At 49.8% G+C, this 55,884-nt stretch overlaps 1 protein-coding gene across 1 annotated transcript; it reads right to left on the reverse strand.

Annotated features, from left to right (window-relative positions):
- Positions 1-1,394: 1,394 nt before the first annotated feature.
- EHD3 (EH domain containing 3) lies at positions 1,395-27,261 on the reverse strand. The gene is made up of 6 exons (XM_080812937.1): positions 26,590-27,261; positions 17,406-17,582; positions 14,111-14,208; positions 6,955-7,367; positions 6,148-6,312; positions 1,395-3,453 (listed from the first exon to the last, which is right to left on the reverse strand). Exons 1-6 carry the CDS (start codon positions 26,814-26,816, stop codon positions 2,926-2,928), a joined length of 1,608 nt encoding a protein of 535 aa, XP_080669063.1. The 5' UTR covers positions 26,817-27,261; the 3' UTR covers positions 1,395-2,925.
- Between the last annotated feature and the right edge of the window lie 28,623 nt (positions 27,262-55,884).

The following is a 55,884-nucleotide window of genomic DNA, read 5'->3' on the forward strand; positions in this document are numbered from 1 at the left end:
GTGGGTGGGTGGATGGATGGGTGGATGGATGGATGGATGGGTGGATGGGTGGATGGGTGGGTGGTGGATGGGTGGATGGATGGATGGATGGGTGGGTGGATGGATGGATGAGTGGACGGATAGATGGTTGGATGGCTGGATGGCTGGATGCACAAATGAAAGAATAAAGGATTGACTATGGACAGAGTCAGTTAACCTCTCCTAGGGAATCAAAGCAAGCCTATTCTCCCCAGATAGCTCTGCTGATTCTGACTACCTAATGCAGGTTGTTGGAACAGAGGGGACTGATGGAAGTGGGGTGACACAGGGCGATCTCTTACCCCTCTGCCAGCTGAGGCCCGGGCCCTCCCATGACTCACCATGTCCCCTGCACCCTGAACACAACTAGACTTTGGTCATGAATTAACTCTAAGGCACCAGGGGCACCATTTGCTGGGGCAGGGGTGAAGGGTGTTGCTCTTCTTATCTGATGGGTTTCTGTGGCCCTAACTGAGTCATGCAGGGGGAAGGAGCCATAGGACAGTGGAGTTGCTAGGGATTCTTGCCTGTGAAACCACCATGTGGGTCCTTGCTTTCTACACTAAATGGTTCCCAGGCAGAGGCACGATCTACCCCCAGGTTCCCGAAGCCTGTATGAGGTCAGGAGGCTGAGGCAGCAAGAGCCGGAGGGACAGCCCCAGAGAAAGTGTCCCTCCATTGTTCCCTCCCCGGTGGAGGAGCCTCAGGCACCACTTCCTCTTTCTTGGGAGACGGGGAAAGTGCCACCACACATTCCTGTGCCTTGTGGATCGCTCCAGGCTGGAGTCTCGGAGGGAGGGAAGAGAGGCAGGGACAAGTGGGGCAGGAAGGTGTGCACGTGTCTGAGTGGTGGTGGGAGAGGGGACCCACCAAAGGACACCCCTTTCTTCTAAAGAGACAGCAACTTCATCTCCCTGCTCTCTTGTTCATCTCAGTGAATGGCACCGAGCTTAGCACTCAGCTCAGGGGACGTGAGACCTCTTTGCCTCGGTCTTCCCTTGTCCTTCATTTCACGAGAAAGTGAACCCTGTGGGTGCAGAAAGGAGCCCAGAGGTTTGGGGACCCTCTCCACTTGGGAGTGGTAGGAAGTGGTGGTTCCATGAGGTCAGCCTGGAGAGCTCCTGGGCCTTGAGGCTTCAGGCCAAGGGGATGCTGGGTATGGACGCTGGCTGCGGGCAGCCCGATCCTCTGCCAAAAATGCCACCCAGAACCCTGAGTAAAAACCCACCTCCCTCGGCCTCCTTCGGAATGACGCTCAGTGGCCAAGCAGGTACCAAAGGATAAATGTGCTGTATTACCATGAGTCCTAATGACAAACGCACTGCAGTAGTAAGCACATGATAGATACATAGAATTTTCTCTATATAGTCTGAACATAGATACAAAATAAGTTATACTTGTTCCTATTTTCCATCACAGTAGGAGTAGAGCATACAAAGTGATTGGTTCAGTGGCCACAAAGCAAGCCAAGGAAGAGACCGCGAAGGAGGGCGTGGGGTACTGAGAATGGTGGGGGTGTGCCAAGGACGCGGCTGAGTCACTGGGGCTCCGGTCGGGAACCAGACCTCAGACCCCTCACATTAGCCTTCTGAGCATGAGCACGAGGCCCACGTGATGAGGGCCGGTGGCCGCATTCGAGCTGGGACCATCCCGGCGCAAGCAGCCTCCCGCAGGCCAGCCCACCCTCCTGCCGGCGCTGTCGGACTTCTGTGATTTTAGGAACATGGGCTGCATAGCCAGGCGGCACGGTTTGCTTCTGGGATGTGACAGATGGCCAGACCGATGGCCCACCAAGTGCTGGCTGGCTCTCCTCCTTCAGCAGCCTGCCCCGGGAGGCTGCGGTGTACCCAGCTTGCTCAGCTTGTCCTTGTGGCTGGGCAGCAGCTAGCAATGCTGGGATCCTGCGAGCGTCCCCGCAGCCGAAGAAAGGGTCTGAGTCCTCTCTCTGCACATGAGACCTCTGTGACTTTGGGAAGGTCACCTCAAATCCTGAGTCTCAAACTCCTTATCTGCAAAGTGTGTGTGAAGGGGGTGATACTTCCCTCCTAGGGGGGTGGTGAGGGCCGAGGGGGATAATGGATGTGAGGTGCCTCCCACAGCTCCTGGCACACGGGAGGGGCCGGACCAATGACAGAAGAGTCTGAGCATCCGAACATCAGGGCTGGGCGGAAAACACATGAACCTCACAAAAATCTGTGGAACAAAGCCACTTTGACTGGCTTTGAGTTGAGGATTTAGGCAATTTCTTTGCCTTCTTTCCTGCCAATTTGCTCTCTTTTCTCTCTGCGTCTGGGACTCTATGACATGATGTAGGGGTAGGGTTCAAGGACTGGTCTGCACCAGCAGACAGAGTTGAGCCTGGGGAAGCGCAGAGCTCAGGGCCCAGTCTCTTCAAGTCCAGACCTGGACGAGGATGCTTCCTTCCACAATCCCCCCACCCCCCACAGCAGCCCCTTCCCTTGCATCTCTCAGCCTTGGAGCATTGCTTCCCACTGGGAAGCCAAAGAGGGGGAGACAGTACCCAAAACAATGCAGTGCTTATTAAGCGAGAAGCATTTTCCATCTGCTCCAAGCCTGGAGGCAGGTGGGCCCCCTGTGGGTGAGCGAACGGCCTCTGTGGGAGAAAGCGGGTCTCTGGGTGGTGGGAGATGGGAGGGAAAGACAGATGGAGACCTGGGCTTGAGCCTGGGGCCCTGGGAGCGCTCCTGTGCCTCTACCAATGCCGAGAACTTGGAGATGTGTCCAAAGCCCAGCCTGGAAGCCTGGGGGTCCCTGCCCCTCTCTCAGCTGCAGTGCAGTTCTCAAGATCTGTGTGCGAGTGTGTCTGTGTGTGTGTGTGTTGTATGTGTGTGTCTGCTGCCCTCCCATCTCCTCCAACCCCTGCCTGGTCTGAACCTCCTCCGCCCATCACTCAGCCACTTTCCTCTTGGACGGGGGCAGCAGGTGGGCGGGCAGCTCGTTGGGCAGCTCATGGCCCTCCAGCTTGACCTTGATGAGGTGGTTGGCCAGTGCAAACTCCTCATCGTCCAGCATGCCGTCCTTGTCAATGTCAGCTAGCTTCCAGATCTTGCCCAGAACGCTGTTGGGCAGCTTGGAACGCACCATCTCCTTCTTGGCATTGGCCCCTGTGATCTTGCCGTCCACTGGCGACAGGGTGTAGAAGATCTCGTCGTACATGGGCTTGTCCCTGGCCACCACCCACTCTGCATCATCGATGCCCTCCCCGGCGCCCTCCCCGTAGCCATGCCCGAAGGGGCCGTGCAGGGTGCCCTCGAATGCTCCGCCCTTCACCATCTGGACGGGCCGCTGCGTCTCCTCCTGCCGCACCAGCACCATGAGCTGGGCGATGTCGTGGGCCAGCATGTCGTCCACCACCTCCAGCAGCTTGCTTTTCAGGGGCTGGAATTTGCTAAAGTCCTGGGCCTGCAGCTGGTCCTGGGGGGAGAGAGAGAAAAGAAAGTGGAGATAGAACACCAGGGGAGGAGAGCTTTCTCCTTGCTGGGGATGCTGCCTTCTGCGAATGCTGGAATGTTCCCAACCCTGGAGGCTAAAAAAGCCGATCACAAAATAATAAAATAACTGAAAGATGTGAGAGAGGAGGAGAGAAAAACAGCACATTGGCTCCGGGTGGAATTTTTGCAGGAGAGAACAGGTGCAGGGGTTGGGGAGGAAAAGGAAACTGAACCAATACCAGTTTGCTCCATTTAGCTGGATTCCCTTTAATGCTCTGGGAAATAATTAAATGTCTCTTCCGCTAGTTATGGCTACTGAAGGGCGGTTCCTGAATGCTTTGGCCTCTGAGCCCGGGGTGTGTGCATCTTTCTGCTTCATCTGGGGCTGTTCCTAAGTGCCCTGCGTGTGTCTCGTTGGGGGATTTCGCTCCGCAGGGCCTCCCAGGGAGGAACATCACATTCTGTCCCCATTCAGGGAAGGAAAGACCGAGGTAGAGGCAACTGAACACCAATCATAATAAAAGCCACAGCTCATCCCCAGACCAGTGGTTCTTACTCAGGACGCTCATCAGAATTATGTGGAGAGAGTTGTCAACTATCTGCTTCTCTCCTGGGGGTTCGGACACAGTAGGCGCAAGCAGGCATGCAGATTCCGTAAGAGCTCCCCTCCCTGCCTTCCCCCCGACAGCCACTCCACACGGCAAAAGAAATATGTTCCCCTTTGCACGTCTCTGTGATTTTGAGAGATCCCGGGTTTGGAACACCCAGCTCCCTGGCCTTTTCGGTCACAAGGTGAGAGCTCTCTGCTCCTGCCTTGGGTCTGGCCACAGCATCTCAGGACACTGGGTACAGGGGAGGCCTCAGGGACAAGCACATCGAGTTCATGCAGAAAAATTCAGAAAACACCCACAGCTACATTTCAAGAGTGAGTGTTAGCTTGTGCATTTCTCACCTCCCTTCTAAGGCAGGGCTGAACCTGGGAGGGGAGTGGGGGCTTGCGGGGGCGGTGTGCTTTCCTCCTGCCCTCAGGGCGTAACCTCCCAAGGTCCCTGGCATCTCTCCCAGCCTGTCCACAGCTAGGGGTGTTTGGTGGGATGCCAAACAGGCATCCTAATGTCTTCCAGGGGGCGCGGTTGGTACCGCCGTCACCCCACACATATGCCCCGCCAGGATGGCTGTTTATGTGACTGGTTCAGCGTCCCTAACAACGGATCCTAACATGGGACTGGCAAACAGATGAGAAAGTGAAATAATTTATAATGCGAAAGAATTTCTCCCATTAGAAATGGGGTCATGTGGGTCCTTTCGAAAGTTTTCTTTCCCCAGTGCTGGCTTGCAGATCATGCATGACACTCTCAACAGAAGGAGAGGCTAGAAATGGGAAGTATTCCAAGCCACAGCGGAGTGGCGAACCTGAATTATGTTAAAGTGATTCTGAAATCAGTAACTGGCTCCCTAGTAGGTGGTTACAGGAATGAATGGATACACAAACGAAGGCCTACTTTGAACGTCTATTTTTCTCTCTCTCTCTTTTAGCCCATAAGAAACTAAAAATGCCTATTTGCGACTCCACTGATGTTCTGAACCTCCAGTCTTAAACTGAGAAACAAGATCCCAAGTCCAGGATCGAAATCAGCAACAAGAGCACAATCAATCTTACTATGACACCTGTTGCTATTTTAAAAAATGCCCTACTTCTTAGAAAGCTTTTATTTTTAAATAATTATAGAACCATGAGATGTTGCAAAAATTGTGCATACAGAGAGGTCCCTGGTGTTCACTAGCCAGCTTCCCCCAGTGGTGACCTCTCACCAAATTGGACACTGCCTTTTGAGCGCATAGTCTGTGCCAAGCTCTGTGCTAAGCACCTTGCAAATACTATCTCACGGAAGCTCATAACATCTATGAAGGTGGGTACTTCTGGAGCCTCAGGCTACAGAAGAAGAGACAGAGGTTCAGAGAGGATCCAGTTAGTATAGCCTGGTGGTTTCCTGCTTGGACTGTGGGAACAGCTCCTGGCTCTTCTATTAGCACCTGAGTGAGCACCACTCTCAGAAAACTGCCAGCTATTAATTACAAAGGTTAATTACCTCTGTAAACCTCAGTTTGCTCATCTGTAAAAGAGGATGAAAAGGTCTACCTCAGAGGACTGTATTGGAAAATAACATGAGAAAGCGGGTCTTATGGCCTCTGGCCCAAGACAGAGGCCCAGGGTGTACCCCGAGGATGGCAAGACACTGTGCAGACTTCTGTTTCCCCATGGCTTGTGTCCCACATTGCTCCCAAGTGGGGGCTCAGGGGTAAACGTAAACACTTGAGGGTCTGGAGACCCCATATCAGGTGACATGTCATTTCACATGGTATGGTGGGGACTTCAACCCTGTGGTGGCCGTGATGGGGGTTGGTTTGTACACTGGAGGTATCAGGCCCCAAACATCATGGATGCCCCTGTCTCACTGGGAGCACTGGGGCTCCGTGTTCTCCCCAGGCCCAGATAGGACACCTGCTGGCCAGTGGCAGTCCAGCAGGGAAGGCAGACCTGGGGCCATCTCCTTGCCTTCGGATTTGGGGTCAGCTTCCTTCTGGAGCCTCCAAGGCTGGCCTTCTCCATTGTCAGGCTGCTCGGCCAGCTCGCATGACATTGTCCCTTGTCCTAGAGCCCCCGAACCCCCGTTACCTGCATCCTCTTGAGGTTGGGAAAGTCCCCGGGTGAGATCTGGTGCTCCCGCTCGATGCGGCCATAAATCTCAGCCAGGTTGTTCACCAGCTCCTTCTTCTTATTCTCCTTCCCGAACACTGACGGCATCTCCTTCTTCAGGGAACTAATGATGTACGCGTGAACCTGAGACACAGGGGCAGAGAGAAACCTTCGGATCCAGGACTTCCCTCCAGTGGTGCCTCCCACCCATCTCTTCCCATGGATCCCTCCTCCTGCTGCTGCTACTTCTACTTCTATCTCACCGCCTCGCCCTCCCCTGTGGCCTCCAGCGGGGAGCTGTTTTCCTAGATCACAAGGTAAGGGCGAGATTCGGGGAGGTTAAGGTCAAGGCGGTACTAGGCATGGGAATACTGCTGATGGGGTTGGTGATAGGGAGATGACCACAGCTAACATTTCCAGAGCTCTCTGAGATGCCAGACACTGCGATGGGGGTTGCTACGCTCCCTTTTTAACTTTATCCTCCCACCTTTTCACAGTAGAGCTGTGGAGATAGGCACAGAGACACCTCGCCAGGGCTGGGATCACAGCTGGAGAACCGTGGAGGTGGGCTCCAGTCTGGCCACCTGGCACCGGGGCCTGTGACCATAACCACTAGGCCATCCCGCCCCCGGCTGCCCCAGCGGGGACAGCCGGTGCCCACGACGCAGGGGCTCTAGAAGGTCGCCAGGCGGGCAGGCGATAGCTCAGCGTTGTGGGCGGCGGCCCCCTGCTCTCGGCGCTGACCCTCCCCCGCCAACCCATGCATCTCCCTGGCCACAGCCTCACCTTGGCCAGCCTGGCTCTCTTGATGAGGTCGTTGAGCTTGCGCAGGGCAGCATTTCGGGGCAGACTCTGAATATCTCTGAACAGGTCCTGCTCCTCCGCCTCGAAGAGCTTCCGGTTGTCAGGGATGAGGAGCGGGTGGGACCAGAAGGAGCCGATGTAGACTCGGATCACCTCCGGGGTGTTCACGATCTTGCCCAGGGACCACATGAGGGCCCCATAGACCCGCATCAGCTGCTGGGTCTCGATCTGGTCCGCCTTGTTCAGCACCACCCGCATCTTGTCCTCGTGGTTCTTGAGGGCCTTGATGACTTCGGAGAACTCGTCTGAGATGTCCAGCTTGTGGGCATCAAAGAGCAGGATGATGCGGTCCACCCGCTCAGCGAACCACTCGAGGACAGCCGCGAAGTCGTACCCTGTGGCAGAGGGACGGTCAGGAGGGGGGCCTCGGGGCACAGGGAGGGGTTCGGGCAGAGGCAGCCAGCACCGCAGACACAACACAGTCTTGGGAGTCAGAGCTGGGTTCCGATCCCCGCGCCTCCACAGGCTCACTGACCTTGAACATGTTACTCCAGGTCTCTGAGCCAGCACTGCCCTCGCCTATAAGCGGGCAGAGTAATAGCACTTAATGCATGGACTTCCAAGAGCCAGATACACTCAGAGCCCAGCACATAGTTGCTATTAACATGATTATCCCCACGTAATCATCTTATTTGGGCGGAGGGGCCCTCACCATTCAGGGACGGGGCTCAGGAAAGTGCCTCGGGGCCAGTCTCTGCCCAGCAACAAAGTAGGGGCTCGGTCAGTGCCAGGGAGGGATTGTGGCACTGTGACTCAGCCAAGACCACCCTGTTTGTCGGAGGCAGCCCTGGGGGCATGGTACTGCTCTCCAACCTCAAGTTCAGAGCTTGCTTTGGTTGGCAAGACGTTGACATCCCAGCCTCATTCCCCCACTCCCCACAGCACCCTATAAGAGAGGCAGGGTGAAGAGTCATGCATGGGGCCATGTGGGGGGAGGGGGCAGAATCACGATCAGAGCTCCTGTCTCCCCACCCTGGGTCAGGCCCTCTTACCACGCCTCCACGGGCTCAGGAAAGCAAAGGGGCCAGAGAGGCTGTGGAGAAAAGAGGCTCTTCCCCAACCCCAACTCTCTCCAATCCCCATGGCACCAGCCAAGCAAGAAGGGGCTCAGCAGCAAGGACTTGAGGGGAAGTAGGGGCAAGGCTGACGGGGTGGGGGCGGGGCAAGAGCAGCACCAGGTCAATGTCACCAGAAGAGGACAGCCTCCGGCCCATTCCTGTCCCCTCGGCTAGGTGAGGTGCCCCTCGGTGTTCTCAAGATGTGCTCTGAAGGGGTCGCCTGAGAGCACTGGCCTGGGAAGCCCACTTCTAGTTTCTGCTCGGCCATTAACTTGCTGTGTGTTCTTGGGCAAACAGACTTCGTCTCTGGTCCCTGGTCTCTTTACCTGTCAAAGCAGGGGGGTTGGACTGGAAGATCTCTGAGCTTCCCTTCTTGCTTTGAAGACTAGAGACAGAGGGCGGAGAGCACGGCAGGATGGATGCCACAAGGGACCCACAAGGAAGCCCTCGCTGGGGGCCTGTCTTCAACACCTCGGGGTGCCTGTGTGAAGTCTGCTCCTGCCTGAGGTCCGGCGGACAACTTTGGGAAGCTTTCTGGGATTTTATAAGCACAGAGACTTCCTATTCATCTTTGTGCTTCTGTGAATTCTGCATGCTCTGACAGGTGCCGTCGAAGCGCAAAGTCAGCAATGCCAGGCGCTTTCTCCCCCCGTTTGGCTGCGAGGGCCCTGAGGATGGAACAGGGAGGGCGTGGGCTTCCTCTGAAGCTCGGCCTCCTGCGCCCAGCTGGTTAGAACCTAGCAGCCTCCAGCACGGGTCACTGTGTCCGGGACTGGGCTTATACACATCCAGGAATGGGAGTGTCTGAAAGGCACGGACTGGAAAAGGGCATGGGACTAGGTTGCTCATTTACTTTCTGTGTGGCCTTAGCAAATGTGAACCTCTGCTTTCTCAGCTGTACAATGGGGATACTAACACCTGACCAATGAAGGGTCTGTGGTAGAGCCACGGTGATGGGATCTAAGAGCGGAGGGAGAGCCTGGATCAGTCTGGGGGCTCTGCTCTCACTTCCAGGGCGACAGGCCCCCTTCCCCCAGGTGGTTTCAGAAATGGCGCAGAGACCCCCCCAGCAGGAACCCCTCAGCACCTGCAGCGGCACAAGGGCTGGTGATGTAGGAACTAGCAGTTGGAGGGACACTCCAGCCCCAAGAGACTGAGTGGCAAAGCGAGTTACTGGAAGCCCGGGGCTTACGGGTAGCCAGTCTGTGGGCTCCCAGAGATCCCGTCTGCAGGCATCAGGCCCAGAGACAGGGAAGCCTGTGGGATCTGAGGCTCTCCCCACTCACCCCCAGGCTCCAGAGGACTGGAAAGAAGCATTTCTAAGTAATGCCAGGCAGGAGGAAATCAATGAGCGGAACACAATCAGCCAGGCCACTCCTTGATCACCCCCCAGCTTCCTGCACCATGCAGGGTAACGCAAAGGAGCTGATAGCACATTTCTTTGTAGTTCTAGCCATACCGTCCATCTGAGCCTCCTCAGAGTCTGCACGCCAGGAGGTACACAGGGTACACACGTCTTACAGGGCAGGGAGGGGACAGAGAGCTTAGGGGCCAGCCAAGCTCCCATCGGCGGGACGGGAACCCTGACCTTTGCCTCCTGTCCACACTCCCTTCTCAGGCAGAGCCTGAGGCTAGTGTGTGAGGCTAGCGCCCAGATGCTGGAGTGCGTGAAAGGTCCTGTCTCGCCCCAAAAGCTCTCTCTCGAGATTTAAAGACATCTTAGCAAAAGAGAGATAAGAGTGCATCGATTTTCAAAATGTGGGAAGAGTTCAGATGGCCGGGAGAGCAAATCACACTGCGTGCCTCCTAGAGGTAATGTTGAAAGTGGCCTGACAGACGCATCACGGGCCTCCGAGGACCACAAGGCTGCCGGCCAGCCCTTGTGACGGGTGTTAGGACCCCACTGTTCCTGCTGCCCCGGTGCGTGGTGCCCACACAGCCACAGGTGGGCAGCATAGAGTTAGGGCCCAGATGTCCCTAAGTGTGGGCCCCACTCCAATGAGAGTCCCAGGACGGGCCAGGGACATGAGGCTGCAAGGACCAGCCCAGACCCTCCAAGGCCCCCCAGAGGAACTGTAGGTGAGCATCTGCCCCCATTCCACTCCCTGCACTCTTCTTGGGCAGGAGATGATAATGTGCTGCAAAGCCGCTACACTGGGAATCAGGAGACCTGAGCTCCCATCCCAGCTTTACGGCCTGGGCATGGTTTTTACTGCTGTGGCCCCACTGAGCTCGCCTATAAGGGAAGGGGCCCCCTTGGAGGGATATGAGCACATGCCCAAGGGGTGGTTTTTCTAGGGTGGGGCCTGTGGGCATTTCCAGCCGAGAAGGAGCCAGGAAATATGGTTCCCAAGTGTAAGGACACTCAGGCTTCCGGAGCCCTCCCACTTTTGCTGCATCCTTGCTTCTTCCCAGTAATGAGCCTGGGGCTGGGCACACCCTGTCCCTTCCAGGAACTGGCTGCCTGCCCCTGTGCTGCCCCTCCGAGTGCATCTTCATCCAGAGACACGTGCTAGCCTGGGATGTCCTGGACTCAGGTTCCCGGATGTCCTCTGCTTCCTCTCTCCCCCTAAACCCCCCTCCCTCAGACCTGGGTAGAGAGGTCACACCCTCTCTAGGACCACATTTTTTCCAGCTCTAGCCCAAGGCTTGGAGGCTCCTTCCCATGAAGCCTGAGCCCCGGGGGAGGCCTCGGGAGCAGCTCACTTTCCAGCATGTGGCACCCTGGGGTGTCCACGCGCCCAGATTTGATAACACTGCCCCTTTTTGCTGGTGAGCCACAGCACTGTGCCTGGCGTGAAGCTCAGTCGATGGAGAGTGGGCTGGATTTCAGGCTCTGCATGCCTCTCCGCCTGGTGATCCCGCGCAGAGCCCAGTGGCCAAACTCACCCTGGGTGCCTGCCCTGTCTTGAGCTGGCTGGAGGTGGGGAAGAAGCACCAAATCCGTGGTGCAGCCAAACCCAGAGCATGGAGGGCCCCGGGCAAGAGGCCATACAGAGAGCATTTGGTTCTGTGCGTTCCCTTGTGTGTGTGTGGCGGGGGGGCGGCATGGGGAGGAAGGTGCGGGCGTGTGTAGATAAGAAGGTATATGTGTGTATAGGCAGAAACTGGAACTGCCAGGTCCTCTGGCCAATGGTGAGTGAGGATGGGAGAGGCTCCGCCCACTGGAAACTTTCCTGATACCTGACGGTGTCTGATGCCTTCCTCTCAGTCTGCTTGGAGTGTGGGGAGGGGGGGTGGGGGGGGGAAGCACTGCCCCAGGCTGGAGATAGGGTGCAAGTGCCCAGCTCCCAGCCCTGGTTTTCATCACAGACTGCTCTTGCCTGCAGTTGCATTTATAGTATGAACTTTGGAAGGCAGAGAACAAACTGGCTTATGTAACTATTCCTGGGCCCATCACTTCTAGAGGTCTGTGTGGAGAAGGAAGGGATAGGAAGGACAAGCAAGAAAACCGAGCACCCCATTTGCCAAGGGCAGCCCTTGAGGTCCAAAGATGAAAGCAGGAGAGAAGATACAAGAACAGGAAAAGAATGGAATGGGACAGGAGCTGAGGAGGGCAAAGTCCTTGGAAGCAGGGCTGCCACACACAGCTGCACAGCCTGTGCACTGTACAAGCACATGGGAGGCCATTCACATAGATCACCCTGCCATTATGCAACAGGCGACTCTGGCTGGCAGATGAAGGGGAAAGAAGGGAGCTCACTGTGATCCAGGCTCAGATCTGATGTCTGTGTTCCCATTACCATCTGTAGATCTCACAGTCATGGGATGGGTATCATCATCCCTTGTCACACAAGGGGACATAGGCTCAGGGAAAAAATGTGAACTATTGGGACCCATCTAAAACCCAGGGCTCCAAACTCACAGTCCAGTGCTCTTAGAGGCCCTAGAGGCCAGAGTCCTCTCTGGACCCAGCTGTCAGGCTGCAGGGCCTTGCAGAATGCCTCCCCCTCATCCCCAGGTCGTTCATATTGAGAAGCTGTGGCTCTCCTGAGGCTTCTTCAAGGAGACCCAGGCTGCCAAGTGTGAAACAGTAAAGCTCCTTTAGGTCTAAACTCAGGGGGAGCCCAGATGAACCTGGGGCAGTGGTGGCGAGGGGCCAGTAAGGAGGGAGGGAGTGTTTAGGGAAACACAGAACCCGGACAGAGAGCCACCCAAGCTTCCCCTCCACAGGGTTAGGACCGAGCACCACGGTGCTCATGAAGGTCAGAAGGAGAGGGCAGGTGGGCCTCTTCCCAGGGCCGTGGGTTCTGTCTCCAGACCAGCTCTTCCTCAGCCCCCGTACCACCAGACAGCCCAGAGGTGGGGAGCCCAAGCCCAGGCTCCCCAGACTCCCTCCATCGATTTGTTGCGGATTACATGGTGTGTTAACACAGGCCCCTCCTGACTGGCTGCCGCCTTTACCCTCTTGTCCCAGGTGTCCCCTCCTGAATGAAATGGGAGGAAGGAGAGTCAGAGCTTTCCTACTGGGGCCCAGCCCACCCTGCCTCCCTCCTGCTGTGAGCCACATCCTGGGCACAGGCTCTGTCCTTCCTGCAGGACAGAACAGGGTCCTCAGGCCCTAGAGCGGGCTGTAGACCTGAGGGCCTCTCCCACCGTCTCCCTATCTACCCGCTGCCAGGCCTGGCTGCGCCCACTCACACAGCCATGTTGGGTCCCCACGGGGCCGAGCGGGGTGCTGCCACTCCAGAGAGCCGCTCTCCTCGGGGAGGAAGCTGGGGCAGCCAGCAGGAGTGCTCATGGTGGCCCAGTTCTGACACCACAGGCCTGTCCCCAGGCCAGCATGGGGGGCACATGGGCTTCCTTGTACAGCCATTGGCCTGTTGCCCATGAGGCAGGGGGCTCTTCTCCCTGGGGCCCAGGAGCCTGGGGTTCAATGGGTGCCTGTCCGTGCAGGCCACACCCTTGGAGGAGGGGGCTTCCGGGCCCCACCACGATGGCCCAGACATGCCACAGGACATATCTGGGCTGGGTGCAGACCACAGGGGGCCAAGGGACATGCGGGAGACAGCCATCACTTAAGGCCACTGCCCAGAGAACCCTGCCAGTCCCAAGCCCTTCCTTCCCGGAGGCTGCCTTCTGAGTGCAGACTTGGCTCCAGCCCAGCTCCTGGCTCCAGGACTGGGGCGGGCGTAGCTTCATCTGCTCTGCTTGCCAGAGACACAGAAAGGGCAGGGGGCTACCCAGGGCATACAGCAGGCTGTGGCCTGAGAGGCTCGGGTCGGGGGCCAGGAGCCGACTTGAGTTTTGGACAGCATCATAGATGCTGAAGCTAGAGAAGACCAGTGATGATGGTCTATTTACTCATGTTTATTGAGCACTTGCTACGTGCCAGGCAGAGCTTGCTGCGTGCCTCTATTATTTCTTGTAATCCTCAAACAACCCTACAAGGTAGATAGAATCATTTCCCCCTGTTTTACGGATACATCATTGAAGTCAAGAACCCTGCTCAAACTCACTCAGTAAGGACATGACGGAGGCAGGCTTAGCTCACTGGCTGTCTGGCGCCAGCGTTCCGTCTCCTCGCTGCCCTGCCCAGGGACCTCTCTGGTGAGCAGTCGCCCCTTCAAAGTGCTGCTGCATACCCCGCTCCCCACTCTCACGCCCCGGAGCGTGCTCCCATCCCCACATTCCTGGGCAGGCATTCGCTCTCCCTGCAGACGGCAAGCTCCCCAGCCCGGGGACTGTCGGAACTGCAAGAAACCAATCAGGGTCTGGCCCACAGTTGTGCCCCTTGGAGAATGAATAAACCCGCTGAGGTAAGGCAGATGCTGATGTCTCCTTTTCCAGGTGAGAAGACGGAAGCCAGCTGTCTCCTGAGCGACAGTGGACCCAAACTCTCCTCCGCCCCCTGCCTAGGACTGTTCCATCCAGCACAAGAGGCAGTGCCTGCTCATCAAGGTACAGCAAGGACCTGGGGTGGGGGTGGGGTGGTCTATCTCATAGGCTGGAGGCAAGAGAACATACCAGAAAGAACACAGCACAGGGCCAGAGCCGATCCTAGCGGGAGCCTCGCTTACCTCGGCTGATCCTCTGCTTCTCCCCTGAGAGGATGCCCGGAGTGTCGATGACACTGATGCTCTCCAGCACCGGGTTGGGCAGCTGGGCACACACGAACCTGCACAGGGCGAGAGCAAGCCCACGCTGTCCACTCGTTAGCTCTCACGTACCCTCCCTCGTCCCAGCCCCGGGATGGAGGTTCAGAAGCCTGTTGCCTTCCAGTGTAGACGCCCAGGCTCTGGGACAGACTCAGCCCCAGCACCAGGCCTAGGACCTTTGCGGAAGCTCCCTGGGTGACCCTGGGGCAGCCGAGGTGCTCCACTTGTAAACCCCTGCTGTCAGGGACGCTACCACCTCCAAACCTCGGTCTCCGCCCCCAAGGAGCCCAGCCTGGTGGGGAGAGGAGGTGTGCGCATGGGCAACCACGATATGAGCTGAAATGGGACCAGCACCCTGAGGGAGGTCAGTGAAGGGCTCGGGAAATCCAAGGTGGAGAGACCGCTTTCAGGGATGGCTTCCTGGAGAAGGAGGCAGGGGAGCTGGCCTTGATGAATGGCTCATGCCACCCGGGAACATTTATTTGGGCTTCCAGATGCCCTGTGGTCCAGATAGCAGTCGAGTCTCATTAAAGGAGACATTTCTAGGGTTACATCCTAAAGTCTCAAAATACAAACTGGTAAACCTAACTTAGGTCCTTCTAAATGCAAGCCTTCTCTCTTAGATGCCATTTTTGGTGAATAAGGTATCTTATTCTCTCGGAGGTACACTGGGCCTCCACTGCCCAGTGAGGTGGCAGCAGAGACGCAGGGGAGGGGAAGAGGCCAGTGACGCACAGAGGAAGGCATCAGGGAAGGCTGCCCAGAGGAGTGGCCAGGGTGGGGCTGGGTGGGGACGCGGGGCCCCTCAAGCCTCCTTGCGTGGGCCTTGAGAGATTCGGATTTTATACTGAGGGCAACAGAAACTCATTTAGGCTGAGGAACATTTTAAACAAAAGAGTGACTCAGTCGGATAGGATGGTTGTCAGCGAGCCCAGTTTGGTTCGTCACGTGGCGGGGGCCATGCCCCGTGTCCGGTGCTGGACTAGGTAATGAGATGGGAAAGTCCATGACAAAGCCCCTGTCCTATCGAGGTCTGTGGCTCCCATTATTCCTGAGGCCCAGCCTCATTCTAGCCCTTAGGCTCTATGGCCCATTCAAGTATTCGACGGAAATTCCTCATTTTGCTGAAGCTGGCATGACCTGGGTTTTGGACAGTTGGTGACCAGGCGGTGGGTGCACGGGGCTGGGGTCTGGGTCAGGGGCTGTGGTTGAAGTTTCCCCCAGGCTGAGCTCCTGGAGTGACAGGGGTAGGGGGCTGAGGGTGGGCCCCACTGAGGGGGACACCAGGTCACAGGAGCCAGAGAGAAAAGGGGGCAGAGCAAGCTGGAGAGGGCCTGGCCAGGGAGGCAGGAGGAGGGCCAGGGAGCTGAGAGGAAACAGGGCTCTAAAGGTACTGATAGCAAAGAGAGGAGGCGCGAGGAAAAGGTGGAAAGTACCGGCTGCCCATCACCGAGGTCCGGTGACCTTCACTGGGCGTCTGTGATGGGGGAACGGGGAGAAGTGAGGAGGTGATGTCCGGAAACTTGGCTGCGAAGGGAAGTGAGAACGGGGAAGAGCTAGTAGGATCCGCCGCGTGGGGCCTGGGGGTTGAGGGGCTGAGGCTGTCAAGAGGAGACATTCCCATGTGGAAGGGAGGGGCAGGGGCAGGTGCCGCTGTCACAAAGGGAAGGAATCCCCAAGGGAACGTCCCGGAGGGGCCAACACCGCAGCACCTGTGGGGAAGGGAGGGGAAGAGAGAACGCAGCTCTCCGCGGACGGGGGCGGGTGACCTCAGCGCATGCACAGATGAAACCCAGCTCAGGGGCTCCAGGGATCCTGGCTTCCGTTTTCTCTAGAATAGGCGGCAGGGGCATCTACTGAAGGAGGAAGCTAAGGTGGTTGGAGCGTGCCTGCAGAGGGACCTTTGGGCAGCACGAGATGGGAGCCAAATGCCTGGGTGTGGCTGCCACGGAGCTCCGCCCCGCCCCCTCCTTCCAGCGGACACGCCCACGCCAGTCGAAAGGAGGCTCTGCTCAGCCCATGTGCTCCCAGAGAATAGGAGCCTCACAGCGCCGGGGTTCTGATCCCAGGGCTCCTGCAGCAAGCAGTTCTCTTTCTTTCTTCTCTGCTTTTTTTTTTTCTCCCAGTTTTCTCTGCCTGAAACCTCCCCTTTTCCCCACCTTTTCAGCCCCCTTTCACTCATCATTGAACACCCATGTCCAATGCCAACTTTTCCACAGAGGCCTCATCAGTCCTCTTGCCTTGGAGAAGGATATTTCTCTTACCCTATTTCACAGATGGGAGAAGTGAGGCACGGAGACATTAGATAATCTGTCCAAGATCCATGGTGCTCTGTGGCAGGACTTTGACCCAGAACCACCTGATGCCAGAGCCCATCGTCTTTGCCTTTACTCTAAATCCCTCTGATTATAGAAAGTCATTCACACTGTTTAGGTGCAATGCCCATGCAAGCTTGTGGTGTGGCTCCATCTAGCACAAGGGGATGAGGGGCAGCCTGCGTTCTGGTGAAGCAGAGTAATAACGGGGAGGCGGGGTCATCTTGCCACACACTCCCTACAGCTTTCATCCCTCATACTGAAACAATGACCCTGGTGTCTGCTGGCTTGCACTCATCCCAGGGGAGGAGAAGTGACCTGTCCGAGGTCCCACAGTGAGTTTAGTAGGAGAGGCTGTGCTCAAACTCAACCCGCCTTCAGCCCTGGGTTCCTTCCACCCAGTGAGGACAATGTCCAGAAATAGAGAGGAAGCTTCCTCTACCTCCTTCCGGTTGGATGCAAATCCCCTCTGTAGTACAGCTGACCCCTGATCAATGAGGGGGTGAGGGGCGTCCATCCCCCGTCCCACTCCACACAGTGGAATATTCATGTATAAATGGACCCACACAGTTCACACCTGTGTTGTTGAGCTGTCAGTTGGATAGGCAAGAGCTGGGAACGACACAGTACAGCCCTCTCTGCTTTACTGGAGGGAGGTGCAGTTACAGGGCTGTGATTTAACCGGTGTACCCTTCCCAGCTCCACAATCACGAGGAATTGGCCCAGATTCCTGCATCCCTAATCAGTGGTGACCGACTCAGTTACATTTCCGGCCAGAAAAGGGGCAATCAAGAGACTCTGGATATGAAGGCAGTGAGCCTCCCAAGACCTCCTCTCTTCCTTCTCAAAGTCCAAGAAGAAGAGAAGAGAATACTTAGGCTGAGTGTTTTCGGAGCACGCACCTGTTCAAGAAGGCATTGCCAAAGGCGTTCAGCTTCCTGAAAGGTTTCTTAGGATCCACCACCAGGGCATTCCCAGGGACGATCCCCTCCACCTGCCCGTGCATCACAGCGATGAAGGAGTCAGTGGTGGGCTCGGGCCCAATCCTCATGCCGGGGAAGTCCTGTTCCAGGAGGTACCTGGGGGAAGAGAGCGCAGTCATCACGCAGGGTTCTGTTTGCAGGGCAAAGCCGCGTGGGCAAGCGGCGATGCGAGTCATGGCAGAGGGGCAGAGGGACAGCAGTGACATTTCACGGCAGTGTCAGATTTCCATGGATGGGGAATCCAGAGACCTTTGTGAAAGAAGTGGGATATTAGCTGAACTTAAAATACCTAATCTGTGCTTCTTGGTCTTTATCCTTTTCCCTCCCTGAATCAGTCACTGGGGGGCGGGGAGAAGCAGGATTTGGGCTCAGCAACAAAGCACGGATTGAGACTGAATTCTGCACAGAGTACAGCAGACTTGACAACAGCAGGTCGCCTGCTCAAGTACCTGCACGAGCACAAGGTTAGAGTGAGGCCATCCAGAGATGCTGCTGGCTTGCCTTAGGTCTGTATTTCTTTATCTGGTTAGTCAGCCATTTAATATAAAATATAGAAACAGCTCCCACATCACATGGTGTGAAAGGCACGCCATGAAAAGTCAGTCTCCATCCCATCTAAGACTGTGGGTCCCACCTCCAGCATCAGGACAAGGCTATGACCTGGGGTGGCAGGTGCCTCTCTCTGCTCTTCTCCAGGACTTGGCAAGGAGAGTCTGAGGCCACAGCTCCTCTCCACAGCCCCTTTTAGAAGTTTGCTTTTAGAGCAAACATGGTGAGCCAGAGAATGGAGAGAAGGAATGTGAAAGCCTCCGGGCCCAGTGGTCCTCAGCAGTGCACGAGAGCTACCATGCAGCTCCAGCTAACGGTACCCAGCCCCCCCGAGGCCCCACTCTGCTGTCTAGGGGAGAGGGGGAGGACTGGCCACTGGTCCTTTCTAGGAAATCCTTCGCTGATTCTAAGGTACAGCCTGGGTTGACAACCTGCTCTAGACCAACCTTCCCATTTCACTGATAAAATCACTGACAGTAGCATTTCCACCGGCCAGACATGACACCACTCACTAGGAGGACATTATCTTCTTCAGGCTTCACAGTGGCCCTATGCATGGGTACTGAGGAAACCGAGGCATAGTAGGGTTATGTGGCTTTCTCCAAGTTCAGCAGCTAGTAGGGCAGTGGGTACCCAAATCCCCATCCGTCTAACCCCAAGTCTTTGGCCCTTCAGCGGCCTTCTGTCCTGACAGTGAGCTGATCAAGGTCCCGGCGGTCAGGACAGAGCTGGCACTGGAGGCCGCGACTCCAAGGCCTGTGCTCTCTGCCCGCCTTAAGCTTCCCCAGAATGGGCCTTGGAGCTCCAGCCCTGCTCTGCCTGAGAGGCAGGGAGCTGAGGAGACCCGAGGGGGTTTCTTACAGCTCATCGACGTCCTGCTCGTGCTTCAGGAAGTGTTCTGAGCCCTTCGTCTACTCGGAGGCACAGGGAAGCCACAGTGGGGTTGCTATGGGCTCCCTCCCCAAGGAGCCGGCAGAGGGGCTGCTGCCCAGGACGTCCCCCCTCCTGCACTGGAGGGTTTGCGCTGGTCCTGGGAAGCCCATCTTCCTCCAGGATGGCCCACTAATCCAGGAGTGAGGGCAGGATATTTCTCCCCTCAGAGAACCACTCTGAAAGCTGGCACTTGGGTTGTGAGAAAAATAAAGGAGAGCACGCCTGGCTTTCTCAAACACACCTCCTTCAGGGCTTCCGTGGAGGGGCAGGGAATCTCAGCGGCCCGGGGCCAGCAACCTGTTTCTCTAACCATGAGGGATATGCCCTTCAGGAGGGAACCTCACTGCCTTCCTCCACGACGTGGGAGGTTACAGTTCTGATTTCTTAAGCACCTGCCATGGGCCAGGCGCTGTTCTAGACTTTCCAGGGATTATCTCATTTCATCTTCGTATGTCAGATGAAATACGATCCTTCTTGTCCAATGGGTCTAATAAGAAGACCCACCTCATAGGGTGTTCCGGGGGTCCAGTTACAGACCTTAAGCACTGAAACCAGTACCGGTCCCAAGACAACCAGTCATTGTAAAAAGGAGGAGACAGAGGACAATGAATGTGCCCCAGGACGTGCAGTCAGTGAAAAGCGGAGCTGGGATTCGAACCACGGCACTTGGACCTGAAAGTTCACACTCTGAACCATTATATCCACTGTTTCCTTTCCTGCCTCAGGTCCCTGGACCAGGACATGGGAAAGGGCTGAGCCCCACAGGGGACGAGAAGGAGGAGTGGGACAGGAAAGCCACAGAGGAGTATGGTTTGGCAGGAGGCTGGCCAGGGGCCAGGCCTTGGGGGAAAGTTGGGCTTCAGTGCCCACAGACCCAGGGATGTACTCATCTCCATAAACACCCACCGCTGGGGTTCACAGCTCAGGCTCCACGAGGGGGCTGCGGCACACAGAAGTGGTTGCTATGGGGGACCAGAGCAGGCCCGGGGCCGCTGGCTCTCCAAGGCCCTTCCTGGAACCTGCAGCTGCCTTGTGAGATCACAGCTGTGCCCGGGAAGCCCCATCCATTCCTGCCTGGGGTGGCGGTGGGGGACGCACCTGTCCCTCGAGTGCTTGGGTGAGGAGCCTTCGCAGGACCCTGTGGGCAGAGTGTGTGGCAAGTGTGAATTCTGAGCCTGGAGCAGGGTGCTAGATGTCATCAAAGGCCTTGGAGACAGCTGACATACAGACGGGTGGAAAGAAACAGGCCTGAGACAGCCTTAGGAATGCCCAGCCTGCAGAGGGCCAAACACAGTGACGAAGTATCTTCCTGACACGGGCGCCTCCGATGCCGGCACCGGGAGAGACGCGGTGTACCAGCAGATGAACAAAGAGGGACGCTTCCCAGCACAACAGAGGCCACTTTCCAGGACGTTCCGCAGCCACAGCCTCAGGCGGCCAAGCGAGCCGCCTCTTGGCCTCTTGGCTAAACCCACGTGACCCCCAATTTGCTGACAACACATGGGTCTGGAGAAACACAGACTCCAACAAAGCCCCCAGCAGGTCCGGGGACACAGTCAGGCCGGGCAGAGAACCCCGGGCTTGGTGAATTCTCAGGGACATTTGGGTAGGGCTTGCAACACCGAGGGCCCCCTTATCAAAGCCACCACTGTGTCCAGAAAGGAAAAAGCCATTGAGGGATCTCATGGCTGCTTCTCGACGGGGAGTGACACAGACCGCCTCTGTTGCCAGGCAAAAACATTCCCACAGCAGGGTAAAAAAAGAAAAGTTAATTCAAGCCTGGGTGGGAACAGCTGAGACGGGGACACACGAGAATGCAGAGGGACGGGCAGGCTGAGCACCGGCTGTGTGGCAGGTGTCCTTCCGGGCCCTTGCCCCGAATTCCCCCACTTCATCAGTCCCAGAAGCGCCAGGGGACAGTGGCATTACTCTCCACGCTGCAGCTGAGCAAATGGACACAGAGGCTGCCCAGCTCTGCGGCCAAAGAACAATATTCAGAGGGCCTAAGAGTGGAAAAGATGTTGGTCCGCCCCCACTGCCCCCACCCCGGCCATGCAAAGCAAAACTAATAAATATCCACCATAATACAGGTGTCAGGAAGCCCCACACGTTTCTGGCTTTTCCATGGCAACAATTTTTCTTCACATCTTTTAAAGCAAATTATTTTCTAACATTTTCCTCATTTTTCGGTGTCCTGCGTGGCTGGCAATCTCGGCATGCGGCCTGCATTACTGGCAACCTAAGCGCCCAGGGGAAAGGCGTGGGGCCAAGAATCTGAAGACCGTCGGCCTCTAAAGTCTCGGCATCCCCAGCAGCAGGGCCAGACCTCAGGCTGTGGCTCTCAGTCTGCATTTCTTTAGACCCTAAAGGCACAGGTCACTTTCCGCTCTGTTATAAGTATTTGTGTTGTACAACTGTATCTTTGGTCTCTCCAAGCCTGGGGTTCTTAGCTTTGAAACAGCGTCAGAACTATGATACTGGGGTATCTGGGGGGCTCAGTGCAACTGTTGATTTCAGCTCAGGTCATGATCTCAGGGTCTTAGGATTGAGCCCGCCTTGAGCTCCCTGCTCACTGGGGGGGGTGGGGGGGGTGGTCTGCCTAAGATTCCCTCTCTTCCCTCTCTCTCTCCTTCCGTCCCTTCCCCTGTGTGCGTGTGCTCACTCTCTCTCTCAAATACATAAAATCTTAAAAACCAAAATAATACTTGCCTTGTTGGGTAATACTTGTCTCAGGAGATTTTTAGGGACACCGGGAAGCACCCCATAATCACAAAGTGAGATGGGAGATGGGAAACCCTCGAAGGTCATGCTGAGGGTTGAATCGGCTCTGTGCTCCACAGGCTGCCAAGTCGCCCACTAGCCTCCCTTTCCTGCACCTACCCTGTGACAGGCCACCCACCCAGTCCACGACCGACCCAGCACTGCCCACTGTCCCCCTTCCCACTCCTCTTCCAGCCCTTGGTGGTAAAGGCAAGATTCTGGCCTCCCTCACATCCCTCCCCTTTCCCTCCCCGCCACCGCAGTGGGGCTGGATAAGAACTTTCCCGGCCCTGCACTCTGCTTGGAGAATCAGCTAGAAGGAGAAGAGTGAATGATGAAGCCCCAAGTGCCATGCTCGTGCTACATTTGTTCTGTCCCTTCCGAATCGGGAGAGAGACTCTACAAGGCGGTTGCAGCTAATCACACGTCAGAGAGGCGTGTGATTAGCGGCAACTTCCTGACGAGGCCTCTTGGCCGGTACTGTAGAGCCTGGACTCTGCTAAGCCAGCCTGGGTTCTTTCCATGGCTTTACTCCACTGTCAGTGGGAATGGGATGGAGGCCTTTCTCCAGAGGTCCCCTCCTGCCAGCGAATGCTTCTCCTGATGGCCTCCGGAGACCTGATGTTCAGGCAGATCTGAAGTCAGACCTGAGGCAGGTGGACTTATTCCTCCAGCCTAGGGCCATCTGCTCCCTTGAATCACATTCAGGCCCTGTAAGAGGTGGGCAGGGTCCCCCACGCAGGGACCAGCAGACCACAGCCCTGACCGGAGAAGGGCATCTACTGACCTCGGCAGGAAGACAGGAGTGAGGCGTGAAAGGGACTGTGGCTGGCACGGCGGACCCTGCAGAGGTCAGTGGGTCTACCTGGAACGGTGGCCCCTTTCCCTAGTCCTTTGGCTTTCTAGAGGGTCACTTTTCCATGGTGGAGAGGCTGTGATGCCGGGGATGAGGCCTGGGCGGGGGACGTGGGGGTTGTGAGGAAAGAAGGCACAACCCAGCCAAATGCTGACTCACCTTTGTGGGAGGACGCAAAAAGCTTCCTGAAGAAGTGGGGGTGGTCCAAAGGGCCTGCTGAGGGCTCCCCACCCCCCCCACCTCAGCCCGTGCTCATACTCTAGAGTCTGAGTCCCACTGTAGAAGGGCCTCGGGTCCTCACAACCGGCCCAGACCTCCCTGTGGAGGCCCAAGCAGCTTCACTCTGGCAGCCCCAGGCCCCACACTCCATTCCCTGGTTCTCGACTTCAGCTCTGCCTCGGCCCAGCCAGGTGTCCCTCCCAGCCCACCAGAGGGCTTGGGCCTGCCTCAGCCCCTGGGGCCGGCTGCCATGCCCCTCGGTGACCCGGTGGCCAAACGTGCAAGGGAGTGGCGGGGGGGGGGGGCAGGTGGGGAGGTTGGAGGCTGCGGGCCAGTGAGAGGGAGAGTGAAGGGAGGCACAGAGCAGAGGCTGGAGGAAAGCTGCCAGGGCCAGAGGGACACAGAGCTACTGTGTCTGAAGAGGCAGCCTGTGTGGAGGGAGCAGCCACCACAGGCCAATTTATTGTTTATTTTATTACTGTCGGTTGCGGGGCCAGGGAAGTTATTTCAGGCAGAGATCGTAGCCCATTAATTAGTTATTAGAAGAATGTTCTTTTCTGCATGTTCTTCCTGAGACAAGAAATAGACGCCATGGCAAGTACATTTAGCTGAAAGTGTATGGGTACTCAGGAGGCAAAGGGCCAAGGGCCAGGAAATGAAGAGGCAAGTCTTTGTTTCCCAGGGAAAAGTCCCTCACAGGTCCAGGCCCGGGACAGGACATGAGTTGTGAGAATCACTGCTCTCGAGGCAAGCCGCAGGGGTGGGAGAGGCAGGAGGCGCTCTGGGCTACCCCAAGGGGGGCCTTGTATCAACCCACTCTCCTGGAAAGCAACTCAGAAATAGGATTCTGAACACCCAAATTAAAAAGTAGAAACATTTTAAAAACACAGCGAAATGATGTGTTTTTAAAAAACACACTAGGCTCACTTGGGCCTAGTGATTTCACTTCTGGGAATCTCTGAGAAAACAGTCCAGCATGTGGAAAAATATTATGCATAGAGGTATTCGGAGTGATTCTCCAATAGCAAAAAAATTAGAGGGGACCCAAAACATTCAAAAGAAGTGGACTGGTTAACAAATAATTACATATACCTACAGTGAAGCATCATGTGGTTCTTAAAAATAATGCTTACAAAGACTTTTAAAGTTATAGGAAAAATGCTCCTTCTCTAAGTGAGATAAATTAGCATGCAGAATTACATTACGGCGTGACCTCAATTGTGTTACAAAATAGCTAAAAATACTGGGAAGATAAACATATATCATATAAAATATACAAATATCTCTATCTATCTATCTATATGATATTTAAAATGATTTCCCCCAAGTCGTGGGCTTATGGGTGATTTTTTTTTCTTCTTCCTCAAATTTATTCTCGCCTACATTTTTCAGTGGGGGTTAGAATAGCTGTTTAGTGGGTTTAAAGAAAAGGAGGAAATATGTAATTTGGTTTTGGAGGGCTTCCCCATGCTCCAACCCCTCCCACTCTGCTGATGCACTCTCCCTGGAAGGGGAGGGCTTTTGATGCGGGAGCTAAATTCAGTTACTACAGGAGTGGGGAGGGAGAGCTCTTGTACTTGGAGGATAAAAAAGCGAGGAATCTGCCTCTCTGGGCCTTCCTATCTCCCTCAGATAAGGAGTAATCTATGGGTACTCGACTCTGCCACTCTCTTAGACCCAGTAACAGCCAGCATGACTCAGACAAAGCCAGGAGAGCGTCTCAGGCAAGAGGTACTTAAATCTGTCTGCCGCTCCAGGATCCTGCCCCTGGAGACACTCGCCTTTCTCCATCTTCCCTCCCATTCTGTAAACACCTCCTGGGAGCCTCCAGTAGCTCCGACCCCAGGCAAGGACCCCAGGGAGCTAAGGCACAGTTGTAAGCTCTGGTGCTGCCGAAGGAGAAGATCTACATAATGTTCTAGGACTGAGAACCCAGGTGTGTCCAGAGGGTAGGGAGGGCCTGTGCAAGGGCACGAGCCAACAGTGAATGGTCTGTGCTTCCGGTTGGGGCTCAAACCAGGCCAGCTGGAGGACAGGGATTACAAAGGAAACCTTGTACAGAACCTAGGGAATTCAGAAGTGCCTTTGGCAGCGACGGGTGCCTAATGAACTAAGGGAAACGGATTCAATCAGGGCTTCTTGCTCTAAAATTCTATGTAAATTTGTGCATTTTTGTGTATATGGATGTGTATTTTTCTAAAGATAGGGCCACAGCTTTTGACAGATTTTCAGGATTTTTCGAAGGATATATTAACCTTTTAGATCCATTAGAGCCCTTCTTGTTCTTACAACATAAGGTATCCAAAGGCAGTAGCTCCCCACCCCTCACCGCCGGTCCCTAACTTCTATAGAAATCACTCAGCCCCTCATAGCCGCTGAGTCCAAGGCTGTCCCCCCCCACAAAGGCAAAGCCGATCTGGTGTTCTGTTCAGACATGACATGTTAGCATGACGCAAGCCCTGCTCCCAGGCGGCTTGGGTACAAGCTTGGTGTTAGAGAAAATTAGTATCTAGAAAATCAGTAACCAGACTGTTAACTTTCCTGCTCCCCTTGCCAAACAAAGCACGGTGCTTTGCATGTCGCAGGTGCCCAGCTCGTCAATATTTGACCGGAATGGAAACAAGATTTGATTTGAATGGAAACAAGAGTACCCTGCATAAAACCTTCTGTCGGAGACGTGCACCACTGATTTTGGGGGGCCACTGCCCCCATTGCTACACTACAGGAGTCTGACTCAACAGAGGGCCACAGAGCACCTGCAACCGCTTGGCAATGGCTTTGAATGAGGCCAGAGGAAACCGCCTGGCCTTGAGGGTTGTGTGGGACTGAGGACTGGAGAGAGGCCTGTCCTGAAAAGAGGGGAAAGATGGTCATCACTCTGGTGGACGATGTACGGACCTCTCTGAGTGCAGGGTGGGCAAGCTGACCCCTTGAGGATCCCTATAGCCCTAGGATTCCGTTATTCACGGGAATAGATGACTCACGCTCAGTGCCATGGGCATTTAGCCAAGCATCTCCTCCCATGCATCTCAGCATCCCAGGTGGGCCTCCTCCTCAGTGACACGGCTTTGGACAGTCACTTAACGCCACTACACCTCAGTCATCTCACCTGCCAAGTCAAGGGTCTGTCTGACACAATCCACCCATATCCCTTCCACCGCTAAAAGACTAGTTAATGTTATTACTGAGACATTAAGATCAAACAAGGGAGAAGAAAAAAGCATTCTGCTTCTGACACTGCTTCTGTCCAGTCTCTGTGTAGGAGCTCTGGTCAGAGAAGGAAAAGGATAAAAAGAAGGACACATGGCACTGCCCCAGCCCACCTCCTCTGCTGCAAAAGCCCCCACGTGAGTGGCTGGGCCTTTGAAAAGGCAAGGGAGGTGGTCCTGGCCATGAACGGCTTTCCCCTAAAAAGCGAGGGTGTGAGGCATCCCCAACCAGTTTCAGGTGCTCTTGTGACCAGGAGCTTTCTCACCGGGCCTTCTGGGCCTCAGTTTCATCATCCATAAAATGGGGAGAATACAGACAGCTCTGAACTTTCACGCTTCGAACCGACCTCTGGAGCCAAGGGCTAAACCCAGCAGAGAGGCACTAGGTAGGAAGTTGGGGGAGGGACCAGCAGTGAGATGGTGGGGTAAGCTTTGGACACACGAACACCAGAATGTCTTCAGCGCCCCCCACGGAAGGCTTCCCGTGTGTCCCCAGGCAGGAGGGGCCACCGGGACTGAACGGAGGCCCTGCGCGCTGGGTGGCGGGGTGAGCTGCCAGGGCCCCGGGCCGGCTCACCTGATGAAGGTGGTCTTCCCAGTGGAGTACTGGCCAACCAGCAGGACCATGGGCTTGTTGTCGAAATCGGCATCCTCCAGGGCGGGCGAGTGAAACTCGTGGAAGCGATAATGCTCTTCCAGGGGCAGCAGCTTGGTCTTGTAGAGTTTCTTGAGCCCCTCGCTCACCGTCTGGAAGACCTCGGGGTCCTTCCGCCGGCGGTCGTCGGAGCCCAGCCAGCTGAACATCGCGGCCGCCGCTCGCCCCCCGCGCGCAGCCCCGCGGCCCGCGCCCTCGGCTCCCGGGGAGGGGAAGGGGCCCCGCAGGGCCGGCCCGCCGCTCCGAGCTGCGCCGCCGCCTCACCCGAGCGCCGGGCTCCGCCGCACCATGGCCGGGCGCGCGGCGCGGGGGGTCCCTGGGGTGGCGGGAACGCGCCCTGCCCGAGCTCCCGGGGCCCAGCCCAGCGCCCCGCCGCGAGCAGCCACCGAGGCGGGGTGGGGAGGAGAAATAATCCGCGCCGGGCAGAAGGGCTGCGAGCTGGGAAATTCAAGTCAAACCTGCAGTTAAAGTGCCAGATGCCGGCGTGCGATGCCGGGTCCCCGACCTTCCCCCGCCGACCTCTCCTGCCCCGGCCCGGGTGCCGCGAGGGGATGCTGCGGCTCGGCTCCTGCGCGGCCGGCCGGCTCGGGAGAGGCGGCGGCGTCACCCAGCCCGCGGACAGCTCAGCATCCGCAGCCGCAGCCCGCTGCCCGCAGCCCCAGGAGCCGGTTTAAATGCCAGCCGTGCAGGAAGCGGGCTCGCGGAGGAAGTCCCCGAGTACTGGCAAGGCCGGCCCGGCCCGTCGGTCCCGGCGCCGGGAAGCTGAGCAGGGCGCCGCCATGTGTGTGGGCAGGCGCTGCGCTGGGGACCGGCGACCGCAGCCTGGGAGGGAGGGATGCTGAGTCCGTGGGAGCGCTCCGGTATTTCATTCCCGGCCTCTGGAGGTTTGGTTTGGGAACAGCGCCCTCTCAGGGACAGCTGTGAAGACGGAGCTGACCCACTCCGCCCTCTTGCTTTTAAATGGCTTTTCCTTTAAGTTACCGAGGCCAGTTCCTTAGGAAGACAGGTAGGTGCTCTAGCATCTGGGAACATTTTCCTCGGGGCATGGAGAGAAGAGTCCAATATCAAGACTCTCACAAAATGACCAGAACTGTCACTACCCAAACTTTTTGCTTGATCTAGGGTGAAGTCAAAACCATTCCCATTCATTCATTCATTCATTCAGTCCTTCCAGTATAACAAAACAAAACAAGCTCCCCCAATGGTAAGTGGGTATTATGGGGCAGACACAATTATGGTGACTGTGGATACAAAGTAAATCACAAAGATGAGCACACACACGTTCCCTTCCAGAAGCTCGGTTCTGGGTGAGCCCTAGGGAGGAACCAGGAGCAGAGGGCCATGCGGGCACCGGGGAGGCGGAGAGTGGGGAGGAGGAGGCATTCTTTTGGTCTGTATAAGGCTTCCCAGAAAGCATGACTATGTGCTGGATCTGAAATGATCACTTCTTAGAGAAGCAGGGAAGACGTTCCAGGTCGCGTACAGGGCATTTGCAAAGTCTTGGAAAGATGGATGAAGAGTAGACAATTTCTGTAGTTAGAGTATAGGGTTCAGGAGCGAGGAAGGGAGTGAGCCAGGCCAGTGCAAAGGGCTTTGCTTGCCAGAGCAGGAGTCATATAGGAAATAAGGAACCAATAGCACTAATTACTGGTAAGTGCTGACATTTACCAAGTGCTCAGTAGATGCAGGGGGCTGGGCTAAGCTCTTGGGAAGCGTGTTCCTTTCACCCTTCCTGACAGGTCTGAGGCAGACCATATTCTTTTCAGCGCAGCACCAAGGAGAATAAGGTGGGAACAGTTGGCCACGTGTAGGCAGAAGGGGTGGCATTGTCTGTAGGGAATTTAAACACAGTAATAAAACCAACTCAAAGTCAGCCTGCTTTATGTTAGCATTCTAAACTGTGCCAGTGATAAACTCCTCCCCACGAAGGCTCCTGTGCACCGCCTTCCAGAGATGAGGACACAGTTTGTGCATGGTCCAGGCTGGACCTCTGGTCCAGCTGGGAGCTGGAGAGGCAAAAGGGGCTGGTGGCCAAGAGAATGGTTAGGAAACTATTGAAACATTTACAAGACAGCAGCAATTAGGATGGGGAAAAGGTGGTATTCAAGACTTTTTATGGCATAGAACTGACAGATCCTGGTAAGCAATAAGAAAGAGGAAATGAAGGTTAGGCAGAGTCTGGGATAATTCTGAATTTTCTACTGCAGGAGACAAGATGGTTGGAGACAGTCAGCAGAGTCAGGAAGAGGGCAGATTTAGCATTTAAAGATGATGTGTTCAATTCCTGGATTATATGGTATTTCTATATTTAATTTTTTGAGGACCCACCATACTGTTTTCCACAGTGACTATACCAGTTTGCATTCCTACCAATGGTGCATGAGGGTTCCCTTGTTTCCACATCCTCACCAACACTTGTTATTTCTTGCCTTTTGATTCTAGCCATTCTAACAGATGTAAGGTAGTAGCTCATTGTGGTTTCGATTTGCATTTCTCCATGATTAGTGATGTGGAGCAACTTTTCATGTGACTGTACTTCCCGCGGTGAGCTCTGAGTAATGTGTCGAATTGTGGAATCATTATATTGTGCACCTGAAAATACTATAACCCTGGATATTAATTATACTTCCACAACAAAAGAATAACAATGAAAATAAATACAGATGATGTGTTCAGTCTGAAATGTGGTGGTGGAAAGAGCTGTGGGAGCTCCATGTGGAAGAGTATGGGGATTTGGGTAGGGATTGTCAGACATGGGTGCTGGCTAGAATCTCCACACTTACAGCTCAGAACTCTTGACTTCCTCCTTCAACCCCGGAACTGAATGCTTCTTTCTGAGCTCTTTGCACTCCTGCTGGAGTAACCACTCAGATTAATATTCACCTTTGGTGTTGGACGCCTGGGTGACTCAGTCAGTTAAGCATCCAACTCTTGGTTTCAGCTCAGGTCATGATCTCAGGATCATGATATCGAGCCCCGTGTCAGGCTCTGCACTGGGCGCGGAGCCTACTTAAGATCCTCTCTCTCTCTCTTCCTCTCCCCCTTCCCTACCATGCATGAGCGTAAGCACATTCTCTCTCTCTTTCAAAAAATATATATACATATTTCACCCTTGGTGTTTATGTTAGCACTGGCATCTGAGCACAAGAGGTAACATTTCAAATAACAGCTCACATGGCCTGGAAATGGAGCCATCAAAACAGCCACCTGCCTTCCCAGGACATTGGGCCTAAGACCCAATGTGCTGGGTGTAGAGATACAAAAGAGAGGGAAAAGATATTACAGTACATAAAGCCCACAAAACAGCTTCCAAAATACATAATTAATGACTGTACATCTATAAGAAAAAGGAAAACATTCCAATAGAAAACAAATGCCAGAAGACACAAAAATTACTCCTACAAAAGTGTTGACATGAATATCCTATAGACATCAAAAAAGATCTTTTTTTTTTTTTTTTAAGATTTTGTTTATTTATTTGACAGAGATCACAAGTAGGCAGAAAGGCAGGCAGAGAGAGAGAGGAAGGGAAGCAGGCTCCCTGCTGAGCAGACAGCCTGATGTGGGGCTCGATCTCAGGGATCATGAGCCCCTGGGATCATGACCTGAGCCGAAGGCAGAGGCTTTAACCCACTGAGCCACCCAGGCGCCCCGACATCAAAAAAGGTCTTAAACCTCAGTAGTAGTATCTGGAACTTGGGGAGGAACTTATGGAAGTCTGGGTCTGTCTGGGGGGAGAAGCCAGGATGGCCAGGGTGTCAAGGAAGAAATCAGGGGATTCCATTATGGAAATATGTTAATATTTTAGGAACCAGTACAGCTGTGGTATTGTGTATCACTGAATGTCAGCCCCGAGTGTCAAATTTATGGAGTGCCTCTTGACGCATCTAACTGTAGCTCTCAGTCCTGAAGTGTTCTTTGGAAAGGAACCGAATAATAGTTCAGCATTCCTACATACTAGCAATAGTTATAAAAAAGAATTTTTTTTTAAAGATAGGGTTTACAAAAACCAAAAAACCCTAGGGATAAATCTAACAAAAGATGCTCAAGAAAATGATAAAATTTAATGGAAAGATGTTAAAGAAGTGCTCAGTCAATGAGAAAGTCATACCATGTTTAATTATGGAGAGATTCCGGGTCTCAAAGATGAGAATTTTTTACAACATAATTGCTAGATTCAATAATTGATAAGATTTAAATTAAAATCTGAATAGGATTTTCCCTGGAAGTTAACAAGGTGATTCTAACAATATTCCAAGAATAGCTAAGATTGTGAAGAAGAAGGAAGAGGAGGAGGAGGAACTGGGTGGAGGAAGAGAAGAGAGAGGGGAAGGAGGAGGAGAAAGCAGTAACACCAATAGAAACAACGAGGTGAAGGGAGCTTGCCCTAAGGCGCATCATTATCAAGTTGCAGTGGTTAAGATGGTGTGGTTTTGGCACAGAGATAGACCAATAGAAGAAAGACACCATAAAAGAGCCAGCCAGTGTGAAAACCCGATATACGGAAAAATTGCGATAGATATCCCATAGATACGGCTACAAGGTCAGGAAGAATGTTTTCAGCAAAACACTGAAAGCATAAACTGCAAATGAGAAGATTAATAAATTCGGCATTGGTAAGCATAAGCATCAGTGCCCAACTGAATAGAAAAAGAGAGTGAAAAGATATTTACAATATGTAAGACCTTATTAGTAGTTAGAGAAGCGCCATGCACGCCACCATTCGATAACACTTGACACCGACCGACGTGGCCAAAAAATTAAAAAATGTTGGATGATACCAAGTGGTAGCAAGGACGTGGCACCGTGGGTACTTTCACACCCTGTGTGATGTGTAAATTGGCACAAACACTCTGGGAAACCATTTGGCATGATCTGACAAAGCGGGAAATGTGCATGTCCTCCGATCGGCGGCTCCCATCCCAGGCGTGATCTAGAGAAACTCCGCACATGCACCCGGAGAGATCAGGACCAGAAGGTTCGTGGCCGCTCTCTGCGTGTGGCAGCCCAATGTTATAAACCACCAAATTTCCCCCCACCAAGAAGGTGGATAGAAACATTTTGCCGCCTTCCTATCATTAAATAAATTTCTTACACAATAAACTTCGTATAATGAAATAAATATGATGCAAAAGAGAAAATGAAGGAATGAGAGCAATGGAGGACAAGACAGCGCTGAAGAAATGAAGCCAGCGGGGGGCTCTGACGTGCAGCCTGAGGCCACTTCTCTGAGATCTTGCAAAAACCACGTGTGCTGTTTGTGGATGCGTTGAAGTTTTTAAAAGAGAAGTGAGCGAATGTAAGGCGACAATCAGGAAAGCCATGTCCTCTGGGGACGAGGAGTGGACATGGAACTGGAGAGAGGCTACACCGGGGCTCCATCTATATTTACGATGTTTTATTTCTTAAGTGTGAAAATGGATACTTGGCTGTCCATTTATAATTCCCCCTATCCTTCGAAAAAAAAAATCTGGTCCTTTGATGCACGAAATTAGATTTTTTTTTTCATAATCTGTGGTCCAAGATGAACTCTTCGTATCTGGCTCCTCTTTTTTTCTTTTTTCTTTTTAAGTAGGCTCTGTGCCCAGCGTGGACCCTGAGATCAAGACCTGAGCTGAGACCAAGAGTCCAACACTTCACCGACTGAGCCACCCAGGCACCCCGTGTCTGGCTTTTTCATTGTGTTCTTTCTTTCTTTTTTCTTATCACAGTCTAAAATGACATAATGGTGAGCCCATTATCCAACCCAAGGAGTAGAAAAACAAGCAATCATTTACACCTACCTATGTGTTTCTCCCAGATCCTCTCCCATCCCACCTGGAATGTACGGTGCTCTAATCCCTTGCTTTTTAAATTAATGTTAGCACATGTGTACGGAAGCCTGAGCAACATACCGTGGAGGCCCAGGGCTTCGGGACTTAACAAACAGCATACCGGCGGCACGCAGTCCCCGGGAACTCCGTTTTTCCCTAGTCAGCGCTGTGTCAGCAGCATTGCTTTCCAGCCCTGTCCGGCCCCCGGGCGCCTCTCTCCTGCTGGGTGCCTCGCCCCAACCCAGCACCTGGCTCCCATGTTCTGGGTCTGTGCTGGCTCACGGAGGGTCCCAGTCAGATACCCTGCAACACAGAATCCCGGTCCCCCAACATCCTGGCTGTGTGAACTTGGGAAAGTGGCTTCACCCTCCAAGCCCCAGCTCCCTGGTCTCCGAATGGAGAGAGTATAACAGGATTGTTCGGCATGAAAGGAGACAATGGGTGTGCTTAGGGCTGTGTCTGGTCCACTGAGAGCGCTCGGTGTAACCGTTCTACATCCGAGGATCTCTGTGACTTTCAGTCACCGTGTGTGCCCCGCCCTGTGTTCTGGAGCTATTTAGTAAGCTAGCACATAGGTCAGGGGGTAGTTCTTTCAGTTCTTTTGTATCTAAACTGAAGATGGCTCACTGACTCAAAATAATAGAATTTGTGGCATTTGCTATAGGCTCTTGGGAGTGACACTATGAAACAGGGGACTTTCTGTTCTCTTCCCCTTTCTCTGTCCTTCCTCACCAAGATCACCAAGGTCTGGCCAGAAGTAGAGGGAGAGAGATGGAAACGGCAAAGGCAATTTGGAATAAAGGCTTGAGCCCTGGTTCAGGGAGGCTGGCAGAGTCAGTCTTCACTGGGGGTCTCGTGTCTGCACCAGGCCCCTCTCAGCCTGGCCCCTGGGGAAACCATAGTTGACTCATTTTTTTGGCCTCCGTTGGAGAGATAAGTGCATCGAGTCAGCCAATACCTATCATTGAGAAACAGGCTAAACTATGTAACCATCTCATGATAACATCCTCATCTGTGACACCAGACCTCAGAATGAGGCTTTGCGGAAATAGAATAAAATAGCGTAAGTTGGGGACCGAATACAGTGTTTATGCATTTACATCTATCTAGCTAGCTAGCGGTGTAATTATAGGCTAGATCTGTAGCGCTCAGTAAATAGTAGCTCACTTCCCCCTGAATGAATGACAGATCAATACACATAAGGACAGGGAAGTCTGGCATAAAAATAAAGAGATTAGCAAATTGTGCTCCAGAAGTGGATAAACAGGAAAGGGGGAATGAAGAAACAGGGTCAGGCTAGGTTCTGTTGTCCTGTTGTCTAGGAACTGCTTTTCCCAGTCATGCCATTACTGCCACATCTATGTAGTTGCTGGGACATGTGTCTGTTTTGCACGCCAGCTCTCATGGGCAGGAACCTAGGTTCATCCCATGGTGAACCAGGAGAAGAGATAACCTGAAAAGTCCACCATCACAAAGAAGAAAGCCCCCACCATGGAGGCAGTGGTGTATGTCTGGTTTTATTAAAATGCCTGCTTGAGGAGCCCCCATGGCTCAGTTTTCTCTCTAAGACCCTCATCTCCCAAAGGCAAGAGAAATGAAACTTGCAGGATGTGAGCTGTGATTGGAAAAACTCCCCACCATCACCTTCAGCCTCAGATTCTGATTCTGGGAGAGGGGAGGGAGTGGAGCAGGAGGGGGAATTACTCTTGCAACACAGGGTCCTCACAACAATCCTGGATGCCAAGATAGGGTGTTTCCTGGGGAGGGACACTCAAGCACAGAGACCTTGAAAGCTTTGCCCACCCAGACATCTTCTACGGAGCTAGCTATCATCCTACACTCCTACTTTCCCCTCAATCCACAAAAGCTGTGAGGCAGCTTACCAAAATCTCCAGAATTCCAAAAAAAAAGATTTAACCCTTGAGGCAGCAGGTAGGAGGGGAATGGGCAGGTAGGTGGCTGGTGCAGTGAGAATGTCGTTGGGAGCCAATGAGCTCACCCAGGGCTCCTTGGACGTGAGCAGCACCAGTGGCTTCGGGCTTCTTGATCAAAGCAAAACAGAAGCAGTTTTTGGTCCCCACCCAGATAGATCGAGCCTTTCCTGCCAGCATTATTGGATTGCACCATTCTGCTAGACAACCTCCGTTGGGTGAGAAAAGTGACAAAACAGTGAAACTCCAAAAGCACAAGATTCCAGAGCTGGAAGGAGCCTGGTGTGCTAGCAGTGAGTCCAAGCATCTTTCCCATGTAGTAAGTTTTGTCGGCCTGCCCAGCAGGGGGAGCTGCTGGAAGCTCCTGGAGGAGGAAGGCTGGGTTTTCATCTCTCAAAAACTAGCCATCAGGGAAATCCAAATCAAAACCACATTGAGATACCACCTTACACCAGTCAGAATGGCCAAAATTAACAGGACAGAAAACAACAAATGTTGGAGAGGATGTGGAGCAAGGGGAACCCTCCTTCACTGTTGGTGGGAACACAAGTTGGTGCAGCCACTTTGGAAAACAGTGTGGAGATTCCTTAAGAAATTAAAAATAGAGCTTCCCTATGACCCTGCAATTGCACTACTGGGTATTTACCCCAAAGATACTGATGTAGTGAAAAGAAGGGCCATCTGTACCCCAATGTTCATAGCAGCAATGGCCACGGTCGCCAAATTGTAGAAAGAACCAAGATGCCCTTCAATGGATGAATGGATAAAGAAGATTATGGTCCATATATAGTACGGAGTATTATGCTTCCATCAGAAAGGAGGAATACCCAACTTTTGTATCAACATGGACGGGACTGGAGGAGATTATGCTGAGAGAAATAAGTCAAGCAGAGAGAGTCAATTATCATATGGTTTCACTTACTTGTGGAGCATAACGAATAACATGGAGGATGTTGGGAGAAGGAGAGGGAAAGTGAGTTGGGGGAAATTGGAGGGAGAGACAAACCATGAGAGACTGTGGACTCTGAGAAACAAACAGTTTTGGTGGGGTGAGGGGATGGGTGAGCCTGGTGGTGGGTATTAAGGAGGGCACGTTTGCATGGAGCCCTGGGTGTGGTGCATAAACAATGAATCTTAGAATACTGAAAAAGTAAAATAAAATTAAAAACAAAAACAAAAACAAAAAACAGTTGCCCAGGCATACCTAGCTGGCTCAGTCCTTAGAGCCTGCAATGCTTGATCTCAGGATTGTGAGTTCAAGCCCCATGTTGGGTAGAGACTAATTGAGAGGAGGGAAAAAACCCTATCTTGTGGCTATGGCCGGCCCTGAACTTCACTCACAGCTGAAGTCGTTCTTAATGAGCAGAGACTGGAAATGTGAATTTTCTACAGCCAGCCAACGATAATAAGATAAGAAGACCATGACCATCCCTAAAGGTGCATGGGCAGAGGGAACCTGATAAGGAAGAGGATTTTTTTTTTTCTTAAACACAAAAGCAGACAACAGTGGCAGTTACAGCCTGCTCACGTCTTTAAAAGTCAGCTACTCAGCTGCTACCTCGTGCTTTGTCTCCATTCTAAAGTTGTATGTGTTTTAATTTTATTTAGTTTGGATTTTGCTTTCTGATTATAGATTTTTTTTTTACTTACTGAAGTTTAACAGAAAAAGCTATTGATTTTATTCTTTATGATTCTTTCTCTTACTACACTAAACTTGGAATTCGTCTGCTCAGAAACTTGAGGATTTTTTTTTCTCGAAATTGTCCTGTAGTTGGACGTTTTTCTATGTAACTTTTTAATTCATCTTTATCTTTGTTGTTGTTATTGTTGCACAAAGTTATGGAATGACTCCAAATGCTTGAGCAGTTCTCTGGTAAATAATTTTCCATTCTCTTTTCCATGGCAAGTTTTCTTAAAGATAGATTAGTACAAATGATTGAAGAACCTAAAACCTATTTCAGAAATATATGTTCTGTTGCAATAACTGATTTCTCTATTTTTAGCAACATGCCATTAAAATCACTATGATTTTATGATACATTTTAATATCTGGTATGAATATTCTCCCCCTCCCTTACTTATGTGATTTTTTAATTTCTTAGATATTCTCTTTCCTCTTGCCCTCATTGTCTTCCCTCTCTCTCTCACTCTCTCTCTTTTGCATAAAGCAACTAGGCTGTTGTCCCCAGCAACCTCATACCATGAGTATTTCACATATCCTAGAAAGCTAGCCAAATGATTAAGTTGGAATGAATGCTAATATTCAACTACATGGAAATTTCACTAATTGAATTAGTCAATGGTGGACATAAAAGTCATTTACAGAATTGCTGTCAACAGTAATAAAAGCTCTATTTCAAAGTTATCTGTTTTGTTTTAGTGATCATCGATGAAAGATGAGTATTTTTGTATATATGCCTTCATCCATGGTTTTATTTACTTAGTATATTTTATATAAATGGAATTATTGGGAACATTATTAATGCTTTTGGTACTTATCACCAAATTGCTTTTTTGAAAGAGTTACATCAATTTATATCCCTATCATAATGATACCAGAGTTCCTGGGGTTTTTTTCACCCTGTAACACTGCATGTAATTAATTAAAAGTATTCACCAATGTGGGAAGTGGGCAATGATATTTCATTTTTTAAAATTAGTAGATGCATTATTACAAAAAAGCTTGAAATTTTTCTTGTTTATTAACCATGCATATTTCTTCCATAATTGTCTATTTTTGTTTATCCTTCATTTTTCTAAAAACATTTAATGTTTTTCTCATTGTTTGGAAAAGAACTCCTTATTTACAATAAGGACATTAATCTCTCATGTGTTTCTTTATCCAGAGTAATTTTAAAGGAATTTTGTCAATTACCTTCTCTGTTCTCTTCACTCCTCTGCAAAATGGAATCATTGGTTTTGCTTTGTTTTAATCAGAATCTCATGAAAGCCAGGAATTGATTTTAAGAGCATGAATACTTTCTTGGTATTTACTCTTTCCATCCAAGATAGGGTGACTTCCCATTTATTCAAATATCTTCTATATTTCTATAAACTGTTTGTAGTTTCCATCAAACAGGTCAAAATGTTTCCTTTAAGATTATTCTGTTAATTTATATTTTTATTGTTACTCTGGATGAGCTATATCGATCATGATAACTTCTGATTGCTTATTGTTACATATAGGAATGCCATTACTTTAAAAAATTAGTCTTAAGTATAGTTTTTTACTTAATACCCATTAATAAAATAATTTTAGTTTATTCTTAGGTTTTCTAGTTATATGAGGATCATACAACTAGTGTTTTTCCTCTTCATTAATGCTATTTTAGTTTATAATTATAATTCATATTTTGGATTTTCAGGACAATGTTGAAAATTTAAAGAAAGAGTATTCTTGTTTTGCTCCCAATTCCTAGATACCCACCTAGATTCTTCTTTCTATGCTCCCTTGGCTTGAGAGTTGTGACCTTTATCAACACTTTTTTTCTTTTTTGTCAGATAAAACATATTCTACTAAAACAGGCCATCTAGAGTATAGCATCCTCTCAAATAGAATATACATGAATTTGTGTGTATAGAGAATCCTACATACCTAGTTACATGTCCATGTTATGTAACCCGAGTGTTCTCGTTGAGAAGCCTGGGTAGCTGGTGGTGCATTAGTAGGAATGAGACCGCAGGAGGACCTTGGGGAATTATCTAGTGACAGCTACCAGAATACTAAAGCACTTCTCAGTATCTTCTCAAAGGATGGGATATCCTCTCCCAGGATGGGAGAGAATTCAGATGTTAAAGAGACACGAGATCTAATTTATGGAAAACCCGATGTGAGTCAACACTTAGATGGAGCTGCCAAAAATAACTATAAGGTTCTAGCTGCCTGAAGACAAACATAGGAAATGATGACGGTCGGTGTTCGCCAAGAGCCTGACACATTGCAGGCACGAGGCTAGGTGTTTTCGCACAGATTACTCATGTCGTTTTCACGACGACAGTTCAAAGTCTCAAGAGAGAAACTGAAACTTAGTCCCTAACATGCAGCAGAGCAGGGGATGTGCTAGAGTTTTTACGAAGTGTAGGGTCTTGAGCTGAAATAGTATAACCCAGATGTGGCCTGATGAGGCACGTCTAACAGTGAGGGAGGGAGTCCTTACATTGTAGCGTGAAGTATTTAAGGAACTAAAAATTTTAAAGCTATCCTTGAAGGGCTATTACATGGGAGGGAAAACACTATGGATCTAGGGTGAGCCAAAAACAATCAGTCTACTACTGTGATATGACCCTCTTGCAGATTTCAATTACTATCTGTCTGCATGCGGATAATGGTGACCATTCATCACTCCAGGCCAGGCATTCCCTGGATGTCCTGTAGAGGACAGACACTCAGTCCCGGAGGTTAAGGGGGTCCTCAAAAACCTTTCTGTGAGCACTGAATCCAATCATATGGACTAATCATAATCATTACTTTAACAAAATGTTTTGAGTGCTGATTATGTCCTAGCCCCTGAACGAAATATGTTGTATTCATTGAACACAATATTGGTCAAATTCTCCCACTAATCTTCCCAGTATGTTTGATTACTATGTTGTAGAGGATTAGAGTGAGCCCCTCAGAGGTAAGTTAGTTCCCAAGCTATCTGCCTGAAACCGGTATCCGAAGGGGTTATGGGACTAATAAGTCCAGCTGTAACTTTTTACCCAGGTCTTTCTCATTTGCCTTTAAGATTGCCTGACTGGGGCAGAGATGAGGCATTGCCCTTCTGTCTCCGAGTCTGGCTGCCTCTCGAACAATCTCTTTCCTTTCTGCTGCTCCAGGTCCCGGTTATTGTTTCCGCCGTGTGTCCGACAGATGAACTTGGGTTCGGTTACACAAACTGTACGTGGAGTCAGGTCCAAGCTTCCAGGCTCATCTGGCTCCGCAGGTAAGCTCTTTCTAGGACACAAATGGCACCGTTCCAGCGCGGGCAGATCAAGGTAGAAGGCAACACACCCTGGGGAGGCCCGGACATGAGGACCCTCTAGGTGACGGATGTTTTCATGGATGCTGCCTCGTTCCAGAAGCCTTTCAGAATGATGTTTTTCAGTGAAAGAGATGTTCATTTTGGTCATGTTCTGAAAGGCACACACAAACACTTCCATGCAAGCGTGGGAGGACAACCTGTTTCAACACAAATCCCAGCCATGTTCCCGTTGAAGACTTTCGCCCACACAACTCCCTAAAAGCCATTGTTTTCTGGATGTAGAGAAAGTCCTTATTTTGAGGACACAAGGTTGAGGATGGCGAACAGACATACTTGCTAAGGTTAGGAATTGCTCTGATTGCAGAGTCTGCAGTCTGCGTGCTAGGACCCCGCTTTAGATGGTTACTTAGGACCAGACTCTCAGGAATGGGAGCGGCCATATTGGCAGTCCGGCTGGGATGCTGCTGACTTCGGGATGCTCTTCCCCTCCTTTCTTGGATCTTCTTTCTTGGGCGTTAGGCACTGGTCTTACTCATTTTTTGTGCCCCTGGGATTAGTCATGGTTTATTGGCCATGGGGACTTTCTCCCTAACAGAAACTTTGCCACCACCTCTTGGGAGGAAATATGGAAACTGTGCTGTTTTCCCCAGCAGTTACTTTTCTGTTTCATGAGCATCAAAATGGCAAACAAACTTTCTGCCAAGAAGGATAGGCTAGGTCACAAGTTAAAAGGAAAAAAAAAAAAAGGCAACCAGAACAAATATATAAGTAGAGGTAAAATCGTAAGACGCTCAGGGGAAAAGGATGTCGGGAACAAAGTCAGGGTCAGGAAGAAGAATGGTTTGAAATACATTCCATAGTTGTGTATTGATGTGGCTGAGTTTAATAATGCCAAGAACACCAGTAAGTATTGAGGCAGAAATCAAGGTATATATAATGAGACATTGAAAGAAAAAAGTCTAGACAACATTTTTATTTGTTAGGGAACCAGACTAAGAGCTAAAAAAAGAAATGAAAACAAATCATGCTGTAGACCTTTTCAAAATTTTCTGTCTTTGGGGCACCTGGGTGGCTCAGTCATTTAAGTGTCTGCCTTCAGCTCAGGTCATGATCCTGGGGTCCTGGGATTGAGCCTCATGTTGGGCCCCCTGCTCTGCAGGGGGCCTGCTTCTCCCTCTCCCTTGGCCTGCCTCTCCCACTGCTTGTGCTCTCTCTCTCTCTCTGTCAAATAAATAAATAAATAAAATTTCCTGCCTTTGGACAGTCTTTCTTTGGAGGAGTAGTCAGTAGTTTCATAATTGTGTGATTTCCGGGTGGGCTAGGAAGGCCCATCATGTGAAAGGGATCTCCCTTAGTGGCTTATTGTTAATAGATGAAGGTCTGTGCTTCAAGGTCTATACTTTGTGTTTATTTTTTAAAGATTTATTTATTGGAGAGAGAGGGAGAGAGCAAGCGAGTATGGGGAGGGGAGGGGAAGGGGAATGGGGAAAGAGAGAGTCTTAAGCAGACTCTACTCTGAGCTCAGAGCCTGACATGAGGCTTGATCTTACCACCCTGAGATCACCTCCTGAGGTGAAACCAAGAGTCAGATGCTCGACTGAATGTGCCATCCAGACACCCCAATCAAGGTCTATATTTTGTAATTGAATCATGGGCATTTGACAAATCAACTATTATTAGCCATCTTTTCAAGAATTCGTTTATCAGATTCTTTCCAATGGTCTTGGAAGAAAACACGTGAAAAAGAAAGAGAAAGGAGTGCTGGATGAATGCATGTTTCACAAACTTACTATAGAAATGCCAACATATACTACCTACTGAGTGAACCCTTAGGGGCCTCTCATGTGTGTGTCCCAAGTATTGCCCCAGTATGACTCCAAGAGCTATAGAAACCTGTTCGCCTGGACCCCTACTAGATTAGAGAAGAGGGGTCGTGAAGACATAACCGGAATGGAGGCTGATAGAAGAGGGTTTTTGCTTCTGCTTCCATGGAACTGCTTTCCACCCAAGATTTAGTGACCAGTTCTGTCCCAAGGCTGGGGAAATAACTAGGTCCCAATTAAGTGTTTTTGTTGTTGTTGTTGTTGTTGTGGGTTCTTGAAGTCTGTTTCAACAGCTTTGCTTATTCACCTTTCTAGGATCAGTCTCCTTGCATCATAATACCATGAAGGTGCGCCCTGCCCCGGACCTGCTTTCCAATTAGACAGTTACCAGATGTGCTTCTGCCACCTTTCTAGGAATCTAGCTGTGTTCTGTAGCCAGGTAATCATGGCCGTTTTAGACCATCTCTGATGCTGCCTGCCTTCCTGGTGCTTAACCTAGTGTATTTCTACAATTCTTCACCCTCCCAGACCTTTCTGCCCCGGCTCCCTGATCTGCATGGTTTCTGGTGCACCCCTAAGCCCTTCCCAAGTACAGCAAAATCTTGTCAATTTAAGTTCACTTGGGTTATGAGTTAGAAATAAGTGTCCTTGAATTCTGCTGAGTTCTCTGATAATTTAGGAAAACACTCTCTTATTGAAAACAAACAAACTTGTCTATTTTTATTTCCAAACTTTGTAGTGAATTTCTTTATTTTTTTTTTAAGATTTTATTTATTTATTTGAGAGGGAGAGAGATAGTAAGAGAGGGAATACAAACAGGGGAAGCGGGAAAGGGAGAAGCAGGCTTCCTGCAGAGCAGGGAGCCAGATGCGGGGCTCGATCGATCCCAGGGCGCTGGGATCATGACCTGAAGGCAGATGCCTAATGATTGAGTTACCCAGGCACCCCTGTAGTGAATTTCTTAAAGGATGTTTTCCCATGACATTCTGAAAATATTTTGAGTATAGAGAAATTAGTAACTTAGGCCTGAGAATTTATATTGGAATCTTGGAGAGGAATTAGCCCAAAACCTCTGTTTATGATCTTGGTTTTTGGAGAAATTTCTAATGCTTAAAAGTTATACACACACACACACACACACACACACACACACACACACATATATATTTTTTTTCCATTCTTCTGAACTTGATGGGGTCCTTTCTCCCACTCACAAATCAAATCCCTTCTCTTCCCCTTATTTGATCCTAGTTTTGAAAACATGTAACCAACGGAACAAAATTGAGCAAGAAAAACATCAGAGAATGGTATAGCCTGTGAATTGATTTCGTGAAGCTTTGGAGCTGTCGTAACTCCCAGACCTTGAATTCTTACCTAGAGGGCTGCCAGCAGTAACTTTGCCTGAGCTGTAATGCCTCGTGATTTTCTTGTCTTACTCTTATATCTGCACAGAAGGGAATCAATGCAAGAAATGATTAGAGCTTGTCCGTATGTATTTTAGTAGTTTTCTTCCTTTATAGTTGTGTAAAAACATAATAGTTTTACTTGTTTTTTAAATGTGAGTTGAATTAAACAACATAAGTGACCCGTGTGAGCGTGAACGAACATTTGTGAGCTGTTACATTTACTGTACTTGGTGCCTTAACTTCATTCTCAACCAGACTTTTTCACTGATTATTTCACTGCCTGAAATTCTGACAGTCAGGAATTTGTCTGGATAAGGAGCTCCCTATTTTTAAAAAAAATGCAAAAAAAATATGCAAATCCTTACAGCAAGGTTAAGGAGGTGTGAGCTCTTCACACATTTATGAGAACCGGTTCCATCCGATTGTTTCCTGGTGGAGGAATGAGAATTTTTCTTGGAGGAAAAGGAAGGAGCCACTTTGGAGAGAGAACTTAAATTTGTGCAGGGCACTTGGAGAGTCCGTGGAGTGGGGTAAGAAGGTGCCAGGGACAAACTTGTTTTCCTTTGAATGTTTGCTCAAGGCAGGTCCCAAGCAGAGTCATAGAATGTTTTAACAAAAGGCTGAGAGGCGGTGGGGTACCACTTCCTCGTTTTATGTAACTAAGTCGCAGAGAGACTTCACAGAGTCCAGCTTCACAGAGTCAGCAGCTGAACTTGGACCTGAACCCACATTTCTTAACTCTCGTGTCAGCGCTCCTTCTCCAATATTCTGCTGCCTTGCAAAGTTAAGGAGGCACTCCTTTCCCCCCTTGGATTTTCCGGTAGGACCCAGAACTTGGCAAGTGCTCAAGTCCTGCTGCTCCAGACCTTGCAGAAGCCACCAGAGCTCTCCTGGGGGACTTTAGCACTCCTCAAGCCTTGTTTCCCCTGGAAAATGAACTCCTGGTCCTAAATCACAAACATGTTAACCCGTTTTTGGTTCACAACCCACTCCTGGGTCAAGGACTGCCCACGCTGTGCAAAGATAGGACTCACCCCCAGGTGAGGAGGGGACATCTGACTTCTGAATGACTATAAGTCATAGGGCTCATGTGAGAGGTCAGTGAGCCTCACTGGTCTTGTTTCCTTCACCCCGAACAATAACTCACAGGAGGGTCAAAGGAGGAAACGGCCACTGGGCCTCGCCCTCTTCCACACAGTTTGTGACAAGCCCAGTGACGACCTGACAAAAATAGCTCTGACATTGAATCAGTCCCAGCTCTGTACCAGGCGTGGAGCAGGAGACCCAAGGTTGAGAAGCAGCCCCGGCCAGAAGTTCCTAAAACGATGGCCAATATGAGAGAGAAAAGATCAGTGCCAGGGTGGGAGGGTAATAGTGAAAAAGTTACACGTGACACATAACTTAGAGATCAGTCATAACAGCGGTCCTCTGTATACACTTACATCCCTGTGGTTTTTACAAAACATTTTCATATTTGCAACTTGATGTATTAATATATTTTTAAAAGATTTATTTATTTATTTATTTGACAGAGACACACAGAGAGAGGGAACACAAGCAGGGGTAGCGGGAGAGGGAGAATCAGGCTTCCCATGGAGCAGAGAGCCCAACGAGGGGCTCGATCCCAGGACCCTGGAATCATGACCTGAGCCGAAGGCAGATGCTTAATGACTGAGCCACCCAGGCACCCTTGATGTATTATTAAGAAAGATGAATTATTATGCTGATTTTTCAGAAGAGAACATTGACATTTTCATAACCAAACAGGATCCTTTCTTATCTTTTGATTTCTAAATTCACTTCTCCTGCTCTCCTCACAACACCCTCAGACCAAAGAGTGTGAGGATGTTGGCCATTCAAACACCAGGTGGGCCAAGGATTCAAAGAACTTTGAACTCAGGAGGAAAGCTTTGGACTTGACTTTGGATTTGGCAGAGAGACATGGTTTCTTGATGGATAGGACAAAAAGCTTGTGGAATATGATGCATCTGGGACTGAGTTCTATCTCTGCCGCTTACCAGCTATAGGTATCTTGGTGGGGTTACCACTCTGTGCCTCATTTTCATTTTTGTGAAATGGGGATAATCGTACCGCCTCACAGAGTTGTAGAGATTCGGTGAGATGCTGCGTGCAGTGTACCAGCATTGTACCTGGCATGTCACAAGGGCGCAGTATACGTTGGGATGTTGACAATTGTTTTACTCTGCTCAGAATGCCATAAGAAAAAAACATAGACTAGGGGGCTTCAGGAACAAAAATTTATTTTCTCATGGTCCCAGTTCAAGGTCTGGCAGGCTCACTTTCTGGTGAGAGCTCTCCTCCTGGCATATGGACGGCTGCCTTCTCATTGTACCTGCAAACGGCCTTTTCTCTGTGTATGTGCACACACACACATGCACACACACACACACAGACCAGTATCTCTGCTGTCTCTTCTTAGAAGTACGCTGATCCCATAGGATACAGGTCAGTACAACCTCACTTGTTTCCTCATTTAATACAAATACAGCTATGCCAAGGGGTTGGGGCTTCAGCATGTCAATTTCTGGGGAGATGCAAACATTCAGTCATCACAGCTTTTACTACCATTATTATTTTCCTTATCAGTACTTATAAAATGAGTGAGGTGATAGATAGTTGCACAAAAAGATCAAGGTGTGAGAGGTTAGAGTCAGAGCAAAGGCCACTGCAGAGAAGCCAGTAGGAAGGAAGAGGAGGACAAAGTTCCGGAAGTAAGGGACTTGTTCATTGCATTGACGGTGTTAAGAATCTACTGGATGCCAGGCCTCGCTCCATGTCCTGGAGACCCAAGGATTATGAGCGTGGAGTCAGGTGAATGAGAGCTCTGCCCAAGCCGTGCGGGGAGCCTGAAAGTTCCTGGGAGAGCCAAGAACACCTACCAAAGAGCCAGCACGTGAGTGCCAGGGGGGAATGCAAGGAAACCAGCAACAGAGGTCTTTTCTAGCCCTGCGTGGCCAAAGACGAGAAGACAAAATGGACCGAAATGGGGGATTCAGAAAGTAGGGTTGGGAAAGGAAAGGGAGATCTCTCGACAACACAGAGGAATCGCTGGGTTCCTTCTTAGCAGAGAACATCCTTCAGGGCAGCAAAGACCACAGAAGAATATAAACACTGCGTTATTTCCTGTAATGAAATAATGTTCTAAGTCATCTCTCCAAATACCTCCCTTATCTGGAAGTGGGAAGATGACTAACTCGCTCTGTCAAGGCATTACTGAAACAATGCTATTTTCTAAGAAAATAAATGGATTTGTGCAATAGCATCACAAAGCCCTGGGTGCTCCCCTCCCTTCCAGGGAACACACAGTGGGGAGGAGCCGAGGCTGTAGGAGCCAGGAACCCAGACTCCCAGCTAAGCACCTGTGCTTAGAAAGGCTCATATAAACGGTGGGTCTCCGGCAGCCGGCTTCTGATTGCACGGGGACTAGAGCCTGTCCATTTGCTTAAAGAAACAAGATCTTCAGTGCAGGTAAATTTCTTTAGCTTCAAGGGTGGGATCAGTTTAGCCCAGTGCCCCTGCGGGCCCCTGGAGTGTTTGGGTTCAGATGATGAGAAAGAGAGAGTTGCTTCTCCTGGTTTGAACGTTGCAGGTCAAAGTGTACATGGAAAGAGCCCTGGAGTCTGGAGACCTGAATTTTGTTCTCAACTTTGCAGTCCCTAATCTGAGTGATTTTAAGGAACAGATTTCGGCCCTTTGGCCTCAGTCTTGTCATTAAAATCAGGGGTTCTTTGGGCCTAGGGGAGCTCTGAGTTTCCTCCAGCTTTGATTGTTATCAGTGGTTATTTTGTGGAGTGACTGATGTCGCTAGGTGCTGTCATTTCCTAGCACTCAGGCCATTCCAGGGTTTTCCTGAGCCTCCTTGATTTTAGAAGGGGTATGGAGGTAGCGGGTTCTTGTCTGGAGCCTTTTGTAGGATCCTGATGTTCTGGGAGGCAGGCTGTTCTCTGGGTGCTGATAGACAGTGAGGCTGTTTTGACTTCTGTGAAATCAGACGCGAAAACACCAGTGATGATGCTCACATTCTGTAAGAGGCAAATCGTTCCCAAAGGAAACCAGAATACATCACCCCAAAATATGCCTCCTTGATATAAAAATTATTTTGAGCTGAAGGGACTTGAGAAGTGGTACACACAGAAAAAGTTCCCTCTTTTCTGCCTAAGGCAGGAAATAAATTCTCCTTTTATTGGAGACATACTCTTTTTTTTTTTTTTTTTTTTTTTTTAAAGATTTTATTTATTTATTTGACAGACAGAGATCACAAGTAGGCAGAGAAGCAGGCAGAGAGGGAGGAGGAAGCAGGCTCCCCTTTGAGCAGAGAGCCCGATGTGGGGCTCGATCCCAGGACCCTGGGATCATGACCTGAGCCGAAGGCAGAGGCTTAGCCCTCTGAGCCACCCAGGCGCCCCTGGAGACATACTCTTAATAGGCTCAGAGAAGGCACTAGAGGAGTCTGCAAACAACCCTAGTGAAAATAACCCTTACCTTCCTTGTTCTTGTCCTAGTTAAGGAAACTCTTTTCTTAGTTAGGGAAGATGAGGACTGCTTAGTTCTAGTTGAGCTTGGCCCAAATTCTTTGTCATGTCAATTACTCACGGATTATTGTTTCTTTTTCTAAAAGGTATGAAAGCCTCCAGCTCTGGCCACTTTGGGTCTTCCTCCTCTTATAAAGGGTCCCATGTAAAAATTCAATAAAATTTGTGTGCTTTTCTCCTTTTAATCTGTCTCCGTCAGTTTAATTTTCGGACCCAACCAGGACCCTAAAAGGGTCTTTTTCCTCCCTCCATCTCTCACATAGTGGTTATCATTATGGCACTCGGGCTCATTTAGACTAAAACTCTGGAACTCACCATGTTTGGAGCCATTTGCTGGTCTCTGGACATGGGAAGTCCCTTACTGGGGCTCTGGATGATTCTGGAAGAAGGCAGGCAGCTCTCAGCTCAGCTCATAATCCTTTTTGTGGTTAGGGTGGGAGGTAGCCTGAATATGGGTTAAACATTGTTCCAGAAATGCCAGGTATAGTCTACAGGAGTTCAGGGCTGGAACAGTGACCCTAACCTTGAGCTGGTGAAGTAGACCTAGGTTTTTGGATCGGGGGATTCTCCTTGAGAAGGTGTCTTTGACTTTTAGAATGAGGATTCTTAGACTGGTGGATACCGACCATTACGTGGAGTGAGCACCTTGCCATGAAGCAAAGAAGGCCCTCTCTATAGTGGGAGTCTGGCCACTGGTCTGTGATTTCCTTGTGGCCAGAAACTAATTCATCCTATACTCCTATCATCAAGGGTGATGCCTGGCCCATGCGGAGGCACTCAATAAAGCCTTATTTCCATGAGTTGAATCTACCACTTTTCAGTCTCCCTGTAAATCTCTCTCCCGACCATCAAAACAATCAATAGAAAGGAGTAGAATAGAATCATATATTATGGTGTAATTGGCTTTGTGATAAATGTGTCCACTCCAAGGGTAACTGGTAAACTGATTTCTAACATAGATTGGTTTTGCTTTTTTTTTTTTTTTTTAGGAAGTTACGTAAATGTTGTCATTTACGTCTCTGTGCCTGGATTTTTTTCACTTCGTACTGGTGTTTGCAAATTTCATCCCCATTGTAGCAAGTGGTTCCTGTTTGTTCAGTCTCAGTGCTGTATGGTATTCTGTTGTGTGAATGTAGCCTAATACCATTTATCCGTGTTCATGGGCAAGTGGGTCGTTTCTCAGTCTAGGCCTAGTTTGAATAACTCTGTTATGAATACCATTGTAATAGGTCTTTTGGGGCATAAATTTAAGTAAGCATTTCTGTTGGGTGATGCCCAGGGATTGTTGTGTCGTAGGCTATATATACGTTTAGCTTTAATATTCACGGCCACGTTGTCTTCCTAAAAGATGTTTTTGATTAACGTACTGTCCCCAAAGTTTTGCCTTAGTTTCAAACTACACAGCTTGGTATTCTAGAATAGTGTAAATCATAACCTAATATGCAAAGCTATCACTCCTCAAGTCTAGGACTGAGCGTTCCAGGGGGCAGGGGGTGATCTTACCTAGCATCCTCCTACCCGGTTTACACACTTGAACAATGGGCAACAGAGCACTAGATCAGATTCAGGATTGTTCTTTATGGGCAGCTCCTTTTACAGTGATCTCTGCCTGTCACCAAAGATCGGAGACCCTTAGAATACCTTTTCTAAGGTGAAAACATCAGTACATCATGAGGTGACTCAGCTGTGAGGAGAAGATCAAATGTGCTGGAGGGGCAGAGAGGGCTCTGGGGAGGAAGGGAAACCTGAGCTGAACTTTGAAGGATGGTTTTATTTGAAGCAGAGAGAGCGAGAAACACCTTGTATTTGTGTACCCATAAAAAGATAAGTTGGGGGGCCCCTGGGTGGCTCAGAGAGTTAAAGCCTCTGCCTTCGGCTTAGGTCATGATCCCAGGGGCCTGGGATCGAGCCCCACATCAGGCTCTCTCCTTGGCAGGGAGCCTGCTTCCTCCTCTCTCTCTCTCTGTTTGCCTCTCTGTCTAAAAAATAAATAAAATATTTAAAAAAAAAGATAAGTTGGGATAAAGAAGAGGTGTGTGATGTAGGTTGTTTACACAGAAAGGGGCCAAAACACCAAGAGCCCAACTGTTGGGTTTGAGGCCATGGGCTGTGTGGATCTGAGGGGAGTGCTGTGAAATTGGCCACTCAGAAGGTAAATGCAGGACCAGTTGGAAAAAAAGCTGCCTCTGTCTGACCAGGCAATGCAGCACTAAGTCTGTGACTCCTTTGAGATGCAAATACTCCTAAAAAAAATAAAAGTAACTCCTCTAGATCTGTTTTAAAACGGTTCCTATTCAAATGTGTTTTGAAATGTTCAGAAGAGGGAAATATTGAAAGGCTTAGTCCACTGAAGTGTGGAAGGCAGTGGAGAAATAAGAGAAGGGACTGACCTGAGGCTAGGGTTTGGTGATCTCCTGGGTGGGAGCTACAAGACAGGAAGCAGGCTTGAGGGAACAGATTGACCCCACCAGGATTCTAGATGAGGGGCTCACCGCCATGAAGCTGAGCAAGCTGAGAGCCCATTGGACCTCCTCAGAAGTCTTATCTATACACAGGAGTGCTGAGTACGGTGACCACCAAATTCCTTTTGGCCTGATATTTGGTTCACATACAGTGACTGACATCTTCCACACAGGTTCGGGGAATATTCCTAAGCCCAAGGAAAGTTATCTCTATGAGGGTGCCTGTAGTTCTACAAAGCCACAGATTTGTGACTCTTCAATGTCCCATGGAGTCAGATGACAGATGGGGCAGTTGGGAGTGAATAGAGCACTCCACAAAATTTTAATCTCTCCAAATAAGTATGCAATCAGCCCATAGGAACCCTTAGCATCACCAGCTAAGGCAGGGCATTTCCTGCCCCCTCCTCCCCACTCAGTCTACTCCCAAAGTGTATATTCCCCTTGGAGACTCTTTTCTCCTTGAAGGATGACCTTGATTTTACTTTGTTCCCCAGAGTGCTTTGCCTTGGAACCTGCCTAATTCCCCCAGGAAAGTTACCTCCAAGCCAGCATAGATTAGAAGGGAAGGCTGTTAATGAGGCTCCTGAAAGCAAATCTCAACCGAAAACAATTCTCGGGGTTGTGATCAGAACAACAGAAGAGCAGCCAAATGATTGCCAGCTCCCCAAAATATTTCATAGCCTGTATCTCATTTCAGCTTCAATCAGGAGGGGTGGAGAGGGCAGGCTTTATCATTCTTTACGTTTTACAAATGAAGAACCAACTATTTGTTCATTTAGTCAGACTGTCAGCAAGCATTTATCAGGCATCTGTTTATTCATGATGTATCGCCTGGCTCTGTGAATCTAGAAGAAAATATATACCATTCTTATCTTCTGTAGCTCATGGCTGGGCCACATTCTTGTTTCCTTAAAGACAGATGTCTGCCCTAATATAGGAATGCTTGGGGTCTTCTGTTACAAACTATATCTAAATTAGACACATCTAAATAGTAAAAACTTTCATGATCCTTTCAAACCATTAATTTTGCTGTTGGGAGGAAAAATTTTCCTTTACCCTCCCAGCTTCTTCTGGCTGAAAGAATTAAATTGACATGAAACAGACTAACAGGGGAAAATCAAATTTAATTATGTAAGCAAGAAAGCTTCCATAAGAATAGGAGGCCCATAGGCTGTCAGGCAATTGAGGCTTATATGCCATCCAGAACCATGAAAGGGAGGCAGGGGTCTAGGTCTTGAGAGGAAAGGAACAGGATCCACCCAAAGATGAAAAGAAGTAAAAGAGTAAACAAATGTTTGCTGGGCCCATAGCAACAATGGAAGATAGAGAAGAATTTTAACCAACTAACACACCTAGTTCATATTGTACTATAGTTATCTATGGTAATAGTTCTTTTTCTGAAATAAGTCCTCTATCTAAACTTTCTTAGGCAATTAGGAGGGTGGCAAGAAAGAAAAACTTCTTGAGTCTTCTGCTTCTTAAAAATAAACAGCCTAAGGGCACTGGGTGGCTCAGTGGGTTAAAGCCTCTGCCTTCCGCTCAGGTCATGATCCCAGGGTCCTGGGATTGAGCCCCGCATCAGGCTCTCTGCATGGGGGGAGCCTGCTTCCCTCCCACCCCCCCACTCCCCCCCTCCACCTGCCTCTCTGCCTACTTTTGATCTGTCAAATAAATAAATAAAATCTTAAAAAAAAATAAACAGCCTAAAATAATCCACATGCCACAAAGACACACTTTGGGGAGGAAAATTTTGCTCCCCAATGTTGCCAAATAACTTCCTCTTTTACAAACAGGTCATGATCTGTACATAGAGATGTGGGTTTTCCTATTCATAATCAGTAACCGCAAAACCACCTGAAACTTCCCAGGAATGTCTGATGTCATCACATCTGAAAAATGAATTAGAGACAACACTTTAGTAGAGAGGAATGGCAGGCTACATCTTCAAGTCTTTTTGAGACATAAATGTAACTGTAAATGTTGAGTCTATAAAAAATTAATGAATCAATTAGAGATAAAATTCTGTTGCATTAACATAAATTCTTAATGATGGACCCACTTAATCACATTTTATTCTCTGAATTCCTATTTGGAGCCTACCACTGTGTCTAGCATCGTGCCATAACATTTATGGGAGTTAGACCGTGATTTAAGCCAATTTGTCTGTAAAGGGCCAGCCAATAAATATTTCAGGCTTGTTGGCCGTATGATATCTTTTGTAACTACCCAACTCTGCTATTGTAACGTATGTTGCAGAAATAGCCAGAGACAGTACATAAACAGGTAGCATACCTGTGTGTCAATGAATTTATTTACAAAAACCAGCGATGGGCCAGATTTGGCCCATGGGCCATGGTTTGCCAACTCCTGCTTTAGACTAAAGTTTTTTCAAACTACTTTATATCATTAGCTCTTTTGAGTCCTGAGCGTTTACACAGTATGTGTCATCTCCATTTTACAGGTTAGGAGACCAGCTCAGAGAGGGTAAGGGTCTTGCCCATAGTCACAGAGGTAGGAGGCGACAAACCCAGCCACTTCCTGGGTTTTCTAATTCCAAATCTAGTGCTCCTATGACACAAAAGAAGTACAGTCCCTGCCCAAGATAAATCAGGCAGGGCCAACAGTTAGTCTTGTTCTTTTGTTCCAGCTGTCCAGACCCTGGAATTGATTATGTTTCCAATCCAATGCTTTTTATCATTCAGACAGACCACTGTGCAAGAAGCCTAGGTTTCTTTTCCAATTTTACTTCTGACAGCTTGGTGGGTTGTGGCAGGATGCCAGAGTTCTCTGGAAATCAATCATCCCTTAGGAGGATGCTACAGGTCCATAGCACCTGTGAATGAGAATGTGGTTCTTATTTCTTTTGTTGCCTTTCCAGAGCCCCAATTCTATACTTATGTGAGTGTGTTTAGCATGAGTACAGTGTCTGGCGCATAGTAGGTGTTCAGTGCACATGTGAATTAACCGAGTATCAGGGCAGGGACTCAAGGCATGGAATATTCAGGTGTCTCACCTGGTAATGTCCCTCAGTGTTCACCAGCCAGTTAGCACCAAAAGGCTTCATCTGGATTAGGAGCACCAGGGACACCTGTCACCATTATAGAGCTCCCCATCTTGCCCTAAAGTCTATAGAGAAGGCGAGTGGAGCCAATGTAGAAAAGTGAAATGGAGGCTCTGACTACTTCTTTGCTGAGTACCAATGAATCCTAACGTGAAGAACATGACAGAGAAGTCTAACACCTTCTCGGGTGGCAAGGAAAGGATGCTCAGGCACGGGCTCTGTGCCTTTAGGCTGCACACTCGAATATCATGTGCCTCAATCAGCTTTTCCCTATTCATTTGCATAGTCTTCCGTTATGGGCCTGCTCCAGCACTGTTTACTTACAGTAGTTAAAATGAGTTTCCACATACAACCAAGATATACCTGGCCCTTTGCAGAGCGCTATGGCAATCTGAGAAAGACCCCATTTCAGCCACAGGTTGTAACATACAGAAGACATTTAAGACCCGCCAGCTACCCACATCTGGGTCTAGACTCTCCTTAAAGTGCCTTAGGAGTATTTATTTAAAGATAAGATGTGTATGTGTTTGGCCTCATTCTGCAATTTGGAAGGTGGAAGCATCTCGTGATGGGCATTTTGGCCTCTGAGCCCGACAAGGCACCAAGACTTGTCATAGGAAGCAATGTTTTCAGGCACGGAGAGGAATCTGACTGTGACCCAGCCCTCGGGAGGGAGGGCCTGAGCCTGGGTCTGGTTCTGAAGCCAAGGGACCCGCTATTATTGGTCACACCTCAAGCTTTGAAGGATTGCTGTTCAGGCTTGAAATGACAAAAAAGTAAGATAGCCTCTGTGTGGCCTTGTGTTTGTTGACAGATGTAAATGTGGTTGGAAGAAGGAGTTAGGGCAGAGGAAGCATAGTCTGATGGTCCATATCAGGAAGAAACTCAGGGGAAAATCCAAGGGCCCAGTAATAACGTTTGGATCCCTGTAACCCAAGGTAGGAGAGTATAGGGTCGTCCCCCAGGAAGTGTGAATACACTTGTGACAAATAAGAACAGCCGGGAATCAGACTGCCTTAACCTCAGAGAGAGGTAAGGGTGTGAGACAAACAGCATTCCACCGGTGTTAATCCTATGGGGCTAAAAAAGGGTGTTAGGCAGAGGAGGTTTCCGTGTGTGAATCACTCAGAGCAGAGCCCACAATGGGATCCAAGAACAAGACCATTTCAGGAACTGATTGCTAGCAGTGCATGTTAGGCTGAATACAAAACTAAAGGTAAGTGTTTAGAACCTTATTTTATAGTAACTGATCAAATAATTTTATTTCTGTTGAATCTGAAAAAAAATTTTAAAGGAGGGCTTATATTTTATGTATCCTTTTTGAATTTCATTTTTAAATAATTTATTTTATTTTTAAATAAATCTAATTTTTATAAAATAAATTTATAAAATTTATAAATATATATAAATATAAAAAATACATTATATAAATATAAATTAAAATATATATAAATATATATATATTTATCTAATCAATTTATAAAATAAATTTAATATTTATTTTCATTAATTTCTGTGGCAAGCTGAAAAGAATACAGGTGCTTCACTAGTGATAATTTGAGAAGAACCAGTTAGAAGGTGATTGGGTGTCCTCGGTGGTAGGTGGTGAAACAGTAGACAGTCAAGATGAGGGGAACTCAGTGAAGACCAGACACACAAGGAAGGTTTTCTGGTGGAGGGAATAAAGTTGGAGTTTGGAGGATAGGCAGTATCTTGATGAATGAAGATCACTCATACAGCTGGGAGGGAGTACTCATACTTGGAGTAGGCTTGTTTGAAGGCTGCTTTTAGTGCATATACATTCTGTCCCAAGCACTGTACTGGCACACATAGGAGCTGTTGACATGGAGGGCTGAGCACTGTTGTGGGAATCAGGGCCCTGCGTTCTGGATAGGGTTCTGATGAATTTTCCCTGGGTAGCCCTGAGAAGGTTACTTGACCCCCACTAGGCTGGAAAAGCCATGAGGGCAGGGACTGTCTCTCATGAATGATGCTTAGCTCAAGCCTGACAGATGACAAATTCCCAATAAAATTTTTGGTGAACCAATGGATGAACGGGTTTTGGTTTTAACAGTTGAAAAATGAGAGGAGCTAGATAAGATCGGTGGTTTTCAAACCATAAAATGAGAAATCTTGCAAAGCTGCACTGTGGTCCAATCTGTAAACTCAAGCCTTTACCCTTGAGTTTCTGTAGGATTTCATTTGAAGAAGGAACTCCACTGCTAAAATAATTTTGGGGAAATACTGGATTTGATGATTTCTAAGCCATATTCTACTCTGACATTTTCAGATTCTAAGTAGATAGGAATACAAATCATAGAGGCCATGAAGTCACTGAATGAATCAACTACTGCACAAAAATAGACATAGGTGATATAAGGATATGCTAGAATATTGGGGTTGGTGGGGTCCAATTGGCTGGCAGAGCTCTCAGTGTGAAGCTTGTTGATGAGCTTCAGAAGAAAGATCCATTGATCTCCCAAAAGTGTATGTAAGATTTTCTAGGCCATTGAGTATCACTTGAGAGTGCTATGGTTGTATGTAACAGACGCGTAACCCTGGCTAACATAGAAAGCACTGTCGAGTCTGGCCACTCCCATGGCTTAAGTAAGCAAATGGTTTGTCCTTTTCATGTAATAAGCCTGGAGGCAAGCCACCAAGTCTGGACCATTTGTTCAAGGCAGTCATCAAGATCCAGACTCCTTCTAGCGTGTGGTTTTTTACCTAGTGGTCCCTCTGTAGCTGTTACATCTGCTTTCCCAGGACCGGGAAGGGGGGAATTCAAAAGTAGTGCCAACTGGAAAAATTGAGAAAGTCGTAACTTTTCCAAAAGCCTCACCTGGTAGACTGCCACCTTCATCTCAATGGCCAACCTGTCCAGCAGGAAGCTTTGGGAAATCAGGTTTTATTGAGTGATCAAAACTGGGATCCTATTAATAAGGTGAAGAAGAGAACGGGTAGGTACAGACCTGTCAGTATTCACCATAATACATATGTGATTTTTTTTTTTTTTACATTGCCAAAAATATCTTTAAAGAAGGAGTTGATTTGAAGAATATGTAGAAGGAGGAAAGCTAGAGACATGGTTTTGCAGGGAAGACAGAAGAGGACATTAGAGCAAGTGGAAGGACGTGTGTGAGCTTGGGGGTGACAGCATGAAGGCCCTGTGAGGGAGGACAGAAGGGGTAGCCACTGCTCCTTCCT

The sequence above is a fragment of the Martes martes genome, assembly GCF_963455335.1.
Source record: "Martes martes genome assembly, chromosome: 9".
NCBI classification, from domain to species: domain Eukaryota; kingdom Metazoa; phylum Chordata; class Mammalia; order Carnivora; family Mustelidae; genus Martes; species Martes martes.

What these genes read in the sequence shown, in the direction of transcription:
- EHD3 (XM_080812937.1), bottom strand. Translation starts at nt 26,816, where the DNA reads ATGTTCAGCTGGCTGGGCTCCGACGACCGCCGGCGGAAGGACCCCGAG. An exon ending in GAAGCAGAGGATCAGCCGAG is followed by an intron (nt 7,368 to 14,110) that starts GTAAGCGAGGCT and finishes CCTCTGCCACAG; the next exon opens with GGTACGACTTCGCGGCTGTC. An exon ending in AGAGAGCCAGGCTGGCCAAG is followed by an intron (nt 6,313 to 6,954) that starts GTGAGGCTGTGG and finishes CCTGTGTCTCAG; the next exon opens with GTTCACGCGTACATCATTAG.